At 36.6% G+C, this 72,089-nt stretch overlaps 1 pseudogene; it reads left to right on the top strand.

Moving 5' to 3' along the window:
• The first annotated feature begins 41,823 nt into the window (after window positions 1–41,823).
• LOC143683363 (translationally-controlled tumor protein-like) lies at window positions 41,824–42,390 on the top strand (annotated as a pseudogene).
• The last annotated feature ends 29,699 nt before the right edge of the window (window positions 42,391–72,089 follow it).

Here is a 72,089-nt window from a genome sequence, read left to right on the forward strand (position 1 = left end):
CTACCTAGGCTTTTGATATGCCTTCCTCACAAAGCTTAATCAGTTCTAGCCTGTGATCTAAAATAAGAGTCATGTGAGTCTTCCTTTCAATTTAACACTTCGAGGCCACTGTAGGGTTATTAATTGACCCAATTTCAATATCGTCGTGTCCCAGGGAATAGAGAGGCCCAGAAAAGCTAGAGAAATGGGAGGAACGGCTGGTGAATGGAGCAGTTAGAACACACACATTTCTCGATGGTTTTCTGCTCACATGGGTGTGGCTTGTGTTGCTCCAAAATCATCATAATAGTAATATCAAAGACCACAGTTCACCGTAACAGACATATAATAATTTAAAAGTTTGAAATATTGTAAGAATTACCAAAATGTGATATGAGGACATGAAGTAAGCACGTGTTGTTGGAAAATCACACCATAGACTTGTTCCATGTAGGGTTGCCACAAACCTTCAACGTGTAACAAATGCAATATCTATAAAGTGAAATAAAGTGAGAGGTAATAAAACGAGATATCCTTGTATATAACTACTATGTGGTTGTAGAGTATAAGAATATTGTATAACTACTAAACTGGCAATTATGCTTCCAATATAAATAAAATGACCATAAACAGAGAAAGAACACTAAAATAAATAGCATATACGTAGCAATTACAATTATGATATGCATTGGGGGGAATTTTGAGGGATGGATAAACTTAATATTATTAATCTTATAACTTTTATGGCAACTTTGGGAGATTTCTTCTAATCTTTCATTCTTCTTACTGAACTCATTTAAATGCTTAAATGCTTATGAATGAGTACATTCAGACTTACAGTGAGTAGAGAAAAGTGAAATTGGGGTGAACTAATGATTTCCAAGAAACAGGAAGTCACCTAAATTTACTGTGGTTGTATGGAGTGTGAGTTGAGAGGAAATCTAAGTAAATACATAAGACCTTCTCTTATGTAATTTGCTAAGAGATGTGTTTAACAGGTAACTGGAAGAACAGCAATTCTCTCCATCAGAAAAAAAAAATATATATATATATATGCATGCCATGCTAAATGGATCTTTTCCAATTCAGGTAAATAAAAAACTTCCCGCATAATCTGGGTTTAACAATTTGCAAAATAGTGTCCTTTCCACAATTTATGTGCATTCTCATTTTTGTCATTATAAACACAGCAATCTATTTTATGCACAATTCTGTATTTTTAATACACTTTTGGCTCTTCTCAATACACTCTTTCCCTCTGGTCTAAGAACTCAGGTATCTCGCTGCAGCAAATGTTCTTTCTCATATTAATCCAGACTCCTACATAAAACAAATATTTAAAGAAATAATCACGCATAATGTGATTAGTTCTGAAATAAGTGTTTATGCATAGAACTGTGGGATATCTCCTAGCAGACCATTTCTTATGATAAATTTTACAATAAATTAACCATAAAATTGAACCATATGCTTATCCCTTTATCTGCCTTCAATAAGTTTTTTGCACATGTAGTTGATAAATGAACACTTTAGAAATACCTTAAAAGTTTATGTACTTAGTTGAGTCACTTGTAACTTATCTAATAATACTGTATGATTACTTAGGTAAATTAGAATTCCTTCCTGAGGGTTAATATTTATCTAATATGAAGGGATATTATAAGGACCCAGGACTGGCACCTCCTCCTCTTCCATTTTGAGAGCAAGTCACTGCACACAGCTGCCTACGTGACAGGGACAGACTTCAAAGGTCAAACTGTAAAACTCACCAACTCTCATGAGCCTCTACCAAGCCAAATCTCATGAGAGTCTGCTGAAACCCCATTGTAGCCAAATCTCACAGGACTCTGTTAAGCTTTATAATCTGCCATCTTGGCATACCCTTTCCTTTTTTATCTCTTGGTCTTGGGGCAGAGTGCTGGCTTTCATTTCCCAGCTGCCCACCAGTGGGACTTATCTTCCTCCTGCCCATAAGTCCTTAATTAAGACTCATGGCTGATCTCCTGCCTGGTGTATTCTTTGATCTCAGGGTTGTGCTGGGCTGTAACAGATAGTTTACACATGAAATACTGTAAGAAAGCTACTGGTGTGCTGCATACATGAACACACAGTTATCTTAAACCTATATTTAATTTGCTAGAAGACAGAGTTTTAGAAGACAGTACTTTTTTTTTGGCCTATATCAAACCTTGCCACATTGACGGATAGTTTGTCTGCTTTATTTGGTTTTTGTGTGGGTGCTTTACCTTTTTCTCATTTTCTAGTTCACTGAATTCTAAATAAGTTTTAAGAATGTAACAAATTCTAGTTGTATTCTGAGGGTTATTGGTTATACTGGTCCCCTGTATTATTATTAATCTTTCTTAATGTTTTTAACATTCTCAATTGAAAGAAATCTTACCTATAGATTATGGTAATACTCTTAAATATTTTACTTGTTTCACTTCATAAAGTTTAAACTCATTTTAAATTACATTTTTAAAAATGAAAATATTTGCCTGTAGAGAATTTGAATATAAAATTGTATGTACAGTCAGAAACAAGTGAATAAATGAAAGTACATGCAATTAGAGAAATCCCAGAGAAACTGGCCTTTTGAAGTTAACAGCTAGGTATGTCTATCTCCCTAGCAATTAATTGCCTTTTCTGGGAAGAGAAACATTTTAGCACAATTTCAAATTTCTTAAGAAAGTACAAGCTTCATAAAATGAAAATGGCAACTTTTATTAACATGCTTCATGGAATGTATTTAATTTGGTCTATGCTTCACTTGATATGACTGGGTCCTAACGATCCAAGCACTAATACCATACTAAAATATAAATCAAGTAAGAGTCTGGAGAGACTCTTACTTGGAGAGATCAAGTAACCTTATTTTAAAAATCTCCTGTTAGCTCTCTAATAGATATTAGTTCATAAACCAGTGTTTTAGTTTGCTAAAGTTGCTGGAATGCAATATACCAGAAATGGAATGGCTTTTATAAAAGGAATTTATTAAGTTGCAAGTTTATAGTTCTAAGGTCATGAAAATGTCCAAACAAAAAGACATCCAGAGAAAATTACCCTAATTCCAAAGAAAAACCAATGTCTCACATGGGAAGGCACATGGCTGGAACCTTGTTCCTGGTTCCACTGCCTCCAGCTTCTGATGCCAGTGGTTTTCCATCTAAGGTCTGTGGGCCTTCACTTAGCTCCATCAGGACACAACTCTGGGTTCTGGTCTGGCTTGCTTAGCATCACATTGGAAGGCACATGTTAATGTCTGCTGGGCTCTGCCCATTACTAGGCATCTTCCCTCTCTGCCAGCCCTCCGAACATTTCCAAACATACATGTCTCTGTCAGTTCTGGAGTTAACTGTTCTCCAAGTATCTGCATCTGAGGTGTCTCCAATTTTTTTTTTTTCTTTTAAAGGACCCTAGCAAACTAATCAAGACTCACTTGAATGGGTAGAGTAAAATCTAAAAGCTACACCCACAAACTGGGTGTGTCACACCTTCCATGGAAACAATCCAATCAGTTTCTCACCCTAAATAGGTCATGCTTCACAAGATTGGATCAAAGATTAAAACATGGTTTTTCTGGGGTACATAATAGTTTCAAACCAGCACAACGAACTTCTAATAAATTCTTGTGATGAGCACAGTTTATCTTTTCCTTTACAATTTCTCTTCCAGTGCCTCTTTGTTCTCCAACTTTGTCTCTTACATCCAATTTCCCCATAGTCTGACAGTGAGGGGACTGTCAACTGAGTAATAGCAAACTAAACCTGAAGGCAAAAAAGACATTTATTTAAGACCTTAGAATTGCAATTCAGGCAGCAGGATTCAGAAAACAATGCAAACTGTGTTCCTTCTTTGTACTTCAAGGTGAGAGTTTTTAAAGAAAAGAGGATTACATAAATTGTTTGTGATTGGTGAATATTCAGAGTACTCCAAATGTCCTCCAAGATAGATAGTTTACTGATTTCTTTATCTGGTGGTTTGTTTATGGTGTCCAGATGTTCTCAGGGTTTGGGGGAACACTGTTGCTAGGGGCTTTGCATACTTTGGAAGTTTGTAATATCTAGTTGAGCTTTGCATCAGTGTAGCCTGAATGGCCTCTCCACTCCATCCTACATCTCCTAGCCATGGCAGTTCTCTTGTTTTCTTTCTTTTCATAGAACCTTTCTCCACCTTTACCCAGGTACCATTTCTCAACTACTCCCAAAATTCACTCACACTTTCTCCTGTACTTGAGAGTTTTCTGTTATCAGTGCTAGACGGTAGAAAGGCTATAATCAATCAGATCTTCATTCCCACCTCAGGCTTTGTACTTTAGCTATGCGAACTCAGATCCCTCATCTAATCACTTGAAGCCTTCGAACTCTCATCTGCATATAACACAATACCTCCCTTGCAATTGTAATGCATTATTAGATTGAAATTATCAGATAAAGAACTTGGCACACAGTATTCAATATTTAGGGAGATATTTTTAAAAAGCAATTCTAAATTGCTTTTGGACAATGTATTTATGGAGACTTTTAACCTTTATTAACTGGCTGAGAATAAGAATACTGTTTTGAATGTGTTGCTTTAGACATAAATTCAAAACTGACAGTACAAACCTCTCTCAATTTTTTTGGTTGTAGCCAGAGAAGTGACAAAAAGCAGGCATGGGAGACTCTAGAATTTTATACTCATATTTTATATTCTTCTTTTAGAATTGGCATTAAAATTGGAATTTTTAAATATTTACCATGATGAGGTTGCAAATTTACATATATTATACTCATATTAGCAAATGAAATTTGGCTTTCTTTACTCCTCTCTATTTGATCTGGTCATCTCTGTGAGCCTCTCCCCACCTTAAATTACAGGATCAGGTATTAAAACACATATACACATACACACATGCCCTGCAAAGGGCAAGAGGGTTCAATTTAGTTGTAAAGAAGGATTTTATAAAGCTTAAACAGTAGCTAACTTTTCTTAGGTAAAGAAGGATTTTATAAAGCTTAAACAGTAGCTAACTTTTCTTAGGTAAAGAAGGATTTTATAAAGCTTAGCAGTAGCTTATTTTTCCTGCTTAATTTAGCTATTTACATATATTTTAGCTTCTGAATAACAGAAATATCCAGCAAAAACATTTGTGTCATCTTATATTCACTGCTATACATTTGGTGTGAGTTGAAAAAAAAAAATTATGGGCCCCATCAGGCTGAAGATAAACAATCCTGGCGCCAAGATTACTTGTTAAGATTACTTGTTGTAAAATTGTTAAGAAATGCTTATTGTAAAACTGTTCTTATCTGTTTTTTTGCAAAACAGCACCTGTGACCCATGCTCAACCCCCATTCCCCTCATCTTACCCCTTAAAAGGCTTTTGCAAACTCAGACGGGGGTCTCTCTGTTCCTGTGTGTTCAGGGAGCCCCACACATGTGTGAAAAATAAACCCCTTGCATGTTGCATGAGAGAATGTCTCTTGGAGTCCTCCTTTGCATGGCAAAACTCTCGGATTCTCAAATTCTTACATTTGGAGGTTCCACTGAGATCGGCTCTTCGTAAGGGGAGGCTCCAGCAGCTCTTTCTCTCGGGGTACGTGAGGCCTTTTTGTCTGAAGTGCGATCGCTTAGTCTGTCAGACTGGCAGTGACTGTCGGAGAGTCGCGTGAGCACTCCCCGACTGCAACCGGCAGACGTGTCCAGGGGTTGCAGGTCACTCTCCCGAGGGACGCCTCGGGATTAGGGGACCTCCGGGGACGCCTGGAGGCTTCCTACAGGGTCGACTCTGATTCTGTTTCCCTTCTGATGGGGAAACTCGATCACAGTCATCAGGCCAGTCTGAGCTGTGTCTCTGAAACTGTGTAAATGTGGTGTGCCGGCTCTGTGTGTGTCTGTCTGTATTTGTGTGTTGGGAATTGTTTTTGTTTTACCGAAGATGGGTCAGGGAATGTCGACTCCACTTTCTCTGACCTTAAGACACTGGTCTGAGGTCAGGGAAAGAGGTCAGAATCTATCTCTTATTGTAAAAAAAAAGGCAAATGGCAGACCTTCTGAGTGGCCCTCTTTAACGTGGAATGGCCTTGTGAAGGAGCTTTTCATCTATCCTTGATTCGGGCCGTCAAGTCAGTCATCTTCTGCCCTGACCTGTATGGCCACCCAGACCAGCAGCCCTACATCATGGTTTGGCAGGACCTGTGTGAAAACCCACCTCCATGGGTAAAGCCATTTCTTACTCCTCTTGGTCAACATGACTCTCCCTCTGTACTTCCAATCAAGGTGCCGGGTTCTTCTCAAGCTCCAAAACTCTATCCTTCTTTGCCTCCTGCAGTCCTACTGGAATCCCAATCGGATCTACTCCTCTTTGACGCAGGTCCTTCTTCCCCTCCTCCCTACCCTTCAGCTCCGGTACAGGACCCCCCTTCTCTTAGCTCACCTTCTCCCTTCTCTAGTTCTCTCTCCCCGCTCTCTTCCATTTCCTCTTCGCAGGTTCACCAAGAGACGATCCCAGATGAACCAGGACCGGCACATAGTACACAAAGCAGACGAGCACTAAGCCCATCTGATGTGGTGGTCACTCTCCCCCTCAGACCGTACGAGCCTCCAGTGGATGATGGACACGGGGGAGAAATGCCCGCTCTACAATACTGGCCCTTTTCCTCCTCTGACTTATATAACTGAAAAAATAATAACCCTCCTTTTTCCGAGGCTCCCACTAGGCTGACTGGATTGGTGAAGTCCCTTATGTTCTCTCACCAGCCCACTTAAGATGATTGTCAACAACTCCTGGGACTCTCTTCACCACGGAGGAGCGAGATCGAATCCTACTGGAAGCCAGGAAGCAAGTTCCTGGACAAGACGGGAGACCCACCCAACTCCAGTGTGTCATCGATGATCGGTTCCCGCTGCGCCGCCCTAATTGGGACCTGAACACCTCTGAAGGTAGGGAGCATCTGTCCATCTATCGCCAGACTCTAGTAGCGGGTCTCCGAGCAGCCGCACGCCGGCCCACCAATTTGACCAAGGTAAGAGGGGTTATTCAGGGAGCGGACGAATCACCCTCAGTCTTTTTAGAAAAACTAATGGAAGCATACCGTAGGTATACTCCCTTTGACCCTCAATCAGAGGATCAAAGAGCCTCAGTGGCCATGGCCTTTATCGGCCAATCAGCTCCAGACATTAGACGCAAGCTGCAGCGCTTAGACGCAAGCTGCAGTGCTTAGACGGGTTGCAGGACCTAGCCTTGTGAGATTTAGTCAAAGAAGCTGAAAAAATGTTTTATAAAAGAGAAACAGAAAAAAAAAAGGAACAAAGGAAAAAGAGAGAGAGAGAGGAAAAAGAGTTGGTAAGAAAAAAAAAGGAGAACAAAAGAATTAACAAAAATCCTGGCCACAGTAGTTGAAAAAACACTGAAGGTAGAGGACAAGCTAGAGAAAATCCCTTGGGTCAGCGTTATCATACCCCTCTTAGTCCAGACCAATGCGCTTACTGCAAAGAAACTGAGCACTAGGCCAAAAACTGTCCAAAAAAAAAAAGAAAATCCGAGGGGTACTAGGCCCCCAAATTGGCAACAACCGGCCACGTTGGCTCTAGAAAGTGAAGACTAGGGGAGTCAGGGCTCGGCACCCCTCCCCAAGCTCAGGGTAAAATTTAATGTGGAGGGAATACCAATTAATTTTGAAGTCGACACAGGAGCAGTAGTGTCGGCCCTCCAAGAACCTATAGGCCCGCTCTCTACAAAAAGGTCCTTAGTGCAGGGAGCAAATGGCAGTCACTACTGTGCCTGGACTACCAAAAGAACCATGGACCTAGAGAAGGGGAAAGTTCAACACTCCTTCCTAGTTATCCCTGAGTGTCCTGCCCCGCTTATGAAAAGAAACTTGTTAACTAAACTAAGGGCGAGAATCACCTTCAATCCTAAGGGGCCAAAGGTGGAATTTTTAAACCCGCTAATAAGCCAACCTGTAATAACTGCCCTCACCTTGCCAGTCAAAAAAGAATATCAGCTGTACGTAAAACCAGAACAGCTCTACAGTTCTATTCCTCAGGCCTGGCTTAAAAAAAAAAAAAAAAAATTCCCTAATTCCTGGGCAGAAGTTGCCGGGTTAGGGTTGGCGGTCAATCAGCCCCCAGTAGTAGTGACCCTAAAGCCCACCGCCTCTCCAATTCGGGTAAAACAATACTACTTAAGCAAGGAAGACCGGGAAGGAATCAAGCCCCATATAGAGAAATTCCTTGGCTTGGGAGTACTTAAGCCCTGTCAATCAGCCTAGAACACTCCCTTATTGCCGGTCAAAAAGCCAGGGACTAGAGACTATAGACCCATGCAAGACTTACGGGAAATAAATAGCAGAGTGCAGGACATACATCCTACTGTGCCAAATCCCTATAACCTGCTCAGCACTCTCCATCCTGAAAAGACTTGGTATACTGTGCTTGATCTAAAAAAAAAATGCTTTCTTCTGCCTGCCCTTGCATAAGGACAGTCAACCCTTGTTCGCTTTTAAGTGGATCGATCCAGAGACGGGATCCTCGAACCAACTGACTTGGGCACGTTTGCCCCAGGGGTTCAAAAACTCCCCCACCATTTTTGATGAAGCTCTTCATAGAGACTTAAGCTCCTTCAGAATTCAGCATCCCAGAGTCACCTTGCTACAATATGTGGACGACTTACTGTTGGCAGCAGACACTAAGGAGGACTGTGAGTATGGGACCCGAAAACTGTTAAGTGAGCTAGCCGCACTGGGGTACCGAGCCTCGGCCAAAAAGGCCCAAATCTGTAAAAGGGAAGTAATCTTCCTGGGATATACTCTTAAGAATGAAAAGCGATGGCTCACTGAGGCTAGAAAGAAAACTGTAACACAAATACCCCCGCCCACGACCCAAAAGCAGCTACGAGAGTTCTTAGGGACAGCGGGATTCTGCCGGTTATGAATCCCAAGGTTTGCAGCCCTTGCTGCCCCATTATACCCCTTGCTCAAAGGGAGCGCTGATTTCCAGTGGGGAATAGAACAGCAGGAAGCCTTCGACAGCATTAAGAAAGTGCTCCTATCAGCTCTAGCTTTAACCCTCCCAGTCGTGAATAAACCTTTCACGCTCTACATAAAAGAAAGGAGAGGCGTGGCTAGAGGGGTTCTAACACAGGCTTTAGGCCCCTGGAAAAGACCAGTGGCCTATCTGTCCAAGTGATTAAATTCAGTTGCCAGCGGATAGCCACGCTGTCTCAAGGCCATCACGGCAGCTGCCCTCCTGGCAAAAGACGCAGACAAACTCACTCTAGGACAGAAGCTGACCATAATAGCCCCTCACGCCCTGGAGAGCATAATCCGCCAGCTTCCAGATAGATGGATGTCAAATGTCAGAATTACCCACTATCAGAGCATCCTCCTAGACAAAGACAGGGTGACTTTTGGGGCCCCGTCAGCTTTAAACCCTCTACCCTGCTCCCGGACGAGACCGCGGGACCTGTGCTGCACACTTGCCAAGAGATATTAGCTGAAGAGACCGGAATCCACAGAGACTTAAAAGACCAATCATTGCCTAACTTGGAGGTAACCTGGTTTTCGGATGGAAGCAGCTTTCTCCAACACGGTAAGAGGCTAGCGGGAGCGGCGGTAGTCAGTGGGACAAAAGTTATTTGATCTTCTAGCCTCCCGGAGGGAACATCTGTCCAAAAGGCTAAACTAATTGCCCTCACAAAAGCTCTAGAATTAGCAAAAGAAAAGCGAGTGACTATCTATACAGATAGCCGTTCTGCCTTTGCTACTGCCCATGTACATGGGACAACTTACCAACAAAAAGGGCTATTAACCTCAGCTGGTAAAGAAATCAAACACAAAGAGGAAATTCTTAAACTCCTGGCAGCAGTCATGCTTCCCCCCCCCCAAAAAAAAAAAACTACTAGCCATTGTCCACTGTACTAGCCACCAAAGAGGCTTGGACCCAATAACTATGGGTAATAAACGAGCAGATGAAGAAGCAAAAGCGGCAGCATTAAGGGACCTTATAAACTTGGTCCTAGTAACCAAAGAAAACCAGCAACTCCCTGAAACACTATCTGAAGTTGCACCCCTAGGAGAATCGGAAGCCCTAGCTTACATACAGCAGGTCCACCAGCTCACTCACCTGGGGACAGGGAAACTACAGCAGCTCCTGCAAGACCAGAGGGAATTGTACCCTCTGACAGCCTCAAAAAGGAAAGAGCTGGCAGATCGCGTAGCCAGAGAATGTCAGGCATGTCAAATTGTAAACGCCTACCCCACAAAAGCTCCTAACGGAAAAAGACTAAGGGGAACTTAACCTGGGCAGTTCTGGGAAGTCGACTTTACTGAAATTAAACCTGCAAAATATGGACTTAAATACTTACTAGTTTTTATAGACACCTTTTCAGGATGGGTTGAAGCCTACCCAACTAAGAGAAAAACGGTCCAGGTCATAATCAAGAAAATTATGGAAGAAATTTTTCCCCGGTTCTGTCTACCAAAGGTAATAGGGTCAGATAACAGACCCGCATTTGTAGCCCAGGTAAGTCAGGGTGTGGCCAGGATATTGGGGATTAATTGGAAATTGCATTGCGCATACAGACCCCAAAGCTCAGGACAGGTAAAAAAAAAAAAAAAAAAAATGAACAGGACAATTAAAGAGACCCTAACCAAATTAGCTATAGAGACTGGCTTGAAAGATTGGACCATGCTCCTGCCTTATGCCCTGTTCAGAGCCAGAAATACCCCCTCTGCTCTCTTGTGTAATCTAACCCCTTATAAAATCTTATATGGAGCACCAACTCCAGTCAAGGACATGTCCTCCATTCTAGAGATTAATAGTTCCCTCCATACCCCCTTGCTTGACAGGCTGCGAGCCTTGGAAAAAGTCCAGCGGTTCCTGTGGCGGCAGCTCTCCACCTCCTACCAGCCAGGAGACAACAGAACTCTGCATCAATATCAGGTGGGAGACTTCGTCTCTGTCTGCCGCCACCAGGTACAGACTCTTGAACCTCGCTGGAAAGGACCGTATCAGGTACTCTGGACCACCCCCACCACAGTCAAGGTCGATGGCATCGCATCCTGGATCCATGCGTCTCATCTCAAACCTGCGCCTTCGCCCTCTTAGTCCCAATGAAAACTGGAATGGACTGACAATCCTCTCAAGCTGTGGGTTCGTAGGATTACTACTCCTTCTCCTCCCTCCCCCACGGGAATCCAATTCTAACCCGCATAAGCCTTGGAAATGAACAATATCCAGATGGGAAAATGGGAAGACTATAAAAACTTGGGAGGGAGCAGGGGAGCCTTCGTTCCTGGTACCCCCTTGTAATCTTACCACTCTGGGGGTAACTGTCGCTGCCGGTATAGGCACAGGGACTGCTGCCATTGTACATAGCAATTAACAAACCAGTCAATTACAAGCCGCGATAAATCAAGACTTAAAAGAAATAGAAAAATCTGTCTCAGCCCTTCAGAACTCTCTAACCTCCCTTTCAGAAATAATTCCACAGAATAAGCGGGGACTTGGCTTACTTTTCCTTAAAGAGGGGAAACTATGTGCAGCTTTAAAAGAACAGTGTCGTTTCTATGCGGATCACTCTGGCGTTGTTAAAAAGTCCATGACAAAACTCAGAGGGCGCCTTTGTGAAAGACAAAAAAAAAAAAAAAAGAGAGAGGCGCAACAGGGATGGTTTAAATCTTGGTTTACTAAGTCCCCCTGGTTAATGACGCTATTATCTGCTCTCGTTGGGCCTTTAATTGTATTACTTTTAATAATAACTATAGGACCATGTATTCTAAATAAAATTATATAGTTTTTACAGGGGCAGATTAAAAATGTCAAATTAATGCTCATCAGACAACAGTACTCAGTATTAAATAACCCAGAAAATCTCTAAGATTAGAGATATGTACAAAAAGGAGTGGGCAATGTAAAGAAGGATTTTATAAAGCTTAAACAGTAGCTAACTTTTCTTAGGTAAAGAAGGATTTTATAAAGCTTAGCAGTAGCTTATTTTTCCTGCTTAATTTAGCTATTTACATATATTTTAGCTTCTGAATAACAGAAATATCCAGCAAAAACATTTGTGTCATCTTATATTCACTGCTATACATTTGGTGTGAGTTGAAAAAAAAAGAATTATGGGCCCCATCAGGCTGAAGATAAACAATCCTGGTGCCAAGATTACTTGTTAAGATTACTTGTTGTAAAACTGTTAAGAAATGCTTATTGTAAAACTGTTCTTATCTGCTTTTTTGCAAAACAGCACCTGTGACCCATGCTCAACCCCCACCCCCCTCATCTTACCCCTTAAAAGGCTTTTGCAAACTCAGACGGGGGTCTCTCTGTTCCTGTGTGTTCAGGGAGCCCCACACATGTGTGAAAAATAAACCCCTTGCATGTTGCATGAGAGAACGTCTCTTGGAGTCCTCCTTTGCGTGGCAAAACTCTCGGATTCTCAAATTCTTACATAGTAAACTCAGAATGTTCAAATAATAATCAGTTTACGTGATCTGCTCTACTTGTGATACTTCAATATTCCAGGTTCAAATTGGGATAATTCAGTATTTCAGATTCAGTATAATCCTGTTTCAGGGAGTATACATTGTCTATCGTTTCAAGAAAAGAGGCTGGGAGAACCCGTTCTGAGACATTCTGCAGGTGAATACGGTGGCTGCTGTCATCTAGTTTCTCCACGGTGTCCCAGTCCCCCACCTTTGCCAGCACTGCATATTCCCCTGGGATCTGACACAGAATATATGCTCTGCATCTCTCAGTCACAGGGTAACCTCACACTCATCCAGTGAGCTCTCTGTAAGCTTGTGAAATATAGCCCTTACTTCCACAGGACACAGGGCGATTTCTGGATCTTATTCATATGACACAGGAGCTAAAGGAGACACCCCCAGGCCCTACTGCTTCCTTCCACTTTGCAGAAGGTGGGGAGTAAAATGTGGGAAGTCACATTCTACGAGTTTGTCTCCCCACAATGTCCCAAACAGAAATGGAACAACAGCTTCTTTGCCATCAACTTTGCCCTCAATCTGTTAATCACTCCCCACCGACTCCTAGAATCACAGCCTAGCAAACACTGACGGAGGACACAGCATACCCTCTGTCATCCTACGTCTTAGAAAATCTTCACCCTTCATCCCAAGACCCTGCTTGTGATAAGGAGCCAGATTTTCGGTTCCTCTTTCTACTCATGGGAAGAGAAAACACGTATTCTCTTTCTCCTTTCTCCTGGCTGAGACTCTCACTTATAGCCTATTTTTCTCTTTTCTGAAAAAACAACTACACATTATGTATCTCCCGAGTCTGGCAGAGTACCAGAAGGAAAATCACATTACTAAATAGGGAACATAAACTGGAAGAAATTTCAGAAATTTAGAACTCATTATACAACTTTCATTAGAGTACCAGCTACCCTCTAACTTTCCTTACTTAATAAATGTAGTAGATAGTATGAGAATTTAACCTGATCATAAAAATAAATTTTGATGTCATTGTTTATGAGAAATAAAGACAACCAGACCTATTTATGTGGTTGGAAATAAGATTTTTCTAATATGTGTAGTATGAGAAATATACCTATATATATACATACACATATATATTTTATATATAAACTGTATATACACATGTGCACATACACATGCATGCACACATATGTATTCACTCATAAACATGCACATATACTGCTTCGGTTAAATCTGCTGGAATGTAATATACCAGAAAGTTGGCTTTTACAATGAAGATCTATTAGTTTACAAAGTTTACAATTCTAAGTCCATGAAAACATCCAAATTAAGGCATCAACAGGATGATACCTTCTCTGAAGAAAGGCGACTCGCATTTAGGACAGTGGGGGAAGGTACACAGCCAGCATCTGCTGGTCCTTCTCTCCCAGGTTTCATTGCTTTCAGCTTCTGGCTTCAGTGGCTTCCTCTCTCAGCTCCTCCGGGGGCTTTTTCTCTCCATACTTCTCTGGGTGTTTCTCTCTGAGCTCTCTAGGCTTTTTCTGTGTCCTTCATCCTCTCATAAAGACCACCATTAAAAGGATTAAGACCCTCTTTGAGTGGTCTGGGTCATGTTTCAATTGAAATAACCAAAAGATCCCCTACACAGTAGGTCTGTACCCACAGGAGTGGATTAAAAGAACATGTGGCCTTTTCTGGGGTACATAAGAGCTCCAAAGTAACACACACACATGTAGATTTTTACTTTTTCAGTCTTCTTCCTTTTAATCTTGTCTTGGATATAAACAGTCCTATGCACTTTGACTTACACACCTCAAATTGAACAAGAACACGGAGTGCAAGTCCAATCCCATGCACATCACTCCCAGGTAAAGCGACTTTGCAAATCTGCCCCACCATATTGCACTGAGCAATAAGAAGAAGTTGGAAACCTAAAAGTAATAGCTATTCTAAAACTGCTGATTTTTAATGGGGATAAAATATTTATTTTATGACCAAGAAATACAACTTACACTTATGTTCACTTTTATCTTTTTGCTTTTGGGGGAAATTTGGCATTAAATGTAATAGATTAAGGTAGCTTTATATATTCAGCTCTTCATGGCTGGAAACACCAGTGACTTATATTAAACAAAAAGGTTCCCTCCTATTGGCCAACAGCAATTCAACATTATTTGAATCAGCATATTTTCCATTTAAGGAATTAATTCTCCAAGAAAATAAGTCATTTAAAAATTTAAAAAAAGGTGTATTTCTTTTGCTGTGAATGTGATATAATTAAATCCTTTATTTAAGTATTTTTAGAGTTGTATTAATTCTGAAAAAAATATAAATTTTTTTCTAAATAAAATTAAGTTGAGTTTTTAGAAATAGGCATGAATATACCATTGGTAAACTCTAGGTCTACTGGAAGATAAAAAGAAACAAAGATCACCTTTTTATATTATTTCAATACATGTTTTAAATGTCCAGTAAGAATGATAGTTCTTTGTACTTAATAGTCATCTTCACAGGGCTCCAACTGGGTCTGAAAATTGTCACTTCAGTTGAGGTGAAGCTAAGTGCGTGAGACTTATATTTCATCCTCCCATATGCATGCTATGGCTTATAATTTTATTGTTTTTTAACTTGAAATACAGTGTAGCATTTAGCTATCAGGGCACTATTTTTCCCAATGTTATAATTGAGGTGATTCTCTCAGTATTTCAGCATGCATTTAGTATGAGTAAGTGGAAATCCTACAGAAGATTCATATGTCGTGTAAGTAAATAATAGTGTTGGCACTAAAGCTCAGAGCTGTTCCCTCTCCCTGAAGAACAGCTCTCAGCAGTCAGAGAGTAGCTTTGCCTGTCTTGCTGGGAAACATACTCCCTCCTACGAAAGGAGTACACAAAGCTCTGGCATTAACTGGGGCCAATTCTTTGCTTTAATTCAAGCTCCAGAGCTTCCTTGTGGGGACCAGGCTGAAGTTAACTTCCTGACAACTTTTTGTCATGGCGCTTCTCCTAAGAGTACCCCCTCAACCCATCACTTTTGCAAAAGCCCTTTCTCTGTTTCTAGAAAACCTAATCTGATATAACAGCATGCTCTCTTTTTTTAAATGGAGATTTATCTAATAAACCCAGAGCAAATACTGATAAATTGGGTATTGTCTCAATCTAAGGTTTTTCCTTATAATGCGTAAATCTTTCAGTCCATGTATTTCCACAGAGACTATGTTTTTCTGAACAACCAGAGTTCTTTTTATAGCAGATGTTTTTATGAGACAAAACAAGTAAATTGTTACTCACATGCTTCTTTTGAATAGCTTGCCAAGCCCAGGTACTGCGCAAGCAGGAGTTGGTGGGGAAGACTCACTTTCAGTTGCTGATGGCAAGAGAAGCATCCATTGCCACTTTGTATAGCATTAAATTATTCCCTACCTGATTCTCTTTGGGTCACCTATTCTTTGCTTTTATCAGTGAATGCCCCTTCTGCTGCCCTTGAAAGAGAAATGTCTGTACTTTGAATCAAGAAAGGGCAGGGAAAACAAACCCAGGCAATCTTTCAGATCCAACTACCTTTCAGAGGACTCTTCCCTGTACTAGGGTCTCATACATTACTGCCAAGTCCACATTAGAAGCTGGAAGTACCAAGTACCAAATTCATACTGGCTTATTTTAATACAAGTATTAATAATAAAATTTTGATAAGAAAGTGAATAATCTAGGCCAATTTTAAACTAGATGGGATATAACTTCCTAATCATGTGCATATGATATGTTAATAAAATATAACTTTTTTCTCTGCCTCCAATCTTGTTTAACTCCTATGAATTTTTCAACACTGCCACAGAAGGGATATTTACCAAATCCAAATAAAATCATACTGCTCCCTGTAAAAAATCCTTCTGTGATCCCCATAAGCTTTAGAATATAGAACAATGCCCTTTCTGCCCTACTCCCTCTCAAACTCAACCTGTATCTTCTCTGGCAGCTCCATCTTTACTTCCTGAAACTTACAGATTTCTTATGATATTCTTCCATTTTCCTGATTTGCACATCATCTTATCTCCGATTCTTTTGCATAATTTGCAGACCTATTTTCTAATACCCTCCAGAACTCATCTCAAGAATCAACTTCTCCAATAAACCTTGACTCCTCCACCCCAGTGATTATTTGGTGTCTCTGTGGTCACTTGCATAGCCCTACTGTGCATGCCTCCATCATGCTAGCAATGAAAAGTAATTAAAATGAACTACTTCATTGTCTTTCATTAAGCAATCCAGATACAAAGGTCTAGCTCTTAGCACAGTACCTAATAAAATGTTCCTTAAATATTTAACACAAACTATTGAATAAATACATTTAAACATTTTTTTCCTGTCCCTAAAGAGCTGGCCAATGTGTTAGTGTGAATAACAGATGCTTTTCAATTTATTACTCTAAGTTCAATAATTATGATTTAATTTCATCCACATAATAACTGACTTAGATTTTACCCTAGGCTTTTTATTTACTATTTTTTGATGAAGAGGAGAAAGAACATTTAGAGTTTGGTATAGTTGTGATATTTCTTAGTTTTGCTAGCTGAAGTTTAGACTTTGATGTGCCAAAATTTGGATCAGGTAACACCCCATCTCACCCTGCCCAGAACTTCCATCTGTTCTGAGCAGACAAAGCCTTCTTAACTGACAGCTTGCTTCAAACACGAATGGCCATCTAACTACATGTTCTCATTTGACAATTAGTTTTACATAAACAGACACACTGCAGAGGGGCAATAGAAGACAAATTTCTATGAAGGGCAATTGAAAACATGATGAAGATGGTTTGTGTGTCATGAAGGAAGCTGTCACAATGCAACTGAGATTCCAGGAGGGGAGGACTCATTATGGATACAGTTTAAGAGGCTGAACATGAATCTTTTCTCCTTGACTTTCAAAACTCTTTCCTTATGCTTTTTCCATTGCCTGTTATCAGAGATTCTAAGTCATTAGCTTTATCAAAGTCATATTGGTGGTGTGTGTGTGTCTGTGTATTTTTAAAACTATACATATGCCCTGGAGATAATGGATCCAGTTTTTAGAGATTATTTTATTCATATCTATCTACTTCTTCCACTCTTACCCTCCCATTCACACAGACACAAACCCAACTTTTCACTACAATCTTCATATGGTGATTCAGTGGTAAGGATAGGAATAAGTGACATTCCTTATGTGCATAGTTATAGGGTGAGGTCCTCTAGGTTATCTGTCTTATGAAAGAGATGAGCATGTGGAAGTAAAATAGAAACAAAAAAAACATTGCTAATTTCCTGAACTACTCTGCAGACTCAGCTATCTAAAATTTCTGACATTATAATGATAAAGTATTTTGTTTTGTTTGTTGGGTGATTTGCTTTAAATTATTCAGAGCTGGAGCCTGGGAAACTAACATAGAGTCAAGGTTCAATCTTAGCACTGAAAGATCTAGAGTGTGTCAGCCCCATGTCTTTACCAGGCCAGGGAATATGCAATGGTGTTAAAGCAGAAAGTACCATAGTAGGTGAGAAGTTTGGCTGAAGTTCTGGAGACAAATTCAATTTCCTAAGGAGACACATGAAAAGGAGGGAAAAAAGCAAGATATTAGGTAGCTGAGAGATCTTTTTGATTTAGGGTCATACACTAAGGGAAATCTAACAGGAACCACAAATTAATCAGACATAAGAAACATTGTATATATATCCATATACTTCTTTTAAAATTTGAGATTGTGTTCAACATTGACTGTCTAAGCTATGCTTCATTTGTTATGTGATATAAGAAGATAATAATTTGTTGAAACTGATTGTTAAAACATTATTTTATCCTTTTTTTTTTCTTTCCTGGCTGTAGTGGTGGTTATTTTAAATTAAAACCTGTGGCTCCTGCCCCAATCAAGATGATGGAGTGAAAAGATTTAGGGCTTGATCTCCCCACAGAAATTTTGAACAACCAGCAAAGAACTGGCAGAAACACCTTTCTCAAAGCTCTAGAGAACAGGATGGGCGATGGTGGCTCAGTGGCAGAATTCTCGCATGCTATGCCGGAGACCCAGATTCGATTTCTGGAGCCTCCCTATGCTAAAAAAAAAAAAAAGAAAGAAAGAAAGGGGAAAAAAAGCTCTAGAGAACAGTTAAAGGATTGAAGCAATAGGGCAAGTAGTGCATCAAGAGAAAGGCCACTTAAAAGTGATGGGATCTCATGGCATCCTAGCTGGCTCCTCCCCCACCCCCATACCTTACAGGTTCAATGCAGAACCAGCTCAGGCACCAAGTACATATTTCTGTTCCAGTTCCAGAGAACCCAGAATAACCCAGTGCACATAATGGGCACATAAATGTCTGGCCCAGTCTGTCTGGTGGTTGCCTGAGGGATTCATTATCCTAGAACTTGTTCTGTATGTAGAAAGTGTTCTATTAAGTTCTCCTACAGAATGGTATGGGAGAGCAGTCAAGTCACTGCCTGGGACAAGGAATTGCTGCCTATACACATACAGTATAGCTTCCAGGAACATGAAGAAACCATTTCCTTGGGAAAAGGGGACATTTGGATCTGTGAAAACAAGGGAATTCTTAGGGCAAATCATGTCCAAAGGCTAGATGCATGCACAGAAAGGACAGTCCTACATGCTTTGATCTGCAGCTATTCTACAACTCATTGTATGAATAAGCGCTGAAAGAATGTACTCATACAGGTCAATCTGCAAAGAATGAGAAAGGTCTTTTTCTCTTTAGTTTATTCTTCTTTTTGTTAGCCCCTGGTACTCAAGGAAATCTCTGTTATAGCAATAGCTGAATACAAGCTTAAGGAATAGAAGTTCAGAGTCTAATTTCCAGTGATTCATACTAAGTACAGTGTCCCGATTTCAACAAGAAGTGATGGCCCAAGCAGAGGAGAGTCAAGCATTAGAAACCATCAATTTGAAGGATGAGATCTGGCACATTTCAGGAACAGATTTTGTTTTTTTTTTTTTGAATGGTCCTAAACATGCTCAAAAAACTAAAAGAAAACATGGAAAAAAAGCTAAAGGAAATCAGGAAAATAGTAGATGAACACAAATAGAATATCAGTAGAGAGATGGAAATTTTGAAAATGAACCAAACAGAGCTGAAGATCACACCAATAGAAATAAAAAAAATTGCCTAGAGGGATTCAGCAGTGGATAGTTTGCAAAGGAAGCAGTCAATGAATTTGATTATAAGCTTATTGAAATTATCTGGTCTGAGAAGCAGAAAGAAGAAAACATGAAGAAAAGTGACCAGAGCCAAGGGTTATGTGGCACACTGTTAGTTTCCTAAGCTACTCAAACACATGCTATGACATGAGTTGGGCTAAACAACGTGAATTTATTTGCTTATGGTTTGAAGCAGGGGAAAAAAGGCATCAGCAAAGCAGTGTGTTATTCCTGCAGATTGTGCCATTCTAGGTTTGGCTGCTGGTAATTCTTTGTCCTTAGTTGGTAATATAGCAAGATGCATGATAGAGTCTTCTGGCCTCTCCTTTTCCTTCTGGGTTCCATTGATGTTCAGCATCTTGCTTCTTGAGGCTTTCTCTCACAGTATGTAAAATTCATTCTTCTTATAAAGGACTCCAGTAATAGGAACAAAGCCCATCCTAACTGTGGTATACCACTACTTAATTGTAGTAACTTGATCAAAATTTCCTACTAGCAAAGGGTTCATGCCCACAAAGTGAATTATATTTAAGAAAATGTGTTTTTTTTTGGGGGGGGGACGATATAGCTTCAAAGCATCACACTCCACTATCTGGACCCCCAAAAGACATGTTCTATATGCAAAATACATTAATTCAGTCACAATCTACCAAAAGCCTTACATCATTTCAGAAACAATGCTAAGTACAGTTTCATCAAAATCGGTTATGTGCATGGTCTGTCTGGGAGCACAAGTCCCCTTTGTTTGTGCAGGAAGCCCTATAGAACAAGTTACCTGCTTCTAATATACAATGAAGGGACAGGATTAGGGTAAACATTTCCATTTCAGAAGGAAGAAATTGGAAAGAAAACAGTTCCCAAACGCAGCAGGGCAAACTTCATTGGATTTCAAGGTCTGAGAGCTGTTTATAGATCAATGTTCTGTCCTTGAGGCCTGTTGAGCAGCAGTCCAACACTTTCCAAGAACTTTCCCAGTGGCCCTGTTCTCCTTGAACACTGGGGTAAAGGCTCCATCTTCTCTGAGCATTGGAATAGTGGCCAGAATTTCAGCAAATACTGGGGCACAGTTCCAACCATCCTTGAGCATTGGGGTGGCAGCACTCTCCTGAACAATGGGATGGAAGACATACCTCCTCCAAGCCCCAGTCCATAGTCACCCTTTCCATGCATATAGGTGGACGCATTCTCTTGGCCTAATGAGATAGCTCTAGCCCAGACCTTGCATTCCATGATTCTGCCCTGAAGTCATTCTTCCTTCAATTTGTACCTTCTCTGTTCCTTGCAGTGGTTTTGTACATGCAGATTACCAAAAACAAAACAAAACTTGTCAACCTTGAAAGTATTTCACAGGGGTCCAAACCATGCCTTCTATGGAAGACAATAGAGACTTCCATAGATCTTTTCTGCATAACTGCATTTCCATTCTGACGTCCTCTGAAATGGCTGACTAGCTCCACATTCAGTTAAACCCTCACATGTAAAACTATATTCTGGGGACTCTCTTTCTGGAAGCTCAGACGTTTCAAAACCATTAATTTCTGGTTTCTTATGCCCAGGAGTTCCGTTCTCAGCTTATCCCTTTCCTCTTGCATGTTACTATAAACTGCAAGGAGAGATCAGACTGCACTTTCCACGTTTGGCTTGGAAATTATCTCAGCTAAATATCTAATTCATCACCTTCAAGTTCTACTGGCCATCTGACTTCGATTTGCCAAATTCTCTACCACTTTTAGACAAGGATAACCTTTGCTCCAGTTTCTAGTAACACATCCATCATTTTATTCTAAAGTCCTTGTAAGAAGTACCTTTAGCATTCACATTTCATCCAACGCTCTCTGAAGCCTTTTCTATCAAGCACCTCACAATTCTTCCAACCTCTACCCATTACCCAGCTCCAAAGTTGTTCCCACATTTTTGATATTTACAATATCAGCGCTCCACTCTCCCGGTTCACAAAATCTGTTTTAGTTTCCCGGGTTGTTCCAGTAAATACCATTAAATGGGGTGGGTTAAACAATGGGAATTTTTTTCTTATAGTTTATGGTTAGGAAAATTCCCAAATCAAAGTTTCATCAGGGTGAGGCTTTCTTGACCAAATACTCTGGCCTTCTGAGGCTTGCTGCTAGTGGTCCATGGTCCTTAGATAGTCACATCGCAGGGCACATGGCAGTACCTCTTAGGCTCTCTCTTCTCCTGAGTTTCTGTCGATGTTCAGTTTCTTGCTTTCAGGACTCTCTCTCACCCTGTCTATATCCCATTCTGTTTATAAAGGGCCATTGAGGTGGGACACATCTTAACTGAAGCAACCTCATCACAACATCCCACTAAACTGGATTCACACTCACAGGAATGGATTAAACTTAAGAACATGTTTTTCTAGGGTATGTACAGCTTTAAACCATCACAGACATCGTTATAATCATGAATATATGCGTTGTGGGAGTACCAGAAAGGGAAGAAAAACAGAGTGGGATGGAGAGAATATTCAAAGAATAAGAGGCTAAAAACTTCCCCAAATTAACAAAATATAGGAATACATACATTCATGATGCTTAATGAACTCCAGACAAGATAAACCCAAATAGACCCTCACCACATCACCTCATAACCAAACTGTCAATTGCTAAAGTTAAAGATAAAATCCTGTAAGTTGCAAAAGAGAAGTAATATAGAGAAGTAATCAAAAAAGGAAGCTCAATACAATTAAGTGCTGATATCTCAAAAAAATAATGGAGCAAGAAGGCAGTGGGAAAACATTTAAAAAGCTGAAAGCAAAAATATTGCCAAAATCTCATATTTGAGGAAAGGAGGAAGGCACTTCTAGATATACATAAGTTGGAGGAATTCCTCACCACTAGACTGGAGTTACGAGAAATGAAATTCTGCAGATTAAAAGGAAAGGACACTAGAAATTGAGTGAAGCCATGTGGAAAAATGAAAATCTCTGATATAGATATTAATGTGAGTAAATATAAATAGAAATGCCATTTTATTTTTGATTTGTAACTCCACTTCTTACTTCCAACAGAATCTAAGAGGCAAATGCATAAAATGTAATAAAAAGTCAATGGTTGTGTCCTAATAATTTATAAATATGGAATTTGTGATAAGAACTATATAAAGAGGGTTGTAGGAGCATAGTTTACGGATACTATTGAAATTTGTATCAAACTTTAAGATCAATAGAGACAAAAGGTGTTAAATTTAAGTCTGATAGTAACTACAAAGAAAATAGCAAATTAAATGCAAATTCAAAGAGATAGAAAGCAGAGTACAGATTACTAGGGGTGGGGAACAGGGGCAATTGGAGTTTAATGAAAAACAAGTACAGTGTTTTAATTTGGGGTGAAGGGAAATTTCTAGTAATGGATGCCGGTGAGGGTACTGCAATGCTGTGAATGTGATTAATCCCACTGAACAGTATGCTTCGGAGGGGCTGGAATGGGTATATTTATGTTGAGTAGGTTACCATAATTTTGAAAAAAAAAGGATGAGAAAGAGAATCTAAAGAGATAATAGCACTAAAATATAATACATGCTACTGGAAGGAACCTATGAACGGAAGAAGGAAGTCTCAAAGGGAAATTATTGGGACATAAAAAATTGGACTATATTCTTGTTCACAAGAAACATAAGAAATGTATGTGGGAATATTATGTGTTCAAGGGATATGATGCATGCTACCAGTTCTCTAATATTCAGAGGTTAGATAGATAGGGTAAATGTGATAGGCTAAAAATAGTGGATCTTGGTATCTGGGGGGAGTGATAGGCGTATGTTGAGTTTTTATAACTTTTGTAACTGTTCTGTAAGTTTGAAATCATTTAAAAATAAAAATTTAAAGAATAGAAAAATGTTAAGCACCCATCTAAAATAAATCAAATTGGTGCTAAAAAGGTGGTAAATAATTCTTTATATTATTGGGTGGTGAATTCCATGTCTATACAGAATTAGCTATGCGTGTAGAAACAGGTAAGTGATATATTCCAAATATGTAAAGGATCTTTGATTTTGAAAGAATTTACAAATAGTTTCTCAAAGTTTCTCCTTTAGTTCTAGTAACTGCTATCAGTTGAATGTTGATATCACATAATTGGAATACACAAATTGATGGACTGAAAGTAGCTGGAGTATGGGGAGTCAGTGTTATGTTAAGGGGTTCAGAGTTTCTGTTTGGGGTGATGGAAAATTTTAATAATGGATGGTGGTGATGGTAGCACAACATTGTGAATGCAATTAATATCATTGAAGTGTATGCTTTAAGATAGTTAAAATGGGAATTGTGTTGTATGTGTGTTACTACAATAAAAAATAATTGGTATGAGTAGGAAGATCTATAGCTGCATGGGTAGAAATAGAAAATAGAGATATTGAAGTTAATTAGTTGCCAGTTGCTTAATTTAATTGTTTACAATACATAGAAGGAACATCTTTAGACAGCATTTCCAAAATTTTTTAAGTATTTTTTAAAAATAATTGATGGCAGGTGTCATGTATTTTTATATATTAAAAGAAATATCACTCTAATTTTAAATTGAAGGAGTGTTTGATCTATAGCTCTCACTTTCACTTCTACTCTTTTATTATTTCTTTTTATGTATTTTATTTCTTTCTATTACCACAGAAAAATCTCAGGCTGGTTCCTTGTTTCTGATCATCTATTTGTTTATAGTCAGCTAGCAGTTGGAGTAAAGATATTAAGTAAATACCCCTCTGCTACTGGTTCAGAGCTCCAAATGCTCTCAAGCACTGATTACATTTTTTCAGCAATAAATGATCTTTTCAACTTTTTGTTTATGAAACCCTTGTGCCTTTTTTGAGCTCTTTGGATTACCTAACTCCCAGCATTGGTAGCTATAATCACCTCCTCACTTGTGGATTGCTATTATCATAAAAGTCAAGTGTATATTTTGGTGGTGGTGGTGCTTTTTCATATAACCTAAGATAAATTTGTCACTTGCACAGAGCACCAGTTTACCAGAAATTGGTAAACTATTTCAAATAGTTAGAACATTTTACTTTATCGCAATTCCCATTGAAATACATTGGTAGCTATATAAGCCTTTATCATGTAGAAACTATTCCTGTACCATCTAGGAAAATTTTGTTATCAATTTCAGAAACTCCATATCATGTAGCAACATTCTGAAGCTTCAATCTAAGTTTCTATAGCACATATAACTTTACCATCTTGTAAAGTTCTCAAGTATATACATGCTTACCATCCACTGAATCTCCATTAGTTCACTGAAAATAGGCCAGATTAATTGCTTTAATATATGAAGTATCTCTTGCCATGACTATGTGATTTCTTAATATGATTATGTCCTCCTAACATTTACCCAGCTCATGGTTAGTCTTGTGTTTGAAGTAAACAATTTCATTGAGGGTAACAATTTCAAACGAGACTCCCTTGTTCTTTTATCCTAGTGTTTGTTTATGAGAAAATATATAATGCTAAAAAAAAAAAAAAGAAATTATGATTAAAGGACTTCTATAATTTATCTCATTATCAAATTTTTAAGAACCATAATGCTTGTTAATAATGACAATAATTTCTCTTAAATGTCTTTCATTTTCAAACCACGTTTGTCAACATAATTACTTTTTATAATCAAATGAAAATGGTTTTATATATCTAAAGTGCCACTTAGGTTTTATATATTTTAAATGTGCCAATGGCTAGGGAATAATTTAAAATGTTCTCTTTTAGAGAACAACAGAATTTAAGAGTAACAAAACCTTTCAAGTTTAAAAGAATATTCTGGATATTTATGGATTATATTTTCTAAAAATTGGCCGCAGCAATATCCCTATCCCCACATATTCTTCCACAATTTGTCCTTGTCACCTCATATCAAGATATATCCCTTTCCCTTGAATCTGAATGCATTTGTGATACACTTGCAGCCTATAATATGTGACAGAATGTGTACTAAGTGACTTCCAAGGCTAAGTCGTAAAGGACAATGCAGCTTCTGTCTTGCTGGCACGCTTGGAACCCTGCCCTGCTGTATAGAAAATGTGACAGCACCATGCTGGAGCAGCACTGAATAGGTGCCCTGGCCAATAGCCTCAGCTGAACTCCCAGTTTATAACCTGCTGGCCATGTGAGTAAGCCATGCTTGTCATCCAGCACAGTGGAGATTTCAGATGACTAAAGTCTCAGCTGACCTCTGACTGCAAGTAGAAGGACCCCAAGTAAGAACTGCCCAGCTCAGTCATTTCTGAATCCATGACACACAAAATCATGAGCAAAAATGTATAGTTGTCTTAAGCTGCTAAACTTTAGGGCAATTTGCTGTATAGAAATGATAATCAGGACAGAAAGTTGTTACTGGAGTGAGAATTGCTTAAGAAAAAAAGATAAAGAAAGGAGGAGGGGGAGAAAGAAGAAAGAGGAGAGGGGATGAGAGAGGGGGTAGTGAAGGGAAAGAAGAAGGAGAAGAAGAAGAAATAAAAGAAAGAGAAGAGCCACAACGACACTAAAACACATGACGTTGCCTTCAGGAATGGGCAGCAGGACAGATGGCAGAAGCTGGAAGGGCTGTCAGAGATTGTTAACAAGAGTTCAATTCTATTAGCTTTGCAGTAACTTGGCTTTCTCACATGCACTTGCATATGCACTTTGACGTACAAAGAGAGAGAAAGACATATTTATACTTTACAGACAAAATATTAAAGAAACAGAAGAGGAATATAAATTTCGAAGACAAACCTACTTTTTATTTGTCCCTTTTGTTTTCATTGTGAGAAGACTGAAATTAACTAAAGGACCACTTGTGTGAGGTAGCTTGGTTATGATACAAGCCAGGATGTCAGTGCTGCTCCATCTGGATTGTGTGACATGGTGAACATGTGCCCTTTCTTGACTGCTCTCCCACCTACTCCATCACAGGCCACCAGGCTGTACCTATTCAAATGTCTGCCTGCACTGTGTCGGCAAGGTCTGGACTGTGGCCTCTGGGGCACAACACTTCTGGATCGAGACAGCTAGAGAAATGACCATAATAGCAAAAAAGAAAATAACTTCAAAAAGCAAACCAAACCAAACCAAATCCAACCAAACCAACACTCACATATAACTCTATTTCATTGAGTTCTTATATTTCCATCAACTCTGCTGAACAGTTGTCATTTATCTTAATTATTCTTCCAAATATTCATGTGAGGAAACTGAGACAAAGAAGGTGTAAGTAAAGGTCAAAATTACACAGCTACTCACTTACAGTACTTGTAAAAAATTTAGGTAACGTTAGTTCAAAATCTAAATAATTAATTAATTAATAATCAATTATTACCTTTAGAAAATGACATCTGAAATATGAGTGGTATGTCAATTATGGGTTTTCTTGACAATAAGAAATTATTTTATCCAAGAGGATGCTCAGCCCTAGTTTCATCAAATATAAAACTATATATGTATACATATGACAGAATCCAATGCATTCCTTGTAATACATACAAGACTATAAAAAAGGTCATTATTTTACTGTCCTTGTTGAGGTTGACACCATGGGGTTTCAGAATAGCTGTGCTGCTATTCAGCCAATACAGCAATGCAATTTGACAAGAGGAAAATGCCTGACTGATTTCTCATTTGTTTCAGTCTTAATTTAGAAATAGTATTCCTTTATGTTGTACAACCATGGAATCCTGTCAGTCTGGCTACAAAGGAGAGGCAAGAGTCTATGTGTATATTTGAGTGTTTCTTTAATTTAATCATGACTATTGTTTTAAAGTATATTTATTTTGAGTAAGGGAGAGCATATTGGGAAGGAAGCTGTATAAATTATTTTCTTTGTGAATTTATTATCAAAACAGATATAGAAATATAAAGCTTTTTGTAGTTGTACTTGGCAGAATAAACTAAGACCTCAGAACAAATAGAAGTTTCCTTAAACCTTTTGTTTGTCTTCTGAGCTGAGATATAAGCAGTGAGCAAAATTTTTGTGCCAGAAAAGCTTTACATAGCAGCTGGCGCTTTATGCCTTGTCTAATACATATGAATGTAGCAGCTTTTCATGATGGCAGTGGCTTTGCCACCAGCATATGAGACAGAATAAGTTGTCTAATTCTAAACTAAGGCCAGGTAAGTCAGCAAGAGAAGTGTAGTTTATTTTACTTCTCAAACTACTTTGAATGGCAGCAACTGTTGCTGGAAGCTTGGTCTTCAATCTAAGCATAACACGAAAAAAAAATAATAAAAATGAGACACCAAAAATGGGGAAATCAATAGAACAGATGAGATAATGTTTGTTTTACATTTCTTCTTAGTTTTGAATGTTAAGGAATTTGATTTGTCAAACCATGAAATCTATGAGAGGTAATTAAATGCAAAACCTCTCATTACTAAAATTTTCTCTCAAGAGAGAATGGTATTAAAATGTCAATATTATTAACAACAGGAAAAGTTAGCAGCTACGGAATAAATGACCTACATTCAAAATCATAGTAGAGTAGTTTAGCCAGAATTTCTTCTATTATTGAGGAATAGGATTGCATGTCTATTAGAAGTAACACAGGAGGAAAACACTGTAAAATGATAACTTTCAAACTGTGTATGGTTTTAGTATAAAATTTCTATATTATTAAAGGAATTTTTAAATTAAAAACTTTAGACTTTCTAAGTATCAATATTCACAGCTTTGTAAAAACTTATGTATTAGACTGTATCATGTGCTTGATAGTAAAATGTTTCAGAATAAATATTTTATGTTATTTAAAGCGTGCTTATTTCTTAAAATATGACATGAAATGTGTGCTCAACATATTGAACGCCCACACATTTTATTGAACAAACCTGTACTTTTAAAAACTTCCAACTCTCCTTAGCCTGGGATATTGTAAATATTAAATATTGAACTTTAGTGAGACTAAATCTCAGGAGTTCAGTTGCATTAAAAAAAAGACAACAGAATTTGAAAGAAGTTACTTTAAAAATTCGGTATAACACTAAATTAAAATAGAATACGAATTGCATAAATGGTAAGGCAAAACAATTAAGGGAATGACCCAAGGCAAAACCAAGAAAGAGGAAGCAATAAATTGTTACTTGGGAGTTTAATAGGGCTTCTCAGAGGAGGTGCTATTCATTTTAAACCTTGAGGAATAAATAACTTGATTAGGTGTGTGTTTAGTTAGATAATTCTGAAAACAATGTGAAGAATGTATGGAGACTGAAAGAAACTGGAAGCAAGAATATTATTTTCCAACACTTTTAAGTGAAAAATTTCAAAAATACAACAAGTTAAATCATTAATTCAATATACACCCTATGCATACCAGGTAGATTCAATATTTTTAAACATATTGCCATGTTTACTTTATATAAATTAAACTGTTTCAGTATGAATCTATTAAAACTAGAGGTATTTTCTACATAATCATGATACCATTTAAACCAGAAAAAGTTTTTAAAATTCCTAAAACAGTTAATAGAGTCCATCTTTAAATGCTCTCAAGTGTCTAAAAATGCCTTTGGTAGCTTTTATTGATGTTCACACATTGTATATGATTGTCTCTTTAGCCTCTTTTAATCTAGAAATAGATCACCCACTTACATTTTTCTCATGGCGTTGACTTTTTAAAGAGGGAAACACAAAAGAGTGACACATTTGGGATTTATCTAATTGTGTCATTAAGGTGTCATTAAACTGATTTCTTCATCTCCAGCATTTTCAAGAAACTGGCATTTAAGTTTAAGGGTCTTATTACATTAAGGTTAGCATTTACTTGGTGTGAACTCCTCACAGGTGACATGCCATGAGGAGCACATCAGACTGGGGGGATTCTCACTTAGCAATACTCTGCAATTACACTGCTAAGGTGAAGACCAAAATAAGTTTCCATTTTAAAGTACATATTTCACTTTGTAATAGCAAAAATATATGGAAAGAGTGTAGCTTGACCATTATGTGACTATCTGATGGTTGCAACATATATTTATGATCCCTGCCTAAATCAGTTATTTTATCTGAGGCTGCAAAATGGTTATTAAAAAAACTCTGTTATCCTCTGTATGTTAATTAGTGCAATTTTCCATTCAGGGAGATTCCTTATCAGCTGAGAATGAGATTGTGTCCTCTTTTAATGCAATTTTATTGAGATACATTCACACCCCATATAATCCATCCAAAGTATACAACCGATGGCTCACAGTATCACCATATAGTGTGCATCACCACAATCAATTTTAGAACATATACATTACTCCAGAAAAATAAATAAAAATAAAAAGAACACCCAAAGCATCCCATACCTCTTAATCCACCCCCCTCTTATTTTTTTGTGTGTTTTTATTTTATTACTTATTTATCCATATGCTAGATAAAGGGAGTGTCAATCACAAGGTTTTTATAATCACGTGGTCACACGGTAAAAGCTATACAGTTGAACTGTAATTCAGTAGCCTTGATCTTTGAGAGTGTGTCCTTTTGATATGGCTTCATTACCCTTGCTCTTTTCCTTACCTTCAAGCTATATGTATCCCATGCTCAACTTGTACCTTCCATGCCTCAGATCACACAATTAGTTCTTATTCTCAGGACCGCCTTTTAATGAAGAATGGAAACTGGGACCCAAGATCTGGACTAGCTTACATTCATAGATAAGGCCTCACTGGTACATTATTTCCTAGGATCCTGAACATTTATATAGCAATTCCTGTAATCTTGATAATTGAAGAGACTCTCCACTGAATGTATATCCTAGGCTTACAGTTTTTATTTATGAAGTTTTAGAAGTATTGCTCCACTGTTGTCTTTTCATTTTTTGATTTTGAGATGAACACTGCCATCATGATTTGCTTTTGTCCCCAACATTTTTCAGTCAATATTTTTTTCTGGTGCATATGTAGATGAGTGTCTTTGTCTTTTGGAAAAACGTCTTGAATTAGTGGTAATTTAGTAGCAATTTTTTTTTCATTAATAGTAGTAATTATAGTAAATGGTCTATTCATTATTAAGATCTTCTTCCTCAGATACTACAATGCTGTCTTTGTTCAATTTTTTTATTCATATCTTTTTTTTTCTCAGTGACTTTTATGTATCTTTACTATTGATTACTAATTTTTGGCCTTTTTTCATTTTCTTCCTGTTATCTTGTTATGTGCTTCTCAGTATTATATTTATTTTCCCTTGATTCTCTTTAATTTTTTTCCTTCATTTGTGGTGTATATGTATAAAAGAATGTTGTGCTCTACAAAAGTCGTGAGGCAAGCAATGATGTGGATGAACATGTGGGACATTTGGTGAGGCAAAATAAGCCAGAAATGAAAGAACAACATGGCATGGTCTACTTTAGAAAATGCTTAGAAGAAAATAGGGGCCTAGATTGTAAGCTTTTATACCAGACACATTTATTCCAGGGTGGTAATTATTATTTCTGGATTTCAAGAGGCTGTTATATGTATATGTGTGTGTGTATATACATATATATATTTTTTTAAATTGAAACACAGAGAGCCCAAATAAGAAAGGGGTCCTTTAATCCTGTATAGATTAATGTAATGCCTGGACACATCCTATAGTACAATAAGCAGATAATAAAAATGTATTGGGCATGTCCCTTGAGGGATGGGGGAAAAAATATGGAACTACTAAACTTTACCGTAGGAAATCCCCTGATACTGTGTCAAATCATAGGGAGACCCAAATTAATAGGCCATGACCTTGATCTTGAGGCTTACTATCATGAAGTTTATGTTGGTAGTGGAGTAGCTTAGCCTACCTATAGGTATGCCAAGAGTTGCTTCTGGAGGACCTCATTCTCTAAGTTCAACTCTTTGCCTTCCCTCCTACATGGACCATGACATCCAGGGGTGAAAGTCTACCTGGTGATATGGGAGATGACTTCCAGGGATGAATCTGGCTCTGGCACTGTGGGATCAACAATTCCATTCTGACCAAAAGGGGGAAAAGAAGTGTAACTAATGAAATATCAGTGGCAGAGAGAGTTCAAATAGAGTGGAGAGGCTACTCTGGAGGTTGCTCTTACACAAGCTTCAGTTAGATATTGCTACCTATCATAAACTGCTAATACCCAACTAGGACCATTCCAGCCAAGCCTAAAGAACACCTAGGATAATATATAAGATTCCACAAGGGTTCCATGCAATAGTGTGACTTTCCAGAAACCTACAACCTCCAGATGGGTCCCTGGACCAGATAAGTTCTGAAACCTATAGGGCCCAGCCTCTCCAGAGCATTAGCTAGTTCCATCTCCCTACCCCAATATTAGTGTCAGGCCTTTCCAACATGAAAAAGTTAGAATGGCCATAGCCCAAATACCCCTAAAGAGAGTGACAGAAAGATCAAAGGTGATGGTGGAGTTATGCAGAGGAGATATGTTTAAGAAATAAATATGACTGCTGAATCACTAAATTGACATCTCTTTTAGTCTCCAGTATCTTAGAGCAGGTAGAAGTAAAAGCCTAAAACTGGAATTGTAACCTACGTAAAACTCTGAAATATGTTCTACAACTAATTGTGGTGTTGTGCTTTGAAATTTATGGCTTTTTTGTATATATGTTATTTTTCACAAAAAAAGTTGATTGTGGTGAAAAAAAAATAGCTAAGCCTTCTAGACTGCTATATTCTGGAGCAGCTAGATGGAAAAATCTGAGAGGATCATACGTTAGCCCATGACAAACTCTGAGATCTGTCCTGTAATTACTTGTTGTAAAGCACTTAGAAAACTATTGCTGTTTTATTTCTTTGCTTTGTATATATGTTATACTATACAATAAAAAAGTTAAAAATAAATTATAGGGGGAGATAAAAGGTAAAAATGGAGTGGGTCTATGAGAAGGAGGTTTAAGATGCATGGGATATATGAATGCTTTCTTTTTTCTTTTTATTTCTTTTTCTGGAGTGATGCAAATGCTCTAAAATGATCATGAGGCAGAGCAACAGTGGTACAGTGGCAGAATTCTTGCCTGGCATGCTGGAGACCCGGTTTGATTCCTAGAGCTTGCCCACACCAAAAAAAAAAAAAAAAAAAAAAAATCATGGTAAAGGTGATGTTTTGGGCTATGATATACTAAGCCATTGGTTGTATAATATTTGGACTGTATTTATGTGGAATTTGTCAATAAAAGTGTTTTAAGATTAAAAAATAAAAATAAAATATAAGGAAATACTACCCTAGTTCATCTTTAAAAGGCTGAAATGCAAGCCTCTAAAGATTCAAACTTAACTGAGCCCTAGAACAAAATTCAAGAATATCAATAGATATAGAAAAATCTAGCCTCAAACAAGTTAAAATTCACAATATCTAGCAAACAATAAAGTGATCATTTCAATTGACATAGAAAAGGCATTTGACAAAACCCAGTATCCTTTCTCAATAAAAACACTTAGAAAACTAGGAATAAAAGTGAACTTCCCCATCATGATAAAGGGCATATATGAAAAGCCCACTGTTAACATCATACTCATTGGTGAAAAACCAAAACTTTCCCTCTAAGATCAGGAATATATCAAGAGTGCCTACTGCAACACAGTTGCTCAACATCGTCCTGGAAGTTCTAGTCAGAGAAATTAGATAAGAGAAAGAAATAAAAGTCATCTAAAATGAAAGGAAGAAGTTAAACTTTCCCAATTTGAAAATGACATGATTTAACCTAGAGAAAATCCTGAAAATGCATAAATAGCTCTTAGAGATAATACATGAATTCAGCAAAGTGATGAGGTACAAGATAAAGCAACCAAAATCAGTCAGTAGCATTTATATACGGAAACAATGAATAACCGGAAGAAGAAAGCAAGAAAAAATTTCAATTTATCATGGCAATTAAAATACTTAAATATCTAAGAATAAATTTAAACAATGTTAAAAGTACTTATACACAGAAAATTATAGGCTGTTGCTAAAAGAAATCACGTGAGGCCTGAGTAAATGGAAGGCTATTCCTTGTTCATGGATTGGAAGACTAAATATTTCTGAATGGCAATTCTACCCAAAGCAATTTACAGATTCAAGGCAACACTAATTCCAATTCCAACAGCTTTCATTGCAGAAATTAAAAAGCCAATCATCAGACTTATATGGAAGGGTAAGTGTCCTCAAATAGTCAAAGCCTATTTGGAAAAGAACAAAACTGAAGGATTCATGCTTCTTGATCCTAAAACTTATTACAAAACCACAGCAATCAAAGCACTATGGTACTGGCACAAAGGCAGACATAGAGACCAATGGATTGGAGAAATCAGTCCTTGCATTTATGGCCAACTGACTTTTGACAAAGATGTTAAGACCATTTAATTGGGAAAGAAGTAACCTCTTCAACAGATAGTCCTGGAAAAACTGGATATCTATATGCAATAGAAAGTATGTAGACTCCTAACTTACATTTTACACAAAAATCAATTCAAAATGGATAAAATGCCTGAATATAACAACCAGGACTCTAAAATTACTAGAACAAAACAGAAGGAAACATCTTAAAGACATTCTTTTAGTGGTCCAATGGTTTCTTGGATTTGATATCCAAGGCACAGACAACAAAAGAAAAAAACATAGATGAATAGGACCTCATCAAAATGAAGAATTTTTGTCATCAAAAGATTTTATGATGAAAGTAACACAAGAACCCCTAGAATGTGAGAAAATATGTGGAAAGCACAAATTAAATAAGGGTTTAATACTCTGAGTATATAGAGAAATCCTATAAATCAACAACAAAAAGAAAAACAACCCAATTTTAAAATGTTCAAAAGACTTGAATAGCTTTTTCTCCAAAGGACATAAACAAATGGCTATAAAGCACATGAAAAGGTGATCAACATCATTGGCTCTTAGGGCAAGACAAATCAAAAGCACAATGAGATATGATTTCACACCCTCTAGAATGGCTATTTCAAAAAATTGGAATTTATAAGCATTGGAGAAGATGTGGAGAAATAGAAACACTCATTCATTGTTCGTGGGAATGTTAAATGGTGGAGCCTGTGTGGAAGACAGTTCAGTGTTTCATCAGAAAGTTAAGTATAGAATTACCATATGACCTGGCAATCCCACTTCTATTGTAGAGACTTGAACAGATATTTGAACAACAAATAGCATCATTATTTATAATTGCAAAAATATGGAAGTAACACAAGAGTTCATCAATGGATGAATGCATAGACAAAATGTGTATATAGATGCAATGTAATTATTATTCAAATGATAAGGGAATTATTCCTGATACATTCAACAAAAGACATGAATCTTGAAAACATCATGTTAAGACAAAGAAGCCAGACACCAAAGGGAAAATATTTTATGCTTTCACTGATATGGCATAACTAGAATAACCAAATTCATAGAGTCAGGAAGTGGAATATAGGTTACCAGGGTCTGGGGTTGGAGTAGGTAGTTGGGAGTTTCTATTTAGGATGATGGAAAGTTTTAGTAATAGATGGTGGTGATAATAGGACAACACTGTGAATGTAGATAACAGCACTGAATTATGCATTTGAATGTGTTTAATAGGTAAAATTTTAGGTTGTATATATGTCACTAGAATAAAAATTAAAAATTAAAAAAGTAGGATTAGATTATGCTTTGCAGGAATGAGTTTCATAGGGGTGGACCCCAAGATCAATGGCTCGGCCTATTGATTTGGCTGTTTCCACTGCTTGCAAGAACATCAGAAATTCTCCAAATGGGGAACTTGAATATTTCCTCCATACTCCCCAGTACTGGAAGGGGACTTTGCAGATGCTTTTTTATTCACTGCCCAAATTACTCTGGGATATATCAGAGCATCACTCTAACCTTGACAAACCAACAAAATCTCACACCCTATTCAAGATTCCAGGTATTTATGGTGTTCAACTAAACCGACCATACAAGTTAAACTAGGAAATGTATTACCCAAAATATAAATTTTGTACCCAATAAACATCTCTTCCTTTAGTCTCACACAGAAGTTAAAGTTTTAAAATAATATCATCCTTTACCCTTTATTCTGATTTATCTTAGTCCTATCCAGATCAGCTTCATTCATATCTCTTATTGAAGTCTGATCACTTTTTCAACTTTTTAAACATTTCCTGTAAGGAGTACTGCTGTTTTTCATAGCTTCAGTGCTGTAACTCTGCATCTCATGTGTCACATAAATAATTGAGGTTTCTTGGAATAAACAGAATATAGCAGAAATGACCATGCCACTTTTGAAATTTGGTTATAAAAAACTCGTGGCTTACATCTGTGCATTTCCACTCTTAGAGCTCTACTCCTGGGAGATGCCATTTGCCATAGGTGACAGGCAACCCTGTGGAGAAATCTATGTGATGAGGGACTGAGACCTGCCAATAACTCATGAGTGAATTTAGCAGCAGTTCCTCTACTGTTGAAACTGCAGATGAAGCTAAACTCCCAGCTGAAAACTTGACTGCTACAACATAAAATATCTTGAGCCAGAAGCATCCAGTTAAACAACACTCAATTCCTGAACCACTAAATTAATAATTAAAATAATAAAATATTTTTCATTTAAGCCACTAAATTTTAGGATTATCTGTTACTCAGTAACAGATAATGAGTACAACTGCTTCCTAAGATAGACCTTTCCTGAATTCCTTACCTAAATAACTAAACTTTCAGTCACTTGACCTTATTTTTATTTTTTTCATGATATTATCCAATACGTTTCTTCTGGTTTGACCATTTACTCTCCATCTCTTTGCTATAGAATGTAAGCTTCATGAAAACAGGGAATTATCCAGCTCAACATTGTATCCTTGGTGTATGAACAGTGCCTGAAAAATGAGAGCATTATTAATAAATATTTCTTTCAACAAATGGCTGGAAATATAGTTTAGATCGTATATGCATTTTTGAAACTCAAATATTCATTGTGTTCATTTATTTTAATATGGGGTTTTCTTAAATTGTTCAAAACTTAGTATTCCTAGTGACTATGTACTGTTCTATCTGTATAATTGGTATACACACACACACACACACACACACACACACCAAACACAGAAAGAAGCATATCAAATACAAATGGCATAGTGCATAAACCTCTGCATGGTGTATTCTCTCTCTCTCTCTCTCTCTCTACTTTTATCCTATAAATGCTTCAGCAAAAATAACTGCTTGAATTTCTGCATATTTGGATTTTTGCTCAAATTTCGTTCATGCTAATTCCTCTGGCTGGAATAGATTCTCTTCTGACATTTCTGGAGTTGATATAATGAAATCTGCAAAAACAATCACGTTAAACCCTAAGTGATTTGGTCAGAACTAGCATGGGTCTGCTAAATAGCTCACAAGCGCAATATTTCTAGTTACTAAACATTTAGGCTTTCTTTTCACCCATATCAAAACTTTCTTCAAGTTCTTAAATGGAGTGTGGGGGAAAAGAGAACAGGCAAAGATTATTCTAGTTGCATGGTAAGATTTTTCTTTACCCATGACCATGTCCATCTTGCCTTCAAAGTGGTTCTTCTAGTGGGCAAACCAAGAACAACAAGGAACAAAACTCTACCTGTACTCTCCTGCAATCCATGATTCTAACAGCAGGAATGCAAGAGAACCAGTCTTTAATCTTTATATTGTTTTTTAGAATTGAAAAAAACACCTAGGAACTTATCTGAAACTTTTTAGATGCATTTTTCCCAAGATTGTTCAAGGAGTTTTAAGAGACTTTTTTTGAGTGAAGTGAAAATCAGTCTGGAAACAGAAATATATCCCCAAAATAATTTTAAAAAGTTTTCAGAAAGAAGCTCTGTTATAGAGAGAAAGCAACAACAATAAAGGGCATGGCATAGACTAAGGTAAAAATTTGATGAACTGATTGTAATAGAGAAGTTTTTATCTAACTGATATTTCACACATGTCATCATGATGGAATAAACATTACGTGGTGTTCAATTGTGGAAAAATATTTTTAGTGACACTTGAGCAACTTTCACTCATCTTTTTAAAAATTTTTTATTGTGAAAAGTAACATATATACAAAACAAATACATTTCAAAGCACACTGCAACAATTGGTTATAGAGCAGATTTTAGGCTTTTCCTTCTAGCTGCTCCAAGACACTGGAGATTAAAGGAAATATCAATATAGTGAGGCAGCAGTAATGCTCATTTGTTAAATCCTATATTCTCTATTATAACCTCACCTTCTCCTTTGCTCTTTCTCCTAATCTTCAGGGGTCTTTGGGCATGCCCATTCTAACATTTTCCTGTTTGAAAGGGCTGTCAATAATCTAGGATAGGGGGATGGAATTTTGATGTTCTAGAGAGACTGACCGCTCTGGGTTTCAGGATTTGTCTGGCTTAGCAGCTCATCTAGTGGTTGTAGATTTCTGGAAAATAATCATAGTGCATAGAACCTTTGTAGAATCACAGATCAAGCCCTAAGTGTTTTTTAGGGTTGGCAGGAATGGTTTTGGTTGGGGTGTGGCAAGCCATGGAAAATAACAATATCTTGCTGAAGCTTCTGTTGGAGTAGTCTCCAAAGTGGCGTCTTGATTCTATTTAAACTCTCTCAGCCACTAAACTTTATTTGTTGCAATTCCTTCCCCCCTTTTGGTCAGGAAGGCATTGTTGATCCTATGGTCCCAGGGCAGGGCTCATCCCTGGGAGTCATATCCTTCGTTGCCAGGGAGATTTTCATCCCTGGACGTCATGTCCCATGTAAGGGAGAGGGCAATGATAATGCTTGCAGAGTTGGGCTTAGAGAGAAAGAGGCCACATCTGGGCAACAAAAGAGGTCCTCTGGAAGCAACTCTGAGGCATAAGTATGGGTAAGATTAGCTTCTCTGCTACATAAATAAGCTTCACAAGAGCAAGTGTCAAGAACAAAGACGGTTGGCGGGCCGCGGTGGCTCAGCGGGCAAAGTGCTTGCCTGCTATGCCGGAGGACCTCGGTTCGATTCCCGGCCCCAGCCCATGTAACGAAAACGGAGAAACAAAATACAATAAAAACAAGAAAATGTTTAAAAGATGTTTCCCTTTCTTCCTCTCTTCCTTCCTTCTATCCTTCCTTCCTTCTCTCTGTCTTTCCTTTAAAAAAAAAAAAAAAAAAAAAAAAAAAAAAAAAAAAAGAACAAAGACGGTCTATTGGGTTGGGGATCTCTAATGTTTGAGACAGTATCAGGGGTTTCCTTGGTGGTAAAGTTTAATAATTTCATATTTTTTTCTCCCATATCTGAAGGGACTTTGGCAATGCTATTTAATCATCTGCTCAACATACTCTGGAATATATCCCAGCATATAGATTATACAGAATTATAGGCCCTCATTCCCATTCTGGGCTCCCTGTGTTTGGGTTTTTTAAATGATCTATCCAGACAGGTTAAGTTAGATTGTGTGCTACAGGAAATTTAAGTATTGAACAAAATAAACCTCTCTTCCTTTGCTTTCATAGCGTAGGTGTTCTAAAATATAGACAATGTCCTCCTTACCCCTGCATTCTGATTTACCTTAGCCCCAACCTGATTGGCTCTGTTCTTACCTCTAATTGAGGCTTTATCTCCTTTTCAATTTCTTTAACATTTGTTGAATCAATTCATCTTTATGATACAATTCCTGAATCCCTTCAGAAAGCATTTTTTAACTCAAGACCCCTAAGTTCCATTACCTACTCACTCTTGAACATATATTTACCATGCTTTATCTTCTTCCTTATTAGGATATAAAGTCCCTGAGTAGAGATATTATCTTATTTATTTTTGAATCCTTAGCATAGAATATATTTTCTGTCATGAATAGAGATTCAACACAAGCACTTGCATACACTCCTGTTACACTGAACAGCTTTAGTTTTTCCTGATATCCATATCCCTTTCTAGACAAAGAGCAGCAAAAGGAAAACCATGGCACATTCACTTTTGTATCCTCTGCCTCAGGAGGTACTCAGTAAAAAATTGATTATTTATATATATATAAAATCATAAGCTTATTATACATACATATTTTTTCAGTCTTTTATTATTCTAGTATATAATAACATGGGACTATGTGCCTATTAACAGTTGCAGATCTAGAGTAGAATCATCTATGGAAAGACTATTTTCCCCATCCTCTGAAAAGGTTTCTCATGGTTGGCTGTGCCTTGGAATAGCAGTATCTTTTAGAAAAGTGGTTCTCAAAGTGTGGGGACTAGACTGGCAGTACCAGCATCACCTGGGAACATGGTAGAAATGTAAATTCTTAGGTTCCATCACAGACTTTATTGAATCAGAATCTTAGGAATGGGGCTAAAGAAATTTATCTACTAATGAATCTCCCAGGTGGTTTGATGCTCACTACAGTTTGAGAATCAGGGCAATGGGTGCATATTGTGGAGGTATATTAGAACCACAGTAACTTTTTTTTTAATTTGTATTTTTTTCTCTGCCTTCATGTAGGAAATTCTTATATGCTCTTTTGCAGGCATATAGGCTAGTGACAAGTGGTAAAACTGTCTAGCCTTGTCACAAAGTGGGTTCCTCTGATAGTTAGCATTACATATGTCTATCAGTTTCAGTGCTTTTCTTGTCAATGATATAATTTTTGCATTTTATTCACATTTTCAAATTTCAGCATAAGTGGCTTTTAGCCGATAAATACAACATAAGTAACTCTCTATAAAATGAGTAATATTAAAAAAGTTTTAAATATTTGATCTAAATATAATTTTTTTATAATATAACTGATACATTTCTTATCTGATTTTAAAAAGATCAAAGAAAGTATTTTGTATATATGCACTGTAAACAAAACAAAATTTACACTGAAAGCAATCATTATTTGATGGTATAAATATTTTTCCCAATGTTACATAGTTGCCTAAAAGGGATAAATGTTTTCCGAAGCTGTGAAGTTTCTTCCTAGACATCCAATAGTGCATACAACAGCAAGAGCCTTTTCCATTAACGGCAACATGATAAAACATTTATATTTCAAACCGTTTGCTGCAGTTGTGGTTTTCAGTTGAAAAGAATATCCAGTTGATTTATCATATTGCTTAATTTTAAATGTCATCAATTACGTTTGATGAATTTGCCAATACGTTTTATTTTCTACATGTTTTACTTCATTAGCAAGGATTATTAAGTACTTTAATGTATTAGTCAAAGTTCTCCAGAGAAACAGAGCCAACAGGTGATATCTGTAAATATGGGAGTTATACAGGTGTCTCATGCAACCGTGGGAATGGAAGAGTCCAAAATCCATAGGTCAAGCTGAGAAGCTGGAGGCTCTGATCAACTTGTCTGGCTGAGCTCCACAGTGAACTCTTCCACTTATTAGCTGAAAAAGCTCTGAAAAAGTCTTTTCTTTCTTAAAAGCCTTCAACTAATTGGACTACCTTGCTGATGGGAGACATACCTCAGTTGATTGCAGATGTCATCAGCCAGAGATGCAATCAACTGACTGATGATTTAATACTCTGACCTTCCAGTTTATCAACAAGTCACAAAATATCCTTGCAGAAACAGTCAGGCCAGTACTTACCTGACCAGACAACTAGGCATCATCCCTTGGCCGAGTTGACACGAGAATCTAACATTATGCTTGGCCAGGGAAAACCGTTTATGCATGGCAGTACTCTATGTTAAGTAATACCACATGTATATCTTGATATTGTTTAGTGACTATGTAAAATCAACTATTTAAAATATTGAACTTTGCTGAATACTGTTTATTGGTTGAGAAGAAAGTAAATTTGCTTCCTAATTTTAGATGCTTTCATCTTCTAACTTATTTTTGACATGCTGTACTATTAGCCTTTGAATTAATTATAGAACTGCCTTTAATTTATGTAAAACTAAAGCAATACAGGTGGAAGCTATTCAGAGACGTAATTAGAATCACCATCTACTTTAGGGTAACCTGGGCTGTATACACATCTTTCCAAGTTTTTTCCTCTCCATATTTTAAATTTTCAATGGCTATATGAAATTAACTGGGTGCAATTTCTATTTATAAAACCTTAATATTTCATTTAGTCCCCTAAATTAGTTTGTAACTATTTACTTAAAAAATTGTACCTTTTTACAACATACCTAAAACAGATAGATAAGACAATATGGAATTATTTAAAGTGCCATATGACTTTCTTTTAATCATGAGGATGCATTTTCAGTTTCCCACACAAAAGTCATAAAATATAGCAGAGGCTTTTCCGCCCGCGTCCCCCTGTCCCCAGCACGGCTCCAGCCGCTAGGCTCTCTTTGAGTTCCGGGCTCCTGCCAGGCCAGCACTGCCACCGCCGTGGTCTGTCTCCACCCATCATCATGATCATCTATCAGGACCTCATCAACCATAATGAGATGCTCTCCGACATTTACAAGGTCCAGAACATCGCGGACGGGCTGTGCCTGGAGGTGGAGGGAAAGATGGCCAGTAGGACAAAGGGTGGCATTGATGACGCGCTCATTGGTGGAAACGCCTCTGCTGAAGGCATCGAAGGTGAAGGTACCCAAAGCACAGGTATCGCTGGTGTTGATATATATGGTCCTGAACCATCACTTGCAGGAAATCAGCTTCACAGAAGAAGCCTAGAAGGAGTATATCAAAGGTTATATGAAATCAATCAAAGGCAATTTGAAGAACCGACTAGAAAGAGTAAAATCTTTTGTGACAGGGGCTGCGGAAGAAATCAAGCACATCCTTGCAAATTTCAAAAACGTCCAGTTCTGTTTTGGTGAAAACATGAATCTGGATGGTCTGATTTCTCTCCTGGACTACCTGAGGATGCTGTGACCCCACATATGATTTTCTTTGAGGAAGGTTTAGAAATGGAGAGATGTTACCAAACTTGGCAATTTGACAATTTTTGGATCTATTACCTTTCACCATAACTGGCTGCTGCTTTTCATCCACACAGAATCAGGACTTAGACAGATGGACTGATGCCTTCTTGAACTCATTTAGTTTGACCTTGATTTATTTGGAGCGGAGGCATTGTTTTTATGCCCCAAGATAATTTTCATATTTTAATGTTAACATGAAAATAAAAGTCACTAATTTGCTCATATGATTTCCCTGTTAATTGTGGCTTACTTTGTTTTTCAAATAAAATTTTCCATCTACATTCTTTTCTTTTCTTTTTTTTCTTTGCATGGGCAGGCACCGGGAATCAAACCCAGGTCTTTGGCATGGCAGGTGAGAACTCTGCTGGCTGAGCCATCGTGGCCCACCCCCTGCATTATTGGAACTACAAATAATAATGAAGCTCACAGGAATGTGCTTAATAGTACCCAAATTAATGGCATTTAATTAATGTGTTTATTCATTGTAGGGAATTATATTGATAGGATGTCAATAGAATGTCAATATGTCAAAATGTTAAGAATGTAAATAGAGACAGTCTTGATTATTTTAATCACTTCACATTTGATGTTTAATTTAACCCATTTTTCAATTATTGATATTTTCAATTAACTATAGACAAATACATGTACATCAAGCAGTTTCGTTAAAATAAGGTTAGATGTATTTTTAGTCATTTACAATTAAAATGATTTCAAATGTCATATCTCTTGTTTCTTATACCCGCAATGTATGCAGGATGGCTAAAATTACAGTTTCTTTATTTGTAAATCAGGAATCATACCTTATGTAGGGAAATTGACTTCTAAAATTTAAGTATATTGCCAAAGCTAACCAGGCTAATAAATTGCTCAGTTAAGAGTCAAATCTATTTTAACTTCAAATCCATTGCCCTTTTCACATAGGGCACTATACTTTTGTGCATCCCCCTAGCAAAGATATAGGCCACTAATTAAGAACAGAGAAAGCCTCAAAAAAGGGAGAGAGGAAAAAGAGGCTGAAAGTAAAGCAGAACATGAAATAAATGAACGAGTTTGGGGCATAGGGTAGAATAAAACATACAGGTAATTATACTGGATAGATTTAACATAGGCCACTCCCCAAGATATATTCTTAAAGCGATTGGAATATATTCATTACTTTAAAGGTCAAAAACCATTTGGATGTACAAATTTATGAATAACGAAGGTCAGGAAGGGGATCAGCCCCGTTATAGCTTTAATGTTTCAGATTCCACCTTTGAAGACCCCCAAGAAAATAAAAGGTAGTGAAATAGTTATGACTGTAATTTCTATTATAAAAAAATGAACAAAAATTGTGGCTAGCATGTAAAGGTTGATATTTAAACTAGGGAATGAATTTTCCCATGGTGTACTTTTGAGTTTGGGCGTGATTTAAGAAAAGGCTTTTATGAGATTTGTAATATTGTGAAGCGATATGAGTGGAGGTTTATAATGTGGAAGATTTTTGAACTGTATTAGTATGTTTTTAAATTTTATTTTTGACAGGTTTTTAAGCAGATATGTTTGCCATAATACTGCGGTTCAAAAAGTGCTGATGAGCATCTGCTTACATAAAGATCAGCAACTTGTTGGAATCTAATACAGGAAAATTTACAGTGTAGAAAGAACAGTAAAACAGATATCCTCAGATTAGTTTCTTTTAAAAGGGGCTGATTGACCCTAAATCACCTCATATTATAATCTCAAAGATAGATTTCAAACTATATTCAGAGGATTTTGTTTGAATGTGTGATTCTGAATAATGTATTACCAATCTGTAATCTCACATTCTCATTTCCAATATTTAAACAGAACAGCTCTGAAATAGCAGCTCATCTTTCACTGGAGAAATATTATGTGGTTATTGTGTAGTACTGATGAAGATGGGCACAAAATGTATATATTCTGTATATGCATATTCTGATATATATATATACATTCCAAATGTGTGTATATATATACATATACATACAGCATATGTTCCACAGTGGGCAAATGGCCCTTGTGAGCCTGGTGGAAAAGAATATGTGTTGTTTTTTTTTTCTGAGCCAAATGGTTGTCACAGAAAGGGGATTTGGAAAACAGAATCTACCCAGAGTCTGAGAGCGTCCCAGAATTTTATTTTAAGTCAGCTACCTATTGCATTACTAACTTCAGACAAAAGCATGGTTTGGAAGTCTCATTTGTAAATGTGTTGGGGTAACTGGGAAGATAGCATCTGTGAATTACACCAATTTATCCCAGGAGTGAGCCATCAGGTGGACACCTGCAACATGCAGGACACTCAAAAGATGGTTTACGAGAGCATATCCCATCTAAAACTGTCCTTTTCCTCCAATCCCCCTTCATTTTCCTGGGGTTCTGGATGTGTGAGAAGCAGCACAACAAATTAAGTAGGACAGGGAGCAAGTAAATCAGAAAAAAGACACCAGACAATCCCATCAAGAACTTTAGACTGGGGAGAACTGGTGAGGGCAGGAAATGGGGAAGGCTGGGGAAGGAAATTAGACTTGAATTCAAGATTAGATATTTAAATTGGATGAATTTGAATTTTTAATATCAAAGGATATGTTCTTAGAGCTGAAAGTGATCAAATGACCAGAAAGCTGTGGCTCCTAAGAATGTCATCAAGGGATGGGAAAGGGAGACTCAGCAGAGTATGTTTGGAGGCAGTGAAGATGGTGAATATAAAAGAAATTGAGGGTTCCAAGATGGCGGCTTAGTAAGGTACGTGCGTCTTAGTTCCTCCTCCTCCAAAGCAACTACTAGGTGAACAGAAAACAGTGCAGAACAGCTCCCGGGGCTACGGCAGGGAATGGACACACAGTGTGCCCCAGTCTGGACTGGCTAGTCTGACTGCGAGACTCGGCTGCGGTGAGATCCCCAAGCAGCGCGCGATTTCCCGAGCAGCGGTAGCTGCGGCGGTCGGAGCTACTCCCTCCCTCCTTCCTGGACCGGCTGAGAGTCTCAGAGAGGCAAGTTTCCCAAGCCGAGGCACCGGCGCCCCTCTTTTGCGGGCGGCTTCGAGTCTCGGCTTCGAGTCAGCGGCTATGAGTCTCAGATCAGAGGGCTATCCAAGCCGCAGTGGCCCCCCCACCCCCCGCGGGCAGCTTCCTGGACAGGTGGGGAATTCCCCAGGCCACGGTAGCTGGTGACCGATGCCCCTTCCCCGCGGGTGACTTCCTGGTCCGGTGGCAAATTCCCTGGGCCCGCTGCGGCCAGCAACCAGCCACAGGGTCCCCTCAAGCTGCGGCGGCTGACACCCCCACCACGCGCGGCCCCTGAACCAATGGAGAGAATTGGATCGGAAATCCCCAGGCCGCGGAGATCGGTGACCGGCGGGATCCATTCCAAACACTTGAGACAAACGTGTGCCACGAGTGCCACCTACTGGGCATGATAAGAAAAACAGAACCCAGAGATTTCACAGAAAAATCTTACAACCTTGTTGGGTCTGACACCCAGGGAAATCTGACTAAATGCCCAGACGCCAGCAGAAGAAGATAACGGTCCACGCTCAGAAGATTGAGAATATGGCCCAGTCAAAGGAACAAACCAATAGTTCAAATGAGATACAAGAGCTGAGACAACTAATGCTGAATATACGAACAGAAATGGAAAACCTCTTCAAAAATGAAATCGATAAATTGAGGAAGGACATGAAGAGGACATGGACTGAACATAAAGAAGAAATAGAAAAACTGAAAAACAAATCACAGAACTTATGGAAGTGAAGGATAAACTAGAAAAGATGGAAAAAACAATGGATACCTACAATGATAGATTTAAAGGGACAGAAGATAGAATTAGTGATTTGGAGGATGAAACATCTGAATTCCAAAAAGAAACAGAAACTATAGGGAAAAGAATGGAAAAATTTGAACAGGGTATCAGGGAACTCAAGGACAATATGAACCGCACAAATATACGTGTTGTGGGTGTCCCAGAAGGAGAAGAGAAGGGAAAAGGAGGAGAAAAACTAATGGAAGAAATTTTGACTGAAAATTTCCCAACTCTTATGAAAGACCTAAAATTACAGATCCAAGAAGTGCAGCGCACCCCAAAGAGATTAGACCCAAATAGGCGTTCTCCAAGACACTTACTAGTAAGAATGTCAGAGGTCAAAGAGAAAGAGAGGATCTTGAAAGTAGCAAGAGAAAAACAATCCATCACATACAAGGGAAACCCAATAAGACTATGTGTAGATTTCTCAGCAGAAACCATGGAAGCTAGAAGACAGTGGGATGATATAGTTAAATTACTAAAAGAGAAAAACTGCCAACCAAGACTCCTATATCCAGCAAAATTATCTGTCAAAAATGAGGGAGAAATTAAAATATTCTCAGACAAAAAGTCACTGAGAGAATTTGTGACCAAGAGACCAGCTCTGCAAGAAATACTAAAGGGAGTGCTAGAGTCAGATACAAAAAGACAGAAGAGAGAGGTATGGAGAAGAGTGTAGAAAGAAGGAAAATCAGATAGATACATATAATACAAAAGGAAAAATGGTAAAGGAAAATATTATCCAAACAGTAATAACACTAAATGTTAATGGACTGAATTCCCCAATCAAAATACATAGATTGGTAGAATGGATTAAAAAACAGGATCCTTCTATATGCTGTCTACAGGAAACACATCTTAGACCCAAAGATAAACATAGGTTGAAAGTGAAAGGTTGGGAAAAGATATTTCATGCAAATAACAACCAGAAAAGAGCAGGAGTGGCTATACTAATATCCAACAAATTAGACTTCAAATGTAAAACAGTTAAAAGAGACAAAGAAGGACACTATATACTAATAAAAGAAACAATTAAACAAGAAGACATAACAATTATAAATATTTATGAACCGAACCAGAATGCCCCAAAATACGTGAGGAATACACTGCAAACACTGAAAAGGGAAATAGACACAAATACCATAATAGTTGGAGACTTCAACTCACCACTCTCATCAATGGACAGAACATCTAGACAGAGGATCAATAAAGAAATAGAGAATCTGAATATTACTATAAATGAGCTAGACTTAACAGACATTTATAGGACATTAAATCCCACAACAGCAGGATACACCTTTTTCTCAAGTGCTCATGGATCATTCTCAAAGATAGACCATATGCTGGGTCACAAAGCAAGTCTCAACAAATTTAAAAAGATTGAAATCATACACAACACTTTCTCGGATCATAAAGGAATGAAGTTGGAAATCAATAATAGGCGGAGTGCCAGAAAATTCACAAATACGTAGAGGCTCAACAACACACTCCTAAACAACGAGTGGGTCAAAGAAGAAATTGCTAGAGAAATTAGCAAATACCTCGAGGCGAATGAAAATGAAAACACAACATATCAAAACTTATGGGACTCAGCAACGGCAGTGCTAAGAGGGAAATTTATCGCCATAAATGCCTATATCAGAAAAGAAGAAAAGGCAAAAATTCAGGAATTAACTCTCCATTTGGAATAACTGGAGAAAGAACAGCAAACTAATCCCAAAGCAAGCAAAAGGAAAGAAATAACAAAGGTTAGAGCAGAAATAAATGAAATTGAAAACATGAAAACAATAGAGAAAATCAGTAAGGCCAGAAGTTGGTTCTATGAGAAAATCAATAAGATTGATGGGCCCTTAGCAAGATTGACAAAAAGAAGAAGAGAGAGGATGCAAATAAATAAGATCAGAAATGGAAGAGGAGACATAACTACTGACCTCACAGAAATAAAGGAGGTAATAACAGGATACTATGAACAACTTTATGCTAATAAATACAACAATTTAGAGGAAATGGACGGGTTCCTGGAAAGACATGAACAACCAACTTTGACTCAAGAGGACATAGATAACCTCAACAAACCAATCACAAGTAAAGAAATTGAATCAGTCATTCAAAAGCTTCCTAAAAAGAAAAGTCCAGGACCAGATGGCTTCACATCTGAATTCTATCAAACATTCCAGAAAGAATTAGTACCAATTCTCCTCAAACTCTTCAAAAAAATTGAAGAGGAGGGAAAACTACCTAATTCATTCTATGAAGCCAGCATCACCCTCATACCCAAACCAGGCAAAGATATTACAAAAAAAGAAAACTACAGGCCAATCTCTCTAATGAATATAGATGCAAAAATTCTCAATAAAATTCTAGCAAATCGTATCCAACAACACATTAAAAGAATTATACATCATGACCAAGTTGGATTCATCCCAGGTATGCAAGGATGGTTCAACATAAGAAAATCAATTAATGTAATACACCATATCAACAAATCAAAGCAGAAAAATCACATGATCATCTCAATTGATGCAGAGAAGGCATTTGACAAGATTCAACATCCTTTCCTGTTGAAAACACTTCAAAGGATATGAATACAAGGGAACTTCCTGAAAATGATAGAAGGAATATATGAAAAACCCACAGCTAATATCATCCTCAATGGGGAAAAATTGAAAACTTTCCCCCGAAGATCAGGAACAAGACAAGGATGTCCACTATCACCACTATTATTCAACATTGTGTTGGAGGTTCTAGCCAGAGCAATTACACAAGAAAAAGAAATACAAGGCATCAAAATTGGAAAGAAAGAAGGAAATCTATCACTGTTTGCAGATGATATGATACTATACGTCGAAAACCCGGAAAAATTCACAACAAAACTACTAGAGCTAATAAATGAGTACAGCAAAGTAGCAGGTTACAAGATCAACATTCAAAAATCTGTAGCATTTCTATACACTAGCAATGAGCAAGTGGAGGGGGAAATCAAGAAACGAATCCCATTTACAATTGCAACTAAAAGAATAAAATACCTAGGAATAAATTTAACTAAAGAGACAAAAAACCTATATAAAGAAAACTACAAAAAACTGCTAAAGGAAATCACAGAAGACCTAAATAGATGGAAGGGCATACCGTGCTCATGGATTGGAAGACTAAATATAGTTAAGATGTCAATCCTACCTAAACTGATCTACAGATTCAATGCAATACCAATCAAAATCCCAACAACCTATTTTTCAGAAATAGAAAAACCAATAAGCAAATTTATCTGGAAGGGCACAGTGCCCCGCATTGCTAAAAACATCTTGAGGAAAAAAAACGAAGCTGGAGGTCTTGCACTGCCTGACTTTAAGGCATATTATGAAGCCACGGTGGTCAAAACAACATGGTATTGGCATAAAGATAGATATATCGACCAATGGAATCGAATAGAGTGCTCAGATATAGACCCTCTCATCTATGGACATTTGATCTTTGATAAGGCAGTCAAGCCAACTCACCTGGGACAGAACAGTCTCTTCAATAAATGGTGCCTAGAGAACTGGATATCCATATGCAAAAGAATGAAAGAAGACCCATATCTCACACCCTACACAAAAGTCAACTCAAAATGGATCAAAGATCTAAACATTAGGTCTAAGACCATAAAACAGTTAGAGGAAAATGTAGGGAGATATCTTATGAATCTTACAATTGGAGGCAGTTTTATGGACCTTAAACCTAAAGCAAGAGCACTGAAGAAATAAATAAATAAATGTGAACTCCTCAAAATTAAACACTTTTGTGCATCAAAGAACTTCATCAAGAAAGTAGAAAGACAGCCTACACAATGGGAATCAATATTTGGAAACGACATATCAGATAAAGGTCTAGTATCCAGAATTTATAATGAGATTGTTCAACTCAACAACAAAAAGACAGCCAACCCAATTACAAAATGGGAAAAAGACTTGAATAGACACCTCTCAGAGGAGGAAATACAAGTGGCCAAAAGGTACATGAAGAGATGCTCAATGTCCCTGGCCATTAGAGAAATGCAAATCAAAACCACAATGAGATATCATCTCACACCCACCAGAATGGCCATTATCAACAAAACAAAAAATGACAAGTGCTGGAGAGGATGCGGTGAAAGAGGCACACTTATCCACTGTTGGTGGGAATGTCAAATGGTGCAACCACTGTGGAAGGCAGTTTGGCGGTTCCTCAAAAAGCTGAATATAGAATTGCCATACGACCCAGCAATACCATTGCTGGGAATCTACTCAAAGGAATTAAGGGCAAAAACTCAAATGGACATTTGCACACCAATGTTTATAGCAGCGTTATTTACAATTGCAAAGAGATGGAATCAGCGAAAATGTCCATCAACAGATGAGTGGCTAAACAAACTGTGGTATATACATACAATGGAATATTATGCAGCTTTAAGGCAGGATAAACTTATGAAGCATGTAATAACATGGATGGACCTAGAGAACATTATGCTGAGTGAGTCTAGCCAAAAACTAAGAGACAAATACTGTATGGTCCCAATGATGTGAATCGACACTCGAGAATAAACTTGGAATATGTCATTGGTAACAGAGTTCAGCAGGAGTTAGAAACAGTATAAGATAATGGGTAATTGGAGCTGATGGGATACAGACTGTACAATAGGACTAGATACAAAAACTCAAAAATGGACAGCACAATAATACCTAATTGTAAAGTAATCATGTTAAAACACTGAATGAAGCTGCATCCGAGCTATAGGTTTTTGTTTTGTTTTGTTTTGTTTTGTTTTGTTCTTACTATTGTTACTTTTATTTTTTTTCCTATATTAACATTCTATATCTTTTTCGGTTATATTGCTAGTTCTTCTAAACAGATGCAAATGTACTAAGAAACGATGATCATGCATCTATGTGATGATGTTAAGAATTACTGATTGCATATGTAGAATGGTATGATTTCTAAAAAAAAAAATGGACAGCACAATACTACCTAATTGTAATGTAATTATGTTAAAACACTGAATGAAGCTGCATCTGAGCTATAGTTTTTTTCTTATATATTTTTGTATTTTTTATTTTTATTTTTATTTTTTCTCTATATTATCATTTTATTTCTTTTTCAGTTGTCTTGCTATTTCTTTTTCTAAATCGATGCATATGTACTAAGAAATGATGATCATACATCTATGTGATGATATTAAGAATTACTGATTGCATATGTAGAATGGAATGATTTCTAAATGTTGTGTTAGTTTATTTTTTTAATTAATAAAAAAAAAACCAAAAAAAAGAAAAGAAATTGACATTATTATCTATATATCCAGTACCTTACCAAGTTTAGACCTTTCAAAAATAAGGTGCTAGATTATATATACATGTAAATTAGACCATTAGTTTATATTAAATTGATGATAAAAGATAAAAGAGATATACCTTATCAGGTGTTAAGGCTGATGTGAAGTTGCTGTAGTTAAATCCACATTCCATGAATAGGAATGTAAATTTAGATCAACTGGATCAGAATCATGACACAATATAAAATGAATTTAGAATAGGGTAAAAAATGACAATTCAAATAAGTAGGGACAATAATGGTTAAAATCCAGGTTCTGGAGCAAGGGATTGCTTGGCTTGAAATATCAAACCGAATTCTTAGTAGTTAAAAGACTTTAAATAGTTATTCTCTCTGTTTCTCAATTGCTTCTTCAATAAAATGAGGATAAAATTATGATCAATCTCATAGGTTTGTCAAAGGATAACATTAGTTACTTTATTAACCCACTTTAACTAGTGAACAGTAAGATGTAGAAGTGTTTGCTAGATGATAATATTAATAATAATAATAATAAATAGGGGGTTTTACAAATTTAAAAATTGGGTATTTATCTAATTCCCAGAATAACACTATTATTTGGCAAATTAAAATTATAAATACGAAAATTAAGCCATAAAAGTCAAGAAAAAATAATTATTTATATAATCTCAAAATTGCTGTGTCTCTCAATACAAGGGAGAACCTTAAAAGAAATTATTCATACAGTATAGATTATATATTAAAATATTTGTGAACAAAGGCCCTTAAACAATTAAGTGTATAAGTATAGAAAATCATTTTTGTTTCATGGTTTCTGAGAAAAAATTCATTCATTTATAATAAATATAGGTCAATATTTTCAAAATGTTTCATTTGTCATTGCTTTCGTTGATCTATTTTTAAAAGAGACAGTATGAAAATATATCACAATAAGTTGCTCTTTTTCCAGAAAATATCTACATAATTTTTTATTAATTCATGTAACTGAAAGAATAGCTATATTAACTACGCAAAATATGACTGACAATCTTCAAAAAAATGTAAGTAATAAATATTTATTTCACTCTTCTAGTTACTGAAACAATCAGCAAAAACCAATAAACACAAGATACATGTACATTAATTGGCATTAATTCTTTATTTAATATGTTAAGTAATTAAAATTCTTTTGAAGACTGTCTTAGGAACCTGAGTCAAAAAAGAACAGGACCAGAGTGTGTTGTAATTTCACACATAACTTTTAAATTTAGAAATATTGCAAACTATTTTGAAAAATATTGTTTGGAGACCTTAAAAATGGTTGAAAGGAGGAGATATTTAGTGCAACACTTACTGAGCTATAAGGCATTATGCAATATATTGTTTTTAGTAAAAAAAAAAACACAAAAACTGAGCCATCACTCTTATCCCAACTTGTAGCAAGCTCATCATACCCTAGGTGAAACTTTTTACCCTTGAGCACATACTAAGATTAACTGTGTTCTTTATTAAATAAAAATTGAATTTCCAAATGTTCAATTCTCTAGACTTTGAATAGGCTATATGGGTCTCAAGTGCATCTTCCTAGTTAGAAAGCTCAAAGGAGTATATGAATGGGTAAAATTGATTAAGTGCATAGAGCATAACATCTGTAATTAATAATATGGTAGCAATATGCATTTACTGTTATTGATTATGGTAGTATGGTCCTGTAGATGCTAACATTAGGGGAAACAAGATGAAGTTTATAAGAGACCTCTTTATTTCATTTTTGTAACTTTTCTGTAAATCCTCATTTACCAAAAGAAGAAACAGAAAAATCATGGCATGTATGTCAGATGTTAAAGAAATATCCATTACATGTAAAGTTGTTCTCAAAGGGAGGCCATTAAACTGAGGAAGGGATTGAATTGGAAGGAGCTGCTATTAATTTCTCCTTGGCCCATAAAAAAGGGAAGTTTTGTCAATCTGCATGTATGGATGCGTGGAAAAGCGATCAGTAAAGGAATTCAGGAACATTGGGAAGCTTGAAACTTACTGCAAGGTCCTTTGATTATGTTTAATTATTCTTTAGCCCTATAGCAAAGAGACTTTGGAAGTGGATTGCTTGGCAGTTTGTTTGTTTTTGTTTTTTTTTCCCTGATTTATCAAGTTACTGCATTCAATCCTTCCAGGCTTATTTAATTCTTAAAAAAAGCCATACCTAGATTCAAGGTATTTCTGCATTTCAGTAATCAGTTGTACAGTCTGCCCTTCAAGCAGTGACTGTAGCTGTTTAGTGACACAGTAGGAAGGGACTCCTGGGAAGGCTGAAGAAAGCGTGCTGCTTAATGTACTGGCTCTCTTCTATTAAAAGGGCGCTCGAGAGCAGAAGCCTATGAGTCAGTCATTTTTTAGTTTGGTTTGCTGTGATAATTTTAGGAGTAGAAAGGAGAAATGGCTATTTGAAACCAAGCAGATATTATCATATTGTAATAATTCATTTTTATCATGTGATTTGTTTTTATCACTGCTTAATAGTAAATAAAGATATAAGATGTTTATGTGTATCATGGGTTAAAAAGGGTTGAGGAGGGCGGGCCACGGTGGCTCAGCAGGTAGGGCTGAGGAAAATTGTTCTAGCTCAATTTTCTTCCTCAAAAATAGGTTGTGCAGGCAGGCCTTTGAATACTAAATCTAGTAGCCATCATCCAATTCTCCTTGGTAACCACATCCTCATGGGCTAATTTGCTTTTCTAGTTCAACTACAGTGTAAGGTATAGCATTACTTTTCTCTTTCTCCTTTCTTTTTCTTCCATCCCTCTTCATTTAACTTTGAGATGCGAGTTCTGCACCTCTTTCCTCTCTCACACATGACTTTTGCCTTCCTGCTATTTTCTTTCCTTGTCCTTCCCCTTTCCTTTTTATCACTGAAAACTCCATGACTAATTCCCTTCCTCTATTTTCCTTGGATCCTTCTCTAGATTGACATATTTTTTAAGTTGTTGTCCATGTTAACATTTAATGAAAATTTTGGATATAATTTTTAGATTTAATAAATCCTTAATAGAAATAATGAGAATAAACTTGCTTCTTTTATCTTCTATTTGTGTTTTGCTTTCCCATTAAAAAAAGTGGACGTTCATACCTCATTTCATTTTATCCTTGCAATCTAGTCAACTCAATTCGTTTTCCCATTCTGCTTAATGCACACTCTGTAGTAAGAGCTCAGATTGCCATATTTATTGTCTTCATCAGGAATATTAGTTCCTCTGCCTCATAAGTGAATACCCAGTGACAATATCTAGTAATTCAGAGGACAAATAGGCTCTACGCAAGACCAACTGTGTTTCATTCCCAAAGTACCTCTTAGAGCAAAAATAATCATTAAATGTTGCTTGTGGAAAACACACTTCGTTTTCATAGACATTCTCATCTCTGAACACATTCAATAATTAAAACGGTGAATGTAAAACATGAGAGGAAAAAACCCAACCTAGTTAGCTCCAAGATTAAGGACCATAGATAAAAAAATTCTGCTTTGCATAACAGGATTTTTTAAAATGATATTTTAGTGTTCCAACGAAGTAATTTCTAAAATGTTACTGAGCTGAATGATGTCATCAAATTAAATAAATATTAAAGATTAATTTTGAAAATCTGATATTGCCATAAAACTAAATAATATTTACATCTTTTCTTGGAATGTAAGAATGTGACTCTCAGCCACAATAAAGTGCTTCATAAAATTTGCATTTGTCATAACATTCAGAGCTCCTACTATATATAAATCACAATGCTAAAAGCTCTAAGTATTTTAAAGGAACACAAATTCTCAATGAGCTTAATTTGTATTTGGAAAGATAAATGTTACAAAAGTAAGCTAACAAAAACAAGAAAGTTAATAGTTGCTATATTTGTGGTAAATACTAAGCCAGTCAAATGCAATCGAGTAAAAATCATGTAACTGAAATAGAACACAACTATGTAAATCCCAGGCATGTAGAGCTATAGGTGTCAATAGGAATTTAGCTTAAGTCAAATAATGGGAAAGATTTATGGTACACAGACTTCAGAGATTGTACAGAAAAAGAAAAGCCATAGGACTAAATTGATAGGAAACAATAAGAGCTAGAGGAGACAGCTGATCAACAGTTTCAATACCTTGAAAAGTCAAGTAAAGTAAGAGCAGGAAAGGATCCTTTCTACAAAGAAGTGTTGTGGACTTTGGTTGCTTTAATTTCAGCTGTTATAGTTTCTAGCTCTTAAATAAAGACTTGGATCTGTTTTTATAATTGCCATATTCTTTGATAAAATTTTTGATATTGTCCATTATTTCCTTGGTCATATTAACCATACTTATTTAAAAATCTGTGTATGATGCCTGCATTATCTGGATTCCTTGCATGTCTATTTTTATTATCTGTTGTTCTTCATGGTATTCTGTCTTCATGGTTCTTTTGGCTTTCTGTGTCTCTATTTTTCTTTTTGTTTATAAACAGTCTCATTCTGAAATAATGTTTTATATATAGAAGAATTGCAAGGATAGTATAGAGATATTTGTGTACCCCGCACCCAGGTTCTCCAAATATTAACATCTTACATGAAAACAGTACATTTATAAAAATTATAAAAAACAATATTGTGTGTTATTAACTAACCTGCAGACATTTTTTTTTATTTCCCCAGTTTGTCCACTTGCTATCCCATTTATGTTCCAGAATCCAAGCCAGAAAACCACATTGAATTTAATAATCATCAAGCCTCTATTGTTTCCTCTAATCTGTGAGTTTCTCACTCTCTTCTTGTTTTTCTTGACCTTGTCTATTTCAAAGAGTAGCTGGTTGTCGTCAGATTGTGTAGAATACCTCTCATTTGGGTTCTGCTGATGTCTCCTTACACAGAGATTATGATTTTTAGGTAATATATCCTTCTCATCAGATCATATTAGTACATTTCAACATGACTTATCACTAGTGATACTAACCTTTATCATCAGGTTAAAATGGTTGTCTTCTTGTCACCACTATAAAGTTACTATTTTTATTATTATTGTTATATTATATTATTATAACTCTTGTTATAGCAAGTCCCTAATTCCAGCCAATTCTCAAAGAGAGGTTTTTAAATGAATATTAGTGAAGCTGCAATATTTATAAAATATTTTTCAAGGAGATTCTTTGATAATATTCCAATATCCTGTTTCTCCTTGAGGTTTCATCCTCTAGTGTAGCTTTCATCAATGGATCTTACTTGCAGCACTTATTAAAATGGTGTACTAATGATGATTTTTAAATTTTTGCCATTCTTTTGGGATTGAATCACATCCCCCACAAAAGGTATGGTCAGGTCCATCTAATGGTCCTCTGGATGTGGGTCCATTATAAATAGGATTTCTTAAACATGTTATTTCAGTTATTCTGTGGTGCAAGTGAATCAAGTTTGACTTTAATCTAAATTATGGGGGTCCTTTATATGCAAAATAAGTTCAGAAATAGAGAAGGAGAAAGTCAGAGTAAGAAGCTGGAAGTGAACAGAAGAGAAAGAAGAAATTGCCCTGTGCAGTGCCATGTGGTGGAAAAGCCAAGGACCAGGGATCTCCAGCACCAGCACCAGAATACCAGTCATCAGGGAGAATGCATTGCCTTGCTAATGCCTTGACTCTGAACTTCTCCTAGTGTCAAAAACATGAGCCAATATATCCCCATTGTTTAAGCCAATCCATTGTATGGTATTTGTTTTAACTGCTAGGAAACTAACACACATTCCTCCTGTAATTATTGTTTAGAATTATTCTGTAAGGAAGATTTTTATCCCTTTTATACAATCTCATCATATATTCAATAATATATTTATAGCAGTTTGGATCAACAGCATATAGATATTTATTTACTCTCTGAGTCATAATCCACAATACAGATATTTTATATAATTGTTCAAATTGTTCCAACTTTGGTCATTGGGAGGTCTTTCATGTTGGTTTCTGTTTCCTTTTCACATGCTCCCATCCTATTTATTTATTTGAATATTTCCTTACTTTATCACACTAAGTTCATCCAAGGTTTTCTTGTGTTTTTTTTTCCTTTTGCAGCACTAGCATCACTCATTTCTTTAAGAAATATGTCTTTTTTTTTTTAAGACTTGTATTTAGAAAGCAAGCTCTGGGAACTACATGTGTTCTTCCTTACTAGGGTGTCATTGCTGTAGACCCTCTCAAGGGAGAGAGCTGGTTAATAAGTACATGCAAACTAGTCCATTTCACCACAGCTGCTAACATCTATTTCCGTATCTGTGTATCTTTCATTGTCTATCTATCGTCTATTATCCATCCATCCATCACTGATTTATCTATTTCTATCCGTCTTTATTTATCAATCATTCTATATTTATCTACATCTATCTATCCATCTAATCTATCTATTTATCTATCTATCTATCTATTTATCTATATCTATTTACCCATATGTCTATTTATCTAGCAAAATACAGAATGAGTTCATTCTGCTAATATTTTTATTGAGGATTTTTGTGCCTATTTTCATGAAGTTTATTGATCTGTAGTGTACTTTCCTTTCACTGTCTTTGCTTGGTTTTATGGTCATACATGCTTTCCTATTTTCCAGAAGAGATTATCTCAAATTTTTATTATTTCCTTCTTAAAGATTTAAGAGAATTTGCCAATGAAGTGTTCTGGGCCTGGAGTTTTCTTTTTTTGAAAATTGTTTTAGCTAAAAACCCAATTACTTCAATTGTTACAGGAATAGTCAGGTTGCTTACTTTTATAGGGAGTTTTAGTAGCTTATATATATCAAGAAATTGGTTCACATTATCTGAGTTGTCAAATTTATGGGCATAGATTTGTTCAAAGGATTCTCTTATTATACTTCTAATGTCAGTTGTGATTTCCTCCCTGTCCTTCATTCCTAATATCAGTATTTGTGTATTCTCTCTTTTTTCTTTATTGATTGACAAGAGATTTATCAATTTTGTTGTTCTTTTCAAAGAACTGGCTTTTGCCTTTATTGATTTTCTATAATGATTGTCTGTTTCCATATTCATTGATTTCTGCACTAATTTATATTATTTCCTTCTCTGTATTTAATTTGCTCCTTTTCAGAGTTTTCTTATATTCTAGCATTAGTATTTAATCCTGTAAATTTCCCTCAAATAACTCCTTCAGTTGAACCCCCAAAACCTGAATTGAAGTTTCATTGAGATTCAATTATACTATATTAAATTTTCCTTGGGTCTTCATATTTGGCTTATGGTTTAATTAGAAACGTAGCATTTAAGTTCTGTTTATAGGGGAATTTTTCATTTATCTTTGTGTTTGTGATATCTAGTTTAATTAAATTATGGCCTAAGAACATGGCGTTGCATGATTTATGTTTTCCATAAACTTGTTTAAGTTTTGTCATGGCCCAAAATATGTTCTATCTTGGGAGATGTTCCTGAAGCTCATTGATCTGTAGTTTTCTATACACACCACTCTTGTAGGTTGGAGGTTTTTTTGGTTATTTTTGTTCGAGTGTTCAGGCTTTCAATGTGGAAATCTGATTATATAATTTGACACCTAAAGATAATATTTTATTCCTCCAGAGAATAATTAAATTTGCTTCTGGTAGACATCTCAGGGCAATTAATCTTGCTCCATTTTTTTCAACTTGAGGTCCACAGACAGAATTCAGAGAATCCTGGACTATGGATTGAAAAAATTACATTTTTACTTTCGCTCATCTCTAACAGAATGTTAGCTATTTAAAAATTAAGATTGTCCTCATCAAATCACAGTAGTATCAGTATTGCCTGTTACTTTGTCACCAATAGAAACCATAGATATTTTACATATATCTATGTATCACAATACACATGATGCAAATACATGTGCATAGACAGATACATATACAGAACATAGTAATTACATTCATTGCTATGCAAAATGCACTAATCAAAAGTCATACCTCTTTATATATTTTCCTTTCTTTGGGAGAATCAGCTTCCAAACCAAGCTACTGACCTGGGTTTTCTCAGTCCCCTTCAACAATCAGTTCTCCATACAGCTGCCAGAAAAAAAATTTAAAAACTAAAAATGATTTTGAGACTCTCTTACTGAAGATTCTTTGATAGCTCCCCAAATTTTGCATTATCTAGTTGAAACACCTCAGCAGACAATTAAAGGTCCTTCTCAATGTGGCCTTTTTGAAACTTTTTAGCATCATCTTTCAAAATGTTCACCAACATCTCTGCAATATGCAGTTTCCCAAACAAACCATGGTGCTCATTAAGCCCAGAACATGCTCCCCAATGCTTTCCCAATATTGTTGTCATGTTTATCTAAACCCAAGACCCTGTTCAAATGTCAATTAATTTTGAAAGTGCTTCTGTAATTTGATTTTTCGATCTGTGCTCTTGTACACAACTTCTTCATTTCTTTATCACACCCTATTGAAATTGATACTTATCTTTCATTGTAGAATGAGATCAGAGTCCATATATTTTTCATCTGTCTTTTTCTGAATCTAGGCTATGTGCATAATGCTTCAGGTTCTCCAAATATCCTTATTGAATGAAATCCTAGAAAAAGTAAGCAATATGGGGGAAAAAGTGGTTTCAATTTTCATAAGCAGACCAGATCAGTTGTAATAGAAAATTATCTTCTTAAAGTAGTAGAAGAGATGTTGTGAAGGTAAATTCAGGTATTTGATATACAAAGTGTCATCTCAAAACATATTTATTTTATTACATAGATAATGGAAAGCTAGTATGTCTAAGATAGAATGAAATGATAAAATAAGTGTCTGGGAAACATTCATCTGTTGGCAATTTACTGAATGAATTAGAATTTAGGAAGTTTTTAAATTATTCCAGCTATATTGTTGTAATTTGCCAAATATAGATGATTAACGTCTACTCATAACAATGTGAAGAAAGCAATGCTTGTTAGAGATATTATGAACTGAGTACTGTTAATTTTGGTTCTTAAATTTTTTCCATTATCTTCTTTTACTATTGCTATCCCTAATATCATTTGAACATAAGAAAATTGTGTACTGTCTAAGAATGGCTGAGATTTACTGGAGAGATGTACTAGCTTTCCATTATTGTCGTGATTAATTACAGCAAATTTAGTTGATTAAAAACAAATTTATTATCTTCCAGATTTGTACAGTAGAAGTCTGACATGGATCAAGCTGGACTAAGATCAAGGTGTGAACAAGATGCATTTTTGTCTGGAAGTTCTAGAATCCATTCCCTTGACCCTCTGATTCCAGAAGCCTCTTGCTTTTGTAGCCTAATGGTTCCTTTCCTCCATTTCAAAGCCAGCAGCATTTGGAACTATCCTTCTCCTGTCACCAATGCCATCATTTCTATGATTCTCTTTTCCATTTTTAAGCACCTTTGTGACTACAATGGATGCACCTACACATTCCAGGATAATATCTTTATTTTAAGATCAATAGACTAGCAGCCTGAATTCCATACACAACATTAATTTTTCTCGACCATGCTAACATAGTCATAGTTTCACAGATTAGAACATCTTAGGGGGGTGCTACTCTACTTATCATAGCAAATGATATAAGTATCATTTACTGTATTAGTTGCTAGAATAAAGTTCAGAAATGTTTCTGAAGAATGCACTTTGAAATGACAACAGGTCGTGGGGGAAAGATTGTATGGTACCTAAAAAATATACAATAAAGACGAAATTTTTAAGTACTACATCCTTTTTCTCTTTAGAAAAAGTATCAATTATAACAATTTTACGTAGAACTTTACAAATTTACAATATTTAAATGTTCTTTTTGTAATTCTCTTTATTTTAAAGCTGATAAATCAACTGTGTTAAGGCAATAAATAAATATATTGGATCTGCTTTTACAAAGATTATTGACAAAGAGAATTTTGATCAAATGTTTCCAATCAACGTGGAAAGAATCCAAAAGGCATAAGTGTCATTTTAGAATCATTTCTAAGATTTACTCCATACTACTCTGAGTCCTTGAAGAGCACTCTCTTACAAAGTGGCATGCAACTTGCAGTGCTTCTCTACTGGAGTTGAATACTCCCTTTTATTTTTGTCAGGCTGAGTAAATTTTAAAGTCAGAGAAAGAATTCTGAGATTAATTAAACACTCAGTGTATCAGTTTCATATATTCCTCTATTACAGTCCATTGCTAATCAATTCTTATCAACCAGTTACAATAACAATACCAACATAAAATTTGGGGAGATGGTGGTGGTGAATTTGTGAAGTAAGAAAACTTTCAAGTTAATTTTTAAATTTAAACCATCTAATTTTAATAATTTAGTATATGGTATTTAAATAATCACTAAATCAGAATGAGGTAAGTATAAATTTAACTATAGTCAGTTGCTCACTGTTACTGCCATTTGATGCATTAAAAAATGAAAGATAAATAATCTTCTATGTTCTTACAACAGGCTGAATTTTATTGTGTCCAGACACATGTACTTGTATTTTTTGGAAGTTAAATCACAAAGTAATACATTTTCATAAAGCAAGATCTATCTGTAAGTCTCCCTTGAGAAATATATTACTGAACTTTGTGACATACCAAACTGGTATGGTAGTTTACTGAACAATCTTGAGATAATGAGTAGCCTTATAATTGATGACAACTCTAGTCTCAATGACTTTCAAATCAGAGTTTTATTTTTCACTGTCATATGTAATCTGTCACTTTGCTGAACTTCTTCTCCATCAACGGGATCAACTCTCTTGAGGGCATGTTGGCATTTTAGCACATAGAAAAGTTCATGTAATGACTCTTAAAGGTTCTCCTCAAAACTGTCATATTTCACTTCTCAAATTTTCTTTCCCAATACAAACTTACACGGCTAAACCTGACAAAAAGAACGGGAAGTATTTAACTCCAATAGAGAAGCACTGCAAGTTGCATGACAATGGGCAGGGATGTGTAATTCTCTTACAAGGACCCATTATTTGCAAATAATAGAGAAGAATACAAGCTGTCATAGTCAACCTTCATGCTCCCAAATATTTTTTCTCCGTCAATATGAAAATATGTGCTTCAATAAATAATGCATCTCAAAGCTCCCACCTAACTCATGTTATGCTCTGTGTAAGATGCTTTGCTAGACTCAGAGTTAAATAGAATACTAGATATATAGTGTTATATATAATCAATTCAAACCCATTAATAATAGGTATTTAAACATACCAATAATCAGAGGCTCAGAGAACCAAACATATTTCCTTAGTGTCAGAGCTAGTGAATGACGGGATGATAACAAAGATCCCTCGTCTCTCACTTTATTTGTTTCTCCTATGTATTAAACTAGGTAATATTTGGAATGGAAAGATACATAAGTGAGATATTTGCCTTTATAGCATTTCCAATTGAAAAAGATCAGATAAGACATGCATATAAATGGATCTTTTATGAAAAGGAAAATATTTAACATACTGTCTTAGTTGACAAGGTAGCTATCAACAAATACCACCAACTGGTTTTGCTTAAACAACAAGAATTTATTGTCTCATGGTTTCAGAAGCTAGAAGTTCAAAATCAGATGTTAGCAAGGCTAAGCTGTCTCCGAGGAATCTCCAGCCATCTGGTGCCAGCTGCTGGCAATCCTTAGGGTTCTTTGGCTTTCCTGGCACATGGCATCCTCTCTTTTCTTTTTCTACAACTTCCAGTTTCTCACGATAAAGTGTCTGGTAAGTCAGATTAAGACCCACTCTCATTCCGTTGGGCCACATCATTAAATAAAAATAACATTTTCAAGAAGTCTTGTTTATAATGGGTTTACTCCCATAGAGATGCAGATTAAGATGAAGAATTTGGTTTATTGGGGTACATAATTCAAACTACCACACACCCCAAAAGAAAATTACAACAACAACAACAACAACAAACTAAGCTAGTGCTTGTCAGTAAAGGATTGGGTTCATGTACTTCCAATGAAGTCAAAGAATCAGTAAAGAAATTCTGGTCTGTTAGACCATCAGTCTAATTCCTCTTGCAAGACTTACTGAAGCCATAAAAAGGAGTGTACAGATGACAAACAAATCCTGATAAGATTTCCCATGTAGCCGTATGGTTAGTAAGATTGTTATTGAACAACCTGGCACTGACATTGATAAGTAACCAATAATTGATTATACACAGCTAGTGTAGCAGACATGGGCATTTACCATGTACGTTGAGGATACATGTGCTCAGCAAACTAGAAAGCTTAATTAAAGTACTGCCAGGGCTGATGGGTTCCTAAGCTGAGGTGTTCCTCACCCAATTTGCTGCATCTCTGTTTACCACGTGTGTCTAGTGTAGAGTAATTAGGACATTCAAAAGCTGCACCCAGCAGTCATGAGACCTCAGCTATTCCATCATTGTGTGTGCTGTGTTGGCTGTCTTCTACTCCATCTTAAAGCTAAGTAAACTTGATGTTCAGTGAAACCGTTTGTGTCTTCAGAATTTGATGATCTGTTCAAGCCCAAGACCATTGCTGCTGGTTGAGAGCAGAAGATATTTCAGCATGTATTACAGCATATATTATTCAGCATAATTTTGAGACAACTTCAGATGTATTTCTGACTTGCATCTCCAAACTTCTAACTATAGGAGGTAGTCACTGGCTAACAGAAGTCATTAAGGTATCACAGAAAGCTTAAGAGTTGACAACCTTGTTTCACTTTTCAGCTAATCTACCAGATGAACTGGAGCAGTCACTTCTCCTGCTTGAAGCCCAGTATTCTGATATGCAAAAATTGTATTTATCTTTCTTGATGAATAGATACCATACATTTTTCTGGCTACATATCAAATGCTTATCAAACGGTAACTATTATATATAGGCCTTAATTTCCTGCAATTTTAAAGTAAAAACTATTTACATGTGTACATAAATGTTTTTTCCCCCATTGTCTATTGTGTAAATTGGGTGTGCATTACTTTACATAGTAGCTTAAAGTGGACAAAACTCCTTGATAGTATCTTTGATGCCCTTCATTTTGAAGTCACATAGATAATCAGTGCCAGAATAAAAAGAGAAAGCTTATTCTTGATTCAAAACAAAACAAATCTATTTTCTATAACAACATGTGTTTTTCTTTTGAAAAAAATTAATATTATTCGGTAAGAATTAATTTCAAATGACACATGCCTCTGAATAATGAAGATTTTGCAGCATTTTCTCTTCAATTATCTGTGTTGATAATTATAATTCTTTAATTTAACTTGGAAAATTCATTACAAAAAAAGTTAGTTATGATTATTTTTACTTTTGCATATTCCCCCATATAATTGCGAGTACAGGTTGAGAGTCATTTAGATCTTACACCCCACTGTGGTTGCTGTGTGTTTAGAGTAATCCTGTTACAAAAATATAAGTCCGTGCACATTTGACCTTGGAGAGAGTTTGAGAATTAATTATATAACATCAGTAAAGCACTCTGAGGTCTTTGAAGTAGGAGTTGTAATATAATGTAATATCACAGATATCTAAGAGATTATGAAAGAGCAATGTATTAAAGACAGTTTATCCTTCAACAGATTAATCTTTAGCAGAGCCCCAGGCAACTGCTGGGATGCCAGCACCATTGTCGATTATACTCCTGAAGAGACAGATGTAATAGCTATACAACCACTTCTTATATGTTACACTTTATTCCTTATGACTCTTATATCGAGAGAGAGAAAGAGAAAAAATAGTGTGGATAAATCAAGAGCTAAATGATACCTTCCTTAGCCTTTTAAAATTCTGGACCATTTCAACCATTTCACAAAGCAGCAAAAACGGAACCAGTCAGTTTAAAATGGAAAAGTGTATGCTTGTTTGGATTTATAGAATAGTTTGTGAAGTTTTACATTTTACCCATGGACGGCCCTATAAATAATATATTTTTTTTGTCCCAGAAAAGAACCCTAAATTAAGTTTTAATTTACGTGTAACTGAGGAGATATTTTTAACTTTCAATGTATGTTATAAAATTTTCTATTTATGTATCTGGATTACACTGAAACAAATGTTTGCATTTTGAAAACTATATTTATTATATGTGTAGCTCTGGTTAATTTTAGTAAGGATAGCATATAAGAAAAGGCAATAAATTTAGAAGTGGGGGACATTATTCAATAGACATTTTTCTTAAAATTTACAACAAGCCCTGCGGAGTGAGTCGCTACACTTGGGAACACAGGCTCAGGCACAGCAGAAGCTTTTTTTTTTTTCACATTTATTTTATTTTATTTTTTTACATGGGCAGGCACCGGGAATCGAACCTGGGTCCTCTGGCAAGGGAGGCAAGCATTCTTGCCTGCTGAGCCACTGTGGCCAGCCCACAGCAGAAGCTTTTAGTAAATTATTGTTTTATTACTTACATAGCACAAAGGGTCCAAAAGAGCAGGGAAAGAGATCCCAGAGTGGCTGGTCTCTTTGGGTGTCCAAAACTGCTTGGGTCAGGTCAGGAGATGGAAGTTATACACGCTCTGCTTCTAACTGGAGAAGAGAGACAAATCTAAGCTGTTCGAGTGTGGTTTCTATTCACCCTGGGGGAAGGGGAGCCACTCCTGAGAAAGCCTGCCTTGAGTAGCCTCTAGGGCAGTTTGTTCCTGGTTTCCAGATTTAAGGTATGGCCAGACCTTTGCATTTAACATACACACACCTCCTTTGGTTGTGGAGTGGAAACAGACTGAAATACCATTGCACAATAATAAAAGAGACCTGAGTGAGGGGTTAGGCATGGGGTGGGCAGGAGATGGTGGATGAGTGTATGTCCTTAGCTGTCCCAGCAAGCACATATCTGATTACTATAGGAGTTCTTTTTTCCTCTGTGATGTGTTAGTACTGTGAAAAATGAAAAGATAGTGTTAGTAGTGTGAAAAAAATTTTTTGCTGCTGCTTTAATAGTTTGTATAAAATTGTTTTTACCACTACAAGAAAAGAAAAACTAAATTTACACAAAAAAGATCTAAAAATATTATATATTTAAAATATTCAATATAAATACTAAACTAAATGCAAAATAGTATACAGATTATAATATATACACATTTATGATTTTTGAAATATGATAGAGGTTAGAAAACAGAATGTCAACCTCTAGATTGATATGGTTTGTTTATTAGTTCATAAAATACATGACCTACTATGTATAAGGAGCTATGCTAGTTGCTTCATTTTTTCTTTTTTTGGTGCATGGTCCAGGAATCTAACCCAGATCTCCCGCATGGTCAGTGACTATTCTGCCACTGAACCACCCGTGCACTCTATTCTAGTTGCTTTAAATAACACAAGTAATATATTATGTGATCCTTAGTTTGCACATTGTCTTTTGGAGGAAATAGACTATAGACTCCTGAAAATCCAATAAGAGAAGCAATTAGATTTACACAGTACTTAATTACAAATTACTTTGTTTATCACTTTTTAAAATTCTCATAAAGGGTCTTGTTGGTGATTATAATGATCTCATTTTACATATGGCAAAATTGAAATTTGATATTCTATCAGTTGAGATAATTTTAATAGAATCTTACAGGGTTAGCTCAATAGACATTTATTCCTTGCTCGTGGGATTTTTGATTAGCATATTAGGGAATTGGAATGGGTGGAGATTTTCTGGTTCACACAGAAATTCAGGAATGCAGGTTGATGGAGACTCTGCCTCTTTCAATATATAACTTCAAGATTTAATCTAGGTGTCAATATCCATGTAGCAGATTGGAAAAGGAAGAGAATGAAAGACAATTTCTGCAAAGCTGTAATGGGCAGGACTGTAAGAGATATGTTTCACTGCTGCCTATATTTCTTTGCTCAAAGTTCAATCACATGACCATACTCGCTACAAAGAATAATGGAAAATACAAAGTCTGGTCTTATGCAAAGAAGTCAGGTAAAAGAATATGGTGAAAAGTCAACCATTCTGTCATAGAATTGGTAAGTCTTAAGAGCTAGTAGAGACAGGAATCAGAGCTGATTGATCTCTTCTGATACAGTGAAAAGTACCACATGTACCTTATATAGTTTGTTATTTTAACTTTTTAGTGCTTTATAGCTAATAAAGGGATTCACTTTCATTATTCTATTTGATCCATACAAGCATTCTATGTGAGAAGTTATGATATTTCATAGAAATTATGTTATGAAATATCAAGAACACATCATTCTGGCACACAGGCATGGATATGAAGTCTGCTAGTGACTTCATCCATTATTTGCTAGTGGTTAATTTTGTGAAAATTACTTAGACTTTATTAGCTAAAAATTCCTTAGAGGTTCAAATACTATAAAACTAGTCTCATAGGAAAAATACAATACAACAAAAGTTGCACAAAATGTATGGGCAAATAAACCAGAAGAACATAATTGAAACTTGAGAAACATACCTGAACATATGTAGTTATCTGATTTACAATGAAAGATTCACCAAAATTTTTAAAGGAAAGAATATCTCTTCCAATAAATAATGATGGAAGATTAGAGATCTGTATGGGATAAAAACATAAAATATAATGTGTACTGGTTTGAAGGGATGTATGTCCCCTAGAAAAGCCATGTTTTAATCAAAATCCCATTTCATAAAAGTAGAATAATCCCTGTTCAATGTTTGTTTGAAACTATAATCAGATCATCTCCCTGGAGATGTGATTTAATCAAGAGTGGTTGTTAAGCTGGACTAGGTGGAGGCATGTCTCCACCTATTTGGGTGGGTCTCGATAAGTTTCTGGAGTCCTATAAAAGGAAACATTTTGGAGAATGAAGGAGAGTCAGAGAAAGTGGAGAATGCTGCAGCACCAGGGAGCAGAGAGCCCACAGCCATCTCTACAGACCTTTGGAGATGAAGAAGGAAAATTCTTTCTGGGGAGCTTCATGAAACAAGAAGCCAAGAGAGAAAGCTAGCAGATGATGCCTCAAAGATGGCCACCAAATGAACCATGACTCCTTGTATTCAGACCCTTCTATTCATTCCCCTTGAATCTGTCCTGCCCTTTGCTTATTGCTCAAGAAATAAAATGAGGCAGATGTAGTGTCTTGAATTTTACAAGGTTAGACCAAAAGAAGTCTTGCAGGTTTGACCTTGAATCTTCTGGAATTTTGAGTCACTTTGCCTCAGATCTTAGCAGCCATTCTATTAGAAGTCTGGACTTCATGTAAAGACCATATGTAGGTGATGTGATTAAAACATCTAGTTGAGCTCCCAAATGACAATCAGCATTAACTTTCAGCATGTAGCTGAACCTTCAGATAATTCCAGACAGAATCTAATTGCAGATGATTCCGGACAAAATCTAACTGCAGACACACATGAAGCAATAATCAAAAGAACATGCTCCTCCTAAATTCCATGATCTCACTTCTAAATAAATAAGAAATAAATGCATATGCATGCCAAAAGACATGTAGAAGAATATTTATATTGATACTATTCATGACAAATTATTGTTTTACTTTTATTTATTCCTTCTCTGATATTTGTCTTTATATAAAACTGAGTTTCTAACCTATATCAGTTTCTTTCCCTCTGAAGAACTTCTTTAACAATTTTTGTAAAGCAGGTCTTCTACGAAGAGATTTCAATTTTTGTTTGTCTGAGAAAGTCTTCATTTCTCGTATAGACAAAAAGCAATAAATTTCCAAGTACATTTTAATCAGCAGTTATAGAAAGGATTTCAAAGTTTGATATGCATTACAGTTCTACAATTTTAGGCTTTTTATGCTAGCTGCTCCAAGACACCAAAGACTAAAAATATTATCAATATAATATTCACAGCATTTTAAACTTGAAACCACACAAATGCCCACCAAAGGCAGACAAGGTAAATAACTTATTAAAAAGTTGCATAAAAAAGTGCTGATAGATGCAACAAAATGGAAAAGTTTCACAGGTATTATTTTCAGTAAAGAAGCCATAGTCAAACGGATACACATAGCATGATTCTACTGACCTAAAGCTCAAGTACAAGATAAATTATTTGATAGTGTTTTAAAATCAGAATAATTGTTAGATATGGTGTTTAGGGTAGCAAGATTGACAAGGAAGTGTGATAGAAACTTTCCTAGGTATACGTATTTGTAAATATGCATTAGGCTTTATATTGAAGATTAATAGATTTGATTCAGTTTGTTTTATGCTGTACTTAGATTGAAAGTTTTAAATGCATAAATACTTATATCACACGGACATTGTAAGCATTAATTTAGATTGTGTAGGTAAAGTATATATACCACTGCCTTGTATAATAACAAATATTTACTCCTTTTATTTCTAATCCCTTTATAGTTTATAAACATGGAAGCTAAAGCTCAGGTTAAGTAGATACAGGGGTATGAAATGAAAGAGGTTAGAAATAAGAAAATGAGAATGAGAATAGAAAAGAAGGAGTAATAGATGAAATTTAGTGACTGGCAATCAGGTAAGAATAAAAAATTACCCTCCCAAGGTTTTATATGGATAATGGAGACAAAAGTAATATCATTGGCCCATAGCTCAGGGAGTACTTGGGGGATGTCCATTTCCTCCTCCAGAGCAACTACTAGGTGACCAGAAACAGTGCAGAAGAACTCCCGGGGCCACGGCAGGGACCGGACACACAGTGTACCCCAGTCTGGACTGGCTGGACCATCTGTGAGACTCCGCTGCGGTGAGCTCCCCAAGCAGCGCGCGCTTCCCTGGGCCGCGGTGGCTGGTGGCCAGCACCCCTCCCTCCCTACTTCACGGACTGGCTGAGAGTCTCAGAGAGCCAAGTTTCCCAAGCCGTGGTGGCCGGCGCCCCTCTTTCGCGGGTGGTTTCCCGAACCGGCTATGAGTCTCAGATCAGTGGGCTTCCCAATCCGCGGCAGCCGGTGACCAGTGCCCCCCCCCGTGGGCGGCTTCCTGGTCCGGCGGCGAGTCTCAGATTGGAGAGTTCCCTGGGCCGTGGTGCCGGCAACCAGCACCCCTCCCCCACAGGCGGCTGCCCGGAGGGAGAGGAGGGAATTTACAACAGTGGCAGGGATTGCGTCCAACCAAACACCAATAGTGGCATTAATAAAGGAGCCACAACATCTTTTGCTGGTGGGACCCGCAGACAGACAAGCACCATATACTGGGAAGGATAAAAAAAAACAGAGCCTAGAGACTTCACAGGAAAATCTTTCAACCTGCTGGGTCTTACACACAGGGAAATCTGATTAAATATCCAGACGCCAGCAAAAAATAACAAATCACACCAGGAAAATTGAAGATATGGCCCAGTCAAAGGAACAAACAAATAGTTCAAATGAGATACAGGAGCTGAGACAACTAATTCTGAATATATGAACATAAATGGAAAACCTCTTCAAAAACCAAATCAATAAATTGAGGGAGGACATGAAGAAGGAAAGGGATGAACAAAAAGAAGAAATGAAAAGTCTGAAAAAACAAATCACAGAACTTATGGGAATGAAAGATACAGTAGAAGAGATGAAAAAAATAATGGAAACCTACAATGGTAGATTTCAAGAGACAGAGGTTAGAATTGGTGAACTGGAGGATGGAACATTTGAAATTCAAAAAGAAACAGAAACTATAGGGAAAAGAATGGAAAAATTTGAGCAGGGACTCAGGGAATTGAATGATAATATGAAGCACACAAATATACGTGTTGTGGGTGTCCCAGAAGGAGAAGAGAAGGGAAAAGGAGGAGAAAAACTAATGGAAGAAATTATCACTGAAAATTTCCCAACTCTTATGAAAGACCTAAAATTACAGATCCAAGAAGTGCAGCGCACCCCAAAGAGAATAGATCCAAATAGGTGTTCTCCAAGACACTCACTAGTTAGAATGTCAGAGGTCAAAGAGAAAGAGAGGATCTTGAAAGCAGCAAGAGAAAAACAATCCATCACATACAAGGGAAACCCAATAAGACTATGTGTAGATTTCTCAGCAGAAACTATGGAGCCAAGAAGACAGTGGGATGATATATTTAAATTACTAAAAGAGAAAAACTGCCAACCAAGAATTCTATATCTAGCAAAACTGTCCTTAAAAAATGAGGGAGAAATTAAAACATTTTCAGACAAAAAGTCACTGAGAGAATTTGTGACCAAGAGACCAGCTCTGCAAGATATACTAAAGGGAGCACTAGAGACAGACATGAAAAGACAGAAGAGAGAGGTGTGGAGAAGAGTGTAGAAAGAAGGAAAACTGAATATGATATATATAATACAAAAGGCAAAATGGTAGAGGAAAGTATTACCCAAACAGTAATAACACTAAATGTTAATGGACTGAGTTCCCCAATCAGAAGACATAGACTGGCAGAATGGATTAAAAAACCGGATCCTTCTATATGCTGTCTACAGGAAACACATCTTAGACCCAAAGATAAACATAGGTTGAAAGTGAAAGGTTGGGAAAAGATATTTCATGCAAATAACAACCAGAAAAGAGCAGTAGTAGCTATACTAAAAACCAACAAATTAGACTTCAAATGTAAAACAGTTAAAAGAGACAAAGAAGGATACTATCTACTAATAAAAGGAACAATTAAACAAGAAGACATAACAATCATAAATATTTACGCACTGAATCAGAATGCCCCAAAATACATGAGGAATACACTACAAATACTGAAAAGGGAAATAGATACATCTACCAGAATAGTTGGAGACTTCAATTCACCACTCTCATCAATGGACAGAACATCTAGACAGGATCAATGAAG

This window comes from Tamandua tetradactyla, chromosome 5, assembly GCF_023851605.1.
Source record: "Tamandua tetradactyla isolate mTamTet1 chromosome 5, mTamTet1.pri, whole genome shotgun sequence".
NCBI lineage: Eukaryota > Metazoa > Chordata > Mammalia > Pilosa > Myrmecophagidae > Tamandua > Tamandua tetradactyla.